The sequence below is a fragment of the Blennius ocellaris genome (assembly GCF_963422515.1).
Source record: "Blennius ocellaris genome assembly, chromosome: 12".
Lineage (NCBI taxonomy): Eukaryota > Metazoa > Chordata > Actinopteri > Blenniiformes > Blenniidae > Blennius > Blennius ocellaris.
In genome coordinates, this window is record NC_137661.1 from 5,628,647 (window position 1) to 5,693,130 (window position 64,484).

Below are 64,484 nucleotides of genomic sequence, written 5' to 3' on the forward strand. Positions count from 1 at the left end.
CTCTGGAAGAAGTTTACGCACAGGTGAAGCAGATCATCGAGGAGCAATCTGGTCCTTACATCTGGGTGCCCACGAAGGAGCGACTCTGAATAAACATACACACACAACACATTTACACATACATCGCCCTCTCTACACTTCCTACTTATCCAATTTTCTATTATCAGCCTGCTTCCTCTCTCTCTCTCTCTCTCTCTCTCTCTCTCTCTCTCTCACTCTCTCCCTCTCTCCCTCTCTTGTACGCACACACCTCTACACATGTGCATCTTTACACAAGCACACAAAGCGGGGCGAGGCTGGGACTATCTGGGACCACTGCTCCCTGAAGTGGGAGACGCTCAATGTGTGTCCAGCAGCCTGTTGGTGGATCGTCATACAGCTCAGTTCCTTAATGTTTAAGGAGGTGGTTTCAAATCAAGGCGACATGTACCATTATCTGATTTAGTTCATTATTGTTCTTCTTATTGTTGTTGTCGTTGTTGTTTTCATATTAACGAAGGGTAATGCATTCATGTATGGGTTTGTAATGATAATATTGTCACCAAGAGGCAGACTTTTGCACGCTGTAGCTTTAAGAGCATGTTTTCGGGACAAAAATCTTGATCTCCTGATTCCCTGTCTGTCTCTGCTCACGGCATCATGCCCATTTAGAGTTTTGTCTTTCTTGTCTTTTTGCGCCATTTTTCTCATCTCTTTCATCAACTAATTCCCTCACGTCCTCCTTTTCTCTTTCAACCGGTTTTAGACGTGAGGTGGAAGTAACTTATGGTCCCCGGACTTTTTGGCATGAAGGCCAAAATAAACCTTTACTGGTTCGACATGTAGCAAGAAGAAAACCGTTCAATGATTTTGAAAATTTTTGTGACTGAGGCTTTTGTTAATTGTTGAAAAATATAAAAAGAAAAAGAGATTAGATTGTATTTAGCAAAGTGAAGTACAAAATGTTTCCTCACCATTTTTTAACTGAACGGTTAAAAACAGACTATAAAAGCCTCATAATGGTGGCGGCGGAGTCTCCCGGGGCTCTGGGCCTTTATTCATCAAACCTCTGAGAATTACAACTAACCTGAGTTGAGTTGAGCGTGGGACTCTTGCATCTTTCCCACTTATATGTGAACGTGAAAGAAAAACAAAAGCTGTTTCAAAGCAATCGTTATTAATCACATGTATCTCCCATGCAGGGACAACCAATCTGACAATTTGGGCTCATGAAGCCTTGTAATAATCCAACTATATATATATATATATATGGGTTAAGTACAAGAAAATTAGGCTGAAAAACCATGATAAACAATAAGTACTCATAAAAAAGATGGGTAATAAGAGGAATCTGATGCAGTATTTATGCAGAAAATGGTATGTGACGTGATCACAAACACAATCGGAGCACATTTATCTTCGTTCCTTCTGATTTGCACCATTCCTCCAAAACACTCAAATCATCTCGGGATTCATTTTACGAAATAACTTTGATTTATGAGCATGAAGAAAATGAAACAACTGAATTTCTGAATTTCACAACAAAGAAGTTTGGTTGTTTTTCTCCAAGTTTTCATCCCTTTAAGGGATTTCTTGCCTTTCTCTTCACCGCCTCTGTGTCACATCTTCAATGCTCTCCTCCTCCTCCTCCCCCTCCTCCTCCTCCTCCTCCTCCTCCTCTCCACATCCACCATCCATTAGCGACGCACTTCACATTTGACAGTTCATCATCATCACTATCATCATGATCATAATCATCAGCTTCATCGTCACAGCTTTCCTTCTTACTGTAGTTGCACTAATGAGGGCTGGTTTCTTAAAAGCATCTTCGTGCGACGAGGCTGATACCGCTCCAGTGTTTGAAGACTTTTTTCTTTTTAGGTCTTTTCTTTCTGCGCATGATGAGATGACGCCCTCACTTTTATTGCATCATGCTGGTTTAAAGGGACAGAAAGTCCGGGGAGAGTTTTACTGTACGTCACTGCTCATCTTGAAGTGATGCCTGCTAGCAACATGAACTAATCGGCAGCATTAGCCAACATTTTTTTATTTTTGTTGTGGAAATGCTGAGCTTTATGTTTGAGCCTTCAGTTCCAGCGCATGTAAAGGACTCCTATCACTGTTTCCAGGTGTGACCTCAGCACTCGATGTGTTTATGCATGTAACACCTGTGGTTATTTCCCTCCTTGATATTATGCAGATATGGGTTGCATTATTAATATGATCACACAAATGTCTACTCTCTTCGTTGAGCGCTGCGATGTTTACCTGCGGCTGAACCCGGGGTTTTAGTCCAATATTTGTTCAGACTAAACACCGTGATCGTTGACATTCGGGGGATTCAGGTTTTGGCCACAAACGTTTTGATCCTGTTCATTTCCCAAATGAAAATGTATTTTTTTAATCCCGGCTCAGACGATCCTCACTTTGCTCATTTGTGACAATAATACTCGACACAGTAATTCAATAACAAGGTCATTAGATATTGTGAACATAACATCCCCCAAAATAGCCTTCAATGAAAATCAGTCAGTTCTGGACCAGCTTTGCTGGGAACCTCTGTCACTCACGTGGGAAAGTAGACGTCTGTGAGAACCATCTTCTGGGTAAAAGTGGAAATGTAATGCTTGATATTTTGTGCGAACCCAATGTGACTAAATAACACAGAAACCGTGCTGAGTGCTGAGGTCACGGGTGAGACCGAACCGAATCGTCACGAGAATCCCGTTTTTTTTTAAGTGTAACATTCGAGATGCTTTTGGTAACACAGCCCCTTGTATGGACCTTGTCAGCCACTGACTACCCATCTCCACCCCCTCACCCCCCCCCCCCCCCCCCCCCCCAGGGTTCTTCTCCAAGCTGACTGGAGACCAGAGACATACAGAAAGACTGTTCTGTCATGAGTGTAGCGCTTCAAATCCAAATAACGCACCGTTTTTACCACATGTGTGAATAAAGCTTTAATGTTTCCTCGCAGAATGTCCAGCTTAACTAAACTTCTCTCCATCTGTAATCCTCACTGATTGATGTAGATGAGTGGTGTTGATCAGACGACAGAATCCGACTCTCTTTATGACTCTGGCTATGTGTTTTTGTGCCGGGGGACCATGCCACTGTCTGTTAGAGTAAAGCACCGATGCAAAGAATCTATTACAGATATGGATCTATATCTAACATATTAACATATTATAATATTTATCCCTGCTCTAACTGCCTATTTTGGTACAAAATAAATAAAAGTCTTTATTGAAATCTTTACTGAAGTCCTTTGATTATGGCCGTACCTGATTATCCTTTTCTTTTTCTTTTCTCTTTTTTAATACGCATTGCGGAATGTCTATGAATGTGAATATCCTTTAATAACTGTAAATACTAATATATTTTCCTTTACTCTGACCTATACTGTGGCTTTGTAGTGGTCTCTGTTGATGCTGTTGTCTCGTGTGGCTCTCTTGTCATTAATTTAACCTGCGATTACCAATTAGAAATCTGTTAATCCATTTAATTGTCCAACACATTGGAGAGACCTCAAATTCAATTTACCATGAATTGATCAACTCATCCATCATTGGGTTTTTTTTTCCTGCTTCATGCAGATAGTCCATCACAGCTCAAACAGTCACACAGTTACCCACAATTTCTGAAAAAAAAACATGATTTCAAATGAAAGCTGTACACACATAGATAGTTTTTGGAAGGATTTCTTAAAGATGCTCTCTCACTTCACTGGTGAGTTACGTCGTATTTTAACAAATCAGTGAAATCAAGTGAAAACCACATTTATCAGTACAGGCAATTTTGCTTTTGGGATAAGTAAGATTTGACAACAGTTGTTACTTTTTTGTTTTCTCCCACAGATGACCTCGTCTCAATATTGGGCACAAAGCTGTATAATTGTACTATTGATGATCTGAGCTGGCAGCAATGTTTGGATGAGACTGAAGACTGATTCACGAGGCTCTACAACTTGAATGTTAACTGAGCAGAACTGAGTTCTGAGTAGAACGGATGCTTTAGGAGTATTAAACATACTCCTAAAGCATCCGTTCTACACTGCAGATACTGAACATTATCAATTGTTAAAGTCAAACATCTATCAAGTTGCTGTTATGAGTATTTCAAGATTAATGATGCACACCTTTCACATTTAACAGGATGAGAGTGATTAAATAAAAGAGATGAGAACAGATGTTAATCCTACCATTTGCTCAGTGAGTAGGGAAGAGAGACATTTACATTGTTTTATGTGTGTATTTAATACATTTATGTCATTTATCTTTGAGCGCCACACCTTCAGTTTGGGTATCAATGTGTTTGTGAGCAAAGGACAGGATGTGCTCACAAAATCACTCAGAAGAAAACAAGTATACAAACACTTTGGAATGTATTAATTTTCTGCAATTGGTTATTTATTGTGATCGAATCTGCATTTAAAGCATAGACCCTAAACTAATTCCACACAATTGTAATATCCCCTTTTTTAACACAATTTGCAAAGTCCTACTTTAGAACCGAGGAACTGAAAAAAAAAATGAGGAATACAAAAGTTGAGGTGAGTCCAGTTGTCAAAACAAACTGTCATTTTAAGTTGGTGCTTTTTGTACAAAACTCAATAAGAGACCAATTTAGTGTCTGCTAACATTTATTTCATAGGACAGGAACATGTTTTTTCCCCGGTCAGTATACTTATTCTCTTTCGGTGTATTCAAAAACAAAGTGAGTAAATATTTAGTCAAAATGCATTCAATCTATATGAGTGTTTATTACTCTCATTCTTTATTCTAAGCTCAATTTCCTCAAGCTCTTTTGCCCTTGACAGCAAGGTATATATTGTAATAGCTATCGAAAAGAAATTATCTTTTGTTCTTCGCAAAATCAAGGTCATGAGCCATTAGCCAAGCTTCTCATCTTTTCCATTATTAAAATATTTGTCATTTTTTAGTACAACAGCAGAAATGTGTGTCGCAATTAAAAAATAGACAGAAATAACAATAAATTAATTATCTTACACTTTAGCTGTTTCACTTGTATGTGGTTACATTATATAATTAGAGTACTCTATTCCAATTATATATATTTTTTTATTAATATTATTATGCTGAAGATATTACATACAATCCATAATCTGTGTTTTACCACCAATATGTATTATTACTTGAAAACCACCTTTAGGGCAAATTGCACAGCAGATGTTCTGCTACTCTGGAACAACAACCAACTTTTCGATTTATGTCTGGGTAAATGAGCACGTTTTTTTTTTTTTTTAGGTCTGGCTAATCCAGACGCACCACATGGAGATGATGACTAATGCGTAGAAGGTGATAAGCAGCAGGTAGATCCTGAAAAGCAAGAAATCCAGGACATATCCCACATGACACCACTGCTCCTGCAGCTCATTCTCCTTCTGCAGGGAGGTGAGGTGAGCCCGGAGGTCGCCCAGGTGCTGACAGATCTGCTGAAGCTCTGGTACAGCAGATATACCTGACAAGAGAGAGATGATGATTATATAGAAGTACATCCAAAGAAGTGAAAGAATGTTTTGTGAAATTTTGTATTAATGCTTCAAGTTCAAATGTTCTGAAAATGTCACAGGATGAAGACTTCACCCCAAGGCCCATCAAGCCTGGGCAGAAGCTTTGATTCACATCAAAGTATTATTATTTAGGGAATGCCACATTTCTTTTCGCAATATAAGCTGCTATACTGACAGCTGTTGGGATCCATTGTCAAGAGTCTCCTGGTGTTACTTAGATGTTATTCATTTGTGGAATCTTTGTGTGTTGACTGCACTCATGAGTTTACCACAGCAAAATTTATTTTATGCAAACGCAACGTGTCCTGTGAATACACATTTCTAATTTGGCTTACTTCGATCCATCACTAATTAGTCTCCTCACTATATTGTTGTGTAATGCTTAGATTTGTGATGACTTTACTTTGTGATGTGTTTGATTACACAAAGAAGCATCGTACCAAGCTATCAGTGTGATGTTGCAGCTGTCAAATAGTGTGAAGAGAAGGTCCTCTGGGTGATGCCATTCCTGAAAATACACCTTAAGAGACTTTCATTCAGCTCAAGTTGTCGGATCACTTCATTTATGGCATTTATGTTTTCTGTTTTTTTAACTGCAATATATCCTGCTTTTATTAGTTTTGTTTTTCTCCTTATTCTTCTTTTTTAACCATTACATTTGTCTTTTTTTTTATCTATGTTATAAGGTACTGTACAAGGTTTACTAAGGTAAAGTATAAAAAGATATTACAATATGGTGTAACTCACTGGTTCCACTGTGTGTGGTTTGGTTGCTGGTTGGCTGCTGGTTGGGAGCCTGGCTGGCTGGTTCGATGATCCGCGGCCCCGATGTGTCATTGGAGCTGTCAACTCTCTTATTCTGTGGCTTTACGGATGTGAGATGGACGTCCTCAGGCCAGCGGTAACAAATGAGATTGGCTATATGTTTGAGGATGACCACTCTGACCCAGTTTGGGACCTCCTGGTACTTCATGGAGCTGTGGTGGAGTACGTTGGTGATGATGACGGTTTCCAGTAGACTGATTACCATGAGGGCAAGACATACAGAGAAATAGATTCCTGAAACATAATAATAATAATAATCAAAAAAACTGTGGTTGATGACCATTAAGGAAGAAACTTTTTAAAGGTTGTTTGTATCATCAGTTATGAGGTCTCATGGTTTTTGGGGAAAGATCTTTCAGGGTAAAGGCTTGTTTAGAGCCCCATATGCAACAACAACCCAAAATGTAACAATGACCCACGTTCTTATCAAATATAATGTAATAAAACCCAAAATGTAATAACTGGCTGATAATGTAACAAGAGGCTGAGCCCAAAACTTAAAAACTTTTCATATTACATTATGGGGCAGGCGAAATATTTGTCCTCCTAATAGTGTAATAATTTAGTTCCATCATAAAGTGAGTCAATGATTTATGATTTGTACTTGAACTTGAACTTTTTAAATTGAATAACACTAACAGAATGAGAAAAGTTTTTTAATATATTTCTATTTAGTTTATATACTGGAACTGGAGGCTCCAACATAAATCTATATACAGCTTATGGTATTTATGTATGATTGCTGTTGCCCAAGTCATTTATAGTGCTCTGTTCTTTATAATCTGTTATCTATTTGTTCAATCATCAGTACAAAATAATTATTGGCCAATTATTCCAGCTTGAGGTTTGTTTGTTTTTTGTTTTTTTTAATTAAATTTGGGGCTCAGCCCTTTGGTTACACTCTCAACCAGTTATCATACTCCAGGCTTTACTATATTATATATACATATGATCGTTGTCAATACCAGGTTCTAACAAGACTTTCAAAAACTCACCACTAAGACTGCACTCGACTTCAGAGCCAGTCAGGATTATATCTCGGGATACATGTTCATATTGAAAAGGAGGTATTTCAAACCTAATGTGACCGTGTCTGACCTATGATAGGTGTGCCATTTGCTGTGCTGGGCAGCAGGTCGTTCATGATGAGCAGGAAGACAGTGTAGCCCAAGATGAGTGTCATTTTGAAGGAGGCGCGGTCGACACTGTGGGGCGGCAGGTAGAACGACAGGATGTCAATAAGCATGAGAAAGGAGCTGGGGATCAGCAGGTTGACCACATAGAGCACCGGACGCCTCTTTATCACCACCTGGAGAACAAGAAAGGTGGAAATGGGTCACAAATTGCTAAAAATTTGGCATCAACGAGATCAACAAGATTGTCCAAGAACAAGATTGATTTGAATAAAAAGTTTGACAATAAAGTGCCAAGAAGACTTACATTGATTAAAAAAACAACATTTTAACTCAATTTTCAATACTTTTCTACGTCCATGCCCTTACAATATATTCAAAATATGAGGCAGCAACTTTCAAAGTCAGCAAAAACGTATTTTTTTTTCTTTTCTTATAGTGTTCTTGCCCAACCTTCCTATTCCACTTGTCAGCATGAAAAAACAAGAAGGCAATTAAATGTACATCCCCAGACATCAACATCAACTAGACCCTTCGCAAGTGATCCCCGTCACTGCAGTGAGCCTAAGACGCAGCTGTTTTATCAATACCAGGATATTTTCCTGGATGCAGGAACAGAAAATGTCATTGTAAGGCCTTTTCTCTGACCCAAAAGGTGATGATGTCCCACTCGTCGATTCCAAACTGAAGGATGGACGTCTCTCCCAGTATGTCTACCAGCTCCCACTCTCCACTGGCTTCTAGGTAACGCTTAGAGTTTCCAGACATCTCTTTGAAGGTCAAGGCTGGACTCACCCTCACGTCCCGTACTAGGAAAGAGAAAAACAGAGAAGGAAACCTGAATCTTGGCTCATTAGACACATCTCCTTTCACTGGTCCTTACTTTGTTCTTTGTGGTCTGTGTTACATTTGTCCTTAAATTAGTTCACATATGCTGTGATTTTGGAAATGTAAAAAAAAAAAAAAAAAAAATGTACATCTTACTGGTGTGCATGTAAGAGCCAAATGTAAATGTGCAATTCTGCACGTCAAAAGGAAAGCTGAAGATCTTCAGGTTGCAGGCAGAGACGAGTCGCAGCATCCTGTCCCAGCGGATGTGACCGGTGTGGTTAACGTAGACGTAAGGACACGCCTGGGAAACATCATCGTCCACACTGGGAGGAGTTGGAGACCCGATATTAACATTTATAATTACAATACATTCTAGTACAGTTTTTATTGCTCACTGAAGAACTTTTAAGAACTACCAATATACAAACTAAGATAGTTTATACTGAAGTCTTCCTTACATGGGTCAAACGTGACACATGCCACTAAAGTAATTATAAATCCTATTCAGAAAAACTAAAAAAAAAACCTCTACAGGTAATTTATGACCTACTTCTGAAAACGGTTTGTTTCTTTCTGAACACATATTTGAAGTAAATTCAACGTATTTGTGCTCAGGGTGCATTTGCAACCATGAGCCCATTTTCAGATCGTGTTTGCAAAATTAGCATCCAAAGAACATTTTAAGTCAGGAAAACTTACAACTCATAAACAATGATATCTGGAGACCAGAGATGATTCACGGGGAGAGAAATCCTCGTTGCACCGTCACATTCTTCAGGGTCCCAAATCAGGAACTCATTATGCCAGTACTGTAGTCAATTTAAAAGCTGTATTAAAGGACATGACTGCTTACATTACACGATGGAGATACTTGTAACAGTGTGTGGAATGTGTTTGTTTGACACTTACCAGCCTCAGCCACAGGAAGGTCGTGAGTATTTGTGTTTTCTCATTCTGAAATCCAGTGACCGTCAAGCAAAGTTTATATGAAGTTGACTTCTGCTTTTTAGAGTTAAATCCACTTTTCAGTATTTCACAACACATTGTAATGATTCAATACTGATACATTTTATACCAGCGAACGCATGTGAATAAAAGTCACCTGATCTCACTCTGTTTTTGTTCTTTATTATTCTGTCTGCATTGAACAGCTCATTTTAAATTAAGAGAGAGAGAGAGAGAGAGAGAGGGAGAGAGAGACATACCACACCAAGGACGGCATACAAGGTGAAGGATATGTTAGCAGCCGTTGGGTTGCTGAGGTTCACCGCTGGCCTGAAGGCTTTGAGGTCAAAAACGGCCTGCATTGACTCATGGGTCGGACCGCTGTGGCCTTCTTCACACGTCAGTTTACTGGAACACACAGACACTGACCACAGACGGGAAGTTCTTGAACAACTGTGACTGTAGTTTGACCTTGATCACACCGTTCAATAACCAAATGATTTTGACGTTTGACATCAGAGTCGTAACTTTATTCCTGCCGGATTAATTGAAAGCAGCTTGGAAGCTGAGCTTTGCTGATACATGGTCCGATGCGACGAGGATTAGATTAAACATTTGTTATGCAATGTAATCCACAAATTAAGGGTTTAGTTGTAAGATTTTCAGCATAAGTATAAGAAAAAAAATCTAATCTTTGCAACAATAAAAATAAACACAACAAAACGTTATAATTTATATGTCACCTAAAAGTGGATTGTAAATGTTGTTCAATTTGGTGGTGAAGGATTTATCAATATGAGTACATTTCATATCAATTAGGAGAAAAACTGAATACTGAATTTTGAAGGTTTATTTACTGTCAACACATGGCAACAGGGTTGGGCATTCAAATTTCCAAGCCAAAGTGTATCGCTTCTTAAATTACAGTATTATACATTAATTTAATGTTTGATCAGTTATTTTGTCGACATTTTCTTGCAAGGCAGCAACGGTGGGTAAATGTAGAACTTTTAGCAAAGTATTTCTATTGCATTAAAATTTCTATTGCATTATATACATTTCTTTTTTTCATTTGATCCATAAGTCCTCATCGGCCAGTCAGGTGACGGCACTTAATACCAAAAGAAACAGTGCTGCCTATTGTCCTTTCTGCAACAGAGGTCAGTGACACTCAGTCTTGAAGTTGGAGCACAAATAATTAGACAATAAAGAAAGACGGGTCAACATTACCTGACATTAAGAGTAAACCTGTGATGAGGCTGAAATGGTGACGAGGTAAACCCATGCTGAGCATTTCCCAGACTAATTTCTCTTCCCCGCCTCAAACCTAATAATGTCCAAAGAAAAGTTCCTGCCTGCGTTGTACTTGTACACTCATATATACGCATTCAAACGCACACCTTTTTTACTAAGAAGAACGTCATCTTATTCCCAAGTGACATATACCCACTTGATCCACAAATGTAACTTGAAATTAAACCTAAAAACTGAAAATTAATTTATTTTGGGAAGTTCGTTTCAAAATTATATGTTTGATTTATTTTTGTAAGTTAATTTAGTTTTTGTTTTGCGTACTAGTCTCAGTATACAATTATACTCATATTTACTTGGGTTTAATGTTAACTTTTAAAACCATTTTTGTTTTTACACCAAAAAACAACAACAACAAAAGAACAAATTGGAGATTTAGATTTATAATATAGATTAAATAGAAAGGTAAATAATGTATGATTGTGCAGGTGAATCATTAACATGTACAGGATAACGCAAAACTTGTTGTTTCACACCTCTGGTAACCATTCAAGCATTTTATTTTTGATCACAATCTCCTGTGGGACATGAAATCTCTTCCACTCTCCAGTCCTGCACTCCACTGGTGAACCTTGGATTTTATTCGGATTCATACTGTGACCCCAATGATTGGCATTTAATGGGGCTGTAAAGAGCAATCTAAATAACCCCCTCAAGGTAGAAAGAGAGAACTTTCTGGCTTTAAGATGTTCAATGTATTACGATACGTTACCTCGGTCAGGGTTTGGAAACTTTAATCTCCGTGAGCCATAATAATATCATCCTGGGAGACGAGCTCTGCTATAAGGACATAACTGAATTATGGCTAAGGTTGAAAACTTGAGTGGCCCTCGATCACAGGCAAGGAAGCTTTGCAACATGAGCGGCTGTGACTGAAAGGAGTTTGTCTGAAAGAATCTCATTCTGTATCTTTGCCATGGCAGTATTTAAGATCTAATAATAAAATAATAACATTTTATTTGTAACGCACTTTACATTAAAAAAAAAAGACGTTCTAACCTTCTCAGCGTCAGGCTGGTTGCTGAATCTGCTTGAAAATCAGACCCAGAACAATAAACAAGCTGCCGGTTTGAGAAAATGCCTTTTAAGAGGCAGCCAAGATCTCATCGGTTCTTAAGGATTAGATCTAACAATGTTAGTCTGACTTGATGAATGTCAGATGATTTCGTTTTTCCTCATATCTGAATAAGGCGAGTCACAAAATACTAAGATTTCCATCCATAACTTTCAGTTTTTTTGTGATCAAGAATTTAATTTAAGGCCAGGACTGTAACAGGCCATGTGTCTGTGAGAATTAAGCCGGGAGACAATGGACAGATATGAGAGAATATTGGATTTAATGTCATTATTGTCAAGGATCGAGCGAGACAAAAGCTGCAAATAACAGGCTGTAAAGAAACAAAAAGAGTTGAGAATGACATCCTGCTATACTGTACATATTAACTCTTCCAGTCAGATTTCCAGGTCGAATCCAGAAGCTACAGATTACACACAAATGCTCAGGCTTGTGTTGAACATTACTGCCACAATTTAATGTGGGCTGTGTGAAGCAGACATACAAGTACAAGGCTTGCGGACATTTCACTGGTGGAAAGGGAAGTGGCTGGCCTCACGAAGCATTTCCTTCTGTCCTACAACAATTTGGGGGCTCAAAGCATTATTATGCCACCACATGAACACTGTGAGGCAAGTCTCCAGTTGTTTGGTTGGCAGCTATGAGGACGACAACAACTCAGGAAGTATTTTCAAACATGTCAGCCATCTCTCCGGTGCCCTGCGGTGTTGCACATCATATTGCTTGACAAAGGAGACAAGGAGTTCAGCTCTGATTCAGTGGAGCAGGTGGCACTCACCGAAACTTGAGTGGATCTCGTCTGTTGGTGCTCCACTCAGAAACGGACAGAGAAAAACATGCCAGATGTTTAGTCGAAAGAAACATCCTTATAAATGTCAACAGAAAATACGTATTTTGAAAATAAAACAAGAGCTGCAAAACTAAATTGTCGTTATTCTTTTTTTTTAACACCTAAAAAGAATGAGAAAGTGTAGATTTTACAATAAAAAGGAAAAAAGGAATTAATACCATATTTTTTTAAGTTTATTAATACAACATTTTGTTAAGGTGTGTATATTTCCAATTTCAATAAGTTATTTATTGTCATTGTATCAGAGATTCCATATCCAGAATCAACCAGGAAGGTTCAAACCAACATGCTAAGAAGATGGTGTTGAATAATGAGATATATGTAACTTTAAAATGACTCATTGACCATGAAACACTCATTAGCTTTTAATCAAAGAGTCTAGACAGCCCCATGACTCATTCAAACAAAAGTACCATAAAACAAACTAACAAACAAACAGACACGGTGCAACTGGTGCGTGTAGCATTCAAATAAAAGATGAACATAAGAGAAGTGAATGAACTGTTAATGCTTTTCACTCTCTGCTGCTGGTCCACACTATTGTCATGTTGACTATGAATAAACTGAATATTTAAAAATGTCTAAGACTATATAGACGAGCTGTTTCAGGCATTGTTTCAAATATGACTGTAAGCATACGTTGTATAAAGCAGACGATAATGAAGGAAAACAGGGGAGAAGGCGTGAGCGAAGAGAAAAGACATGAGGACTCATGTGGGTGTTCTGTAGGAGTTCGCCCACAGGATGATGATGGTAACAAAGCTGACCGATATGAAGAGGATATAAAGGATGAAGAGCAGGCGGTCGATGACAAAACCCACACGGACCCATTCTTCTGCGCCCTTATTCCCATTCAGCTGCTGCTCCAACTGAGGGCGGATGGCCTGAAGGGCCTGACTAAGACTCCTCAGCTCCTGCAGGGCCTCGTCTCCATTCAGTGAGGACTCCTGCTCTGGAGTTTCACTTTCCTGAGCCACGATAGAAGAAACCTTCATTTCTACGGCAGAGGAAAGAAGAAACGAACATGTGGGAGGAAAAAAAAATAAAGTCTTGGGCTCTCCATGGACACAACGGCACAAAATGTTCTGGACGCACAAAATCGCATCCCCATCATGGAGTCTCACCTCGTGCTGAAGGATTCGAGATCACAGTGTCTTCCTGGTCTTTAGACTTTGGAGGAAGACATACGAGTCGCCCCAGAAAGTGGATAAATATCACTCCGATCCAGCGGGGGACTGGAGGGTACCGAGCAGAGCCGCAAATGAGGTTGGTAATGACGATCGTTTCCAACAGACTGGCCACCATCAGAGCCAGGCAGAGGGTCAGGAACACATCTGTAGAAATAATGATAATAGTTCCCTGATTCAGCAAACACAGGCTAAAATGAGAAGACAGAGCATGAAATGGACAAAATGACTCAAAAGAGACAAGATTTTTCTTGACTTTCGCAGAGTATGACGAATACAAAAGACAATAAGTCAATGAAATCCAGGAAATGCTTGATTTTAACCTTACGAATACGGTCTTATCCACTTTTCAGTCAATATAGAGAATTTAGTAAGACGCAGTTGTTTTTTTATGCATTAAGCCAGCATGCAATAACAACGCTCACTTGTCTCTTTGCATTTTTTTTTATATCACGTCGTGTCAGAGTTACCACACACAGCACTGTTTGCTTGTAGAATATATTCTAGGTTTTCCGGTGTTGTTATTTCTTCTGTCATCCATTATTTATATCTGATGAACTATAATGGGAGTGCTCAAGTGATAGTCCTTTTTTTTTACTGTGGATTTTTCTTAAGGTTGATTTCAAACATGTTTCATATGATTCTTGGACTTGAACCTTGAAATCCTGAAATGCAAAATCAAATGAATCTCCTTCAAGGCATTATGCTCTGACTTATGAGAGGTATGGTGTTTCCAGAGACGGGCAGCATGTCGTTCATGCTCAGCAGGAAGACGGTGTAGCCCAGGATGAGAGTCATCTTGAACAGAGATCGGTCCACAGTTTTGGGAGGCAAAATGAAGCTGAAGAGGTCCACCGTGATGAGGAAGCAGCTGGGGATCAGGAGGTTCACTACGTACAGAGTGGCCCGCCGCCGCAACGCGATCTGCAGGGGAGTGATGTCACATATGGAGAAAGCCGTCAGTCCTACAGTATATCTTCTCTGCTTCTTGCAGCTCATCTTATACGGTATGCAAAGCTTTTCTGTCACTTTTTCTAGATTTTTATGGATTTAAATCACAAAGTTTAATTATGGACACGTGTGAGTATCTGTCGACGGTCATTGAATACTTTATTTTAAGCTGTAATGCTCAAGTAATATTTATAAGTAAGAGTTTTGAGAACTGCCTTTACTGTAAATGTTAGAAGTATCTTTATTATGGGTGCAATCAGGGGTGACATTTTTCCTGGCTTGCCTTTTCTCTTGTTGTCTATTGTTGTTCAACAGGCTTTCATTTCCCGTAGGTTGAGGGTTTGGAACCGTTGTATATCAGTGGATCTTGTTGCTTGTACACTGCTTTTCCTTCTTTGGCCTAAGTTTGATCTACATTGACCACAACAGATTGGTGAAACACCACATGAGTTTTGTATCATTTTATAGATTATCTGATCTAGTTGTCTCACCAGGATAAAGACTAAAATTGAATATTTAGTTCATCTTATTGGTGCATATGTATATATCATACAGGTACAGTTACACTCTTTGCACATCAGAGGAATAGTTCAAGAATATCCTCTATGAATATCTGTTTTCAAATACAAAAACGGATTATTTGTTTTTGTTTTATTTAAGCCTGAAATCCTGTTTTGGGACGTGGTAATAAAACACTTGACATTCTCGTTCCCTGTATCCGTCTTATATGAGAAGTTGAAACGGTGCAATAATAAACATCAAATGATTCAATTTCTTACAAAAAAGCGAAGCTCATCATACATTAGTCCATTTCCAGACGCGAGCTCAAAAACCTTTGCGTTGATTCCAATCAATTCCCATTCTCCCATGGTTGTCATCACATCTTTAGAGCGTTGGAATATTTTGTTTGCTGAGGCCAGGAGTTCCATCTGCACCTCGTCCCCTGAAGGGAACGCATTGGAAACTTTAGCAAATGAAGCTGCTGTTCATATAAATCACCTTTCGACGGCACAGTCATGTTGAAAACGGCTGTTTTACAGTACATATTAGTATGAAATGGTCGAATGGACAATTTCTCACTCACTGCTGTGTAAGTAGGGGTTGAAACTCAAAGAGCAGTTCTGAATGTCGAATGGAAAAGCATAGATGTCAAGTCTGCAGGAGCTGACGACTCTAACAGGCTGGTCATCAGCCACCCAGCCGTTATGATGCAGGTAGGTGTAAGGGACAAACTGAGCAGAGTTCTTCTCCATGCTGCAGTAAAGATACAATACAGTCAACGTGGTCCATTTTAGGGAGGGTTTGTGCAAAATTTACCAGAAGTCATCAAAAAGAGGAAATAACATGGATACTGTCCTGGAAGTGAGTTGGAATATTGTTTAACTGGTCTACAAGCTGTTACATTCTGGATGGAGATGATTGATAATCACTTATTGGTAAATCCCAGACTTCACTCTTACTGTGATTCAACTAACTAGATACCTCTGTTTAATACTTCTCTTAATAACATGACTGATAGAAATATGTGACTCGCACCCTTCTGCTCTTGGCAGTGATGATCCATAAACTGATTATAACTATAAACTTCATAATGTGTGTTTTTTTTTAAATGATTCTTTTCAGTGTGTGCATTCCATGATGTGATTTTCAACTAACAGCTGGATTTATTGAGTAAATCAGTCTTTGACTGACCCAAAGGGTTGGCTGCTCAGCTCATGTGTCTACAAACAACACGACTATTTGCTGAATTGAGAAAATGACCTTCCCATTACAGTTATCAAACAGTGATGGACATGGCTTCATATGATTATACTGTTCATCACACTTGTTTATCAATGTTGCCAAACTGGAGCTGACGACAAGAGTCAGTGTTTTACTAATTAATGTGACACACTGGACTCACAATATAATGAAATCACTCGATTGTCAAATTTGTTGGTGGGTTTAAAAGTTTGTTTCCTTGTTATTTTTGGCATTCAGATCAGTGTGACGTGCCGACTGAACTGCCTTGCTACAAAAACTTACAATTCATTGATGACGACGTCCGGGACCCAAAGCAGTTTTCTTGGAACTGTAATGTACCGAGCACCACAATTTTCTGGATCCCACCTCACAAATTCATTTCTCCATTTCTGCAACACAAATCATACAGATACAATATATTTTCCTTAACTGCGACTCGTTTATTAAAACTTTCAAGTCCATAGTTTGCATCGTCTTGTTTCTAGCTGCAGCAAATGGTCCATGCTTTCTAGGTGCTGGTACGGTAAATGGTTTGTGCCGTGATCCAAGCTGTGAACTTTTTTTTCTCTCGACTCTCAAAGTCTGGCTAGAGGTGAACGATTCCATCATCAATGCAGGTCAAGTGATTAGACTTACTAATGTTTGCCAGATGAAAGTTGTCAGGACTTGGGCCTTCTCATCCTGAAACAAGATTACATCTCATAATTAATCATTTATTTAATGTGTCACTTTTGCCACTACAAGTTTTTTGCAAAGACATCCTTCCAAAACATGAGATAGAATCATATTTTCATATATTTATGCACCAAACAAACAAGCACACACATGCAGGCATGTACACAAATATATAGAGTCAAACCTCAATATTTCATTAGTGTTATATTTGTGCAGTGTCACTTACAACTCCTAAGATGCCAAATAGAATGAAATCAATGGTGACGTTGGTTGTGGTTGAAAAGTCTCTGACGGGTCTGATAGCACTCAAGTTGAACACTGGTTTGAGGGCCTCCAATAATGCCGGTGTGTCAGGATGAGAGCAATTCAGCATTGTGCCACTGGATGGCGCTAGAGAAGAAAATGACAAAAAAACTTTGAGATGATCGCCTGTAAACTGCATGTAAAGACTTCTCAGATATATATCAGATCTTACAAGAAGAGTTACAACAGATTAGGTTGTTTCAAGTATAATTTTGTCGGTAAGCTGCTAGATATAGCTTTATGAATGGAAGCTCACAGAATTTGGAACCCTTTAAGCACGAGATGAACCAGAGAGTGACCAAATTCCTAACATTAGCCTGAAATCTGTTATCTTTGATGGATGTATTAAAATGATGTACCTGTTTCCAGTTACAAATTTAAAGCTCCCAGATCAGACCAAAGGATGCACTGAGTTCACGTTTCATAGTTTTTCTCATGTCTCATTTGCTTGATGTGCACAGTGCACAATAGTCACACTTCTTCAATCGGTATAAAATATGTGAACATCATCTTGTTCGGCTCAGTATTTTCCAGACCTCCTCAGAGAAAGGTTCAAACGTTTTTTTTTTTTTTTTTTACATTTTAGATAAATATGTGTTTCATGTATATTCGGTTGCAGTCTAGGAAGTGTACTTACCACACATGAGCACAGAGACGAAGACGAATAGAAGCTTAGAAGACTTGACTTTCAGCAGGCCGCACTAAAAACATTAACATCGAGTCAAACGTGATTAAATTCAAAGATGCTTTGCTGATAGTGAGGGCTGTCCTTTAAACATCGTCAGGGATCATATCGAGATTTTTACACAAATCACTTTTGCATTCATGTAAAAATCCTTGCGTCTTAACACGAATGGTCTTTCTGGGACACTGTGGGTCTCTGTTTTAACACAACGTCTGAAATTTAGCTTAAATCAACAACTCTAATGTTGAATATGTACCTTTTTGTCCTGATGGACAGGTGAAGGGAGCTTGAAAACAGATGTCTTTTATTTTGCAAACAAGTTGTGTGGATTTAATATTCAAGACACAATGCTGCCAGAGTGGCAAACTTCAGTAAAAGACCTCACTGATTTATTTGAGGAGAACAGAGAGATGTTCTTGCCCACTTGCTCTGAAGTACAGAAAACCCCTTTTTGTAACTATTGGTTTTTTGTTTTTTTTAAAGCTGCTTGTTAAAAGTTTTGATTAACAGATTAAAAATAGACTTTTCAAGCTCAATAACATTCTTTGAAGTCAGTGTTTAGTGTGTTGTTATTACAAAACTCATGAAATGAACCGGTGAGAAAGTCTCTGCTGTTATTTTACCATGAAATAAAATGTTTTTGAGAGGCTTGTTCATTAGCTGAGCGTCATGCAGCGTCGCTACAGAATTTGACCTTTTAATAACACAACATTAAAAACTTCAGGAGATAATAAAACGACAAACATCCGCGTTTGAAATGAATGTCAATCGAAAACTGAATGACATTTTCCAAGTAATTTTATTTTGTTTAAGATTACACAGTAAAACACAAACATCTTACAAACTATTTCTGTTTGATTAGTGGAGATATTATAAAGGCCAATGTATTCACTGTAAAATCTAATAATTCTAAGACTTCTCATGAGTCAAACTATTATAACTGTCAATACAATGACTCAGCACAATATCAGTATCCTGGACATGTTTGGGCTCCGGAAAACTAATTCAAATTTAACAAACATTTATATTGAAGTGGAGCTGCTTGAAAACAAATAGCAGATGCCTGTTAACCATAGGAGTTAACCCAGATAAGGATGATCGTAATGAAGCTGACTGTAATGAAGAGGATGTAGAGGCCAAACAGCAGGCGGTCTATGATGAAACCCACCTGGATCCACTCTTCTTCACTGTCGCTGTGGTTCAGCTGCTTCTCCACCAGAAGGCGGATGCTCTGCAGGTCTTTGCCCAGGCTCCTCAGCTCCTGCACAGCTTTGGCCTCCTCCGCCAGGCTCCTCATTTCCTCAGTAGTTTCATTCTTTGCCACCACCGTCTTGGTCTTATTTTCTATTTTTTAGGTAATAAAAATGTTAAAATAAGAGAAATGACACTACAATACTTTTTTTTCAATTGGTTCACCCCAGAGTTGTATCTTAATTTCATTTTTTTAATCTTAAATACAGCGTCAATCATTTTACTTCATCTTTCAGTTGGTATGATCAGTCTGTATGATTTTTCCCTTTCAGAGGTACAGCGTTCTCTGTTAAAGTATGTATAAACTCCTCACCAAAATGTTGTGGTTGCTTGCTCCGTTGTGGCAGGAAAACAAAGGAACCCAGGATTTGAAGGATGAGCAGACGGACCCAGTTCGGGACGGGATCGAAGTCGGCAGCACCAGACAACAGGTTGGTGATGATGATCGTCTCCAGGAGACTGGCGACCATCAGAGCCAGGCAGAGGGAGAAAAACACATCTGGTGCGGAGGAGGAAGAGAGAAGCGCTGAAATCACTGAAATCCACAATAAATTCTTGTCAGAATGTACTTGACTGCATATCTTTTAGAACACGCAACGCACACATACTGTAAAATTGGGAGCGTGTGTCAAGTGATCTTTGGACTACTCATTTGGATGAGTGTCGCTTTTTTGTATTTTGGTCATTCTGTTTGGTTCTCTTGTTTGTTTTTTTTATACATGTTTCGCAAACGTGTGTAAACAAACAAATAAATGAATGAACAAATGAACGAACAAACAAATAAATGAATTAATTAATAAATATATATATATATAAATAAATAAATAAGTGTATGTTTTGTTGGTTTTTTTTATTTAAAGCTTTTTTTTTATTAATTCATTCATATTTTATTAGCCTTGATATCAACAAGGAGTATTAATATATGTCACCATGCAAACTATGACTATACCAAGAAATAACAAAGTAAAAAAGCTTCAGAATAAACCAAATTACTGGCTCTGATGATCTCAAATTAAAGCTGGAACACCAGATCACATTAGATTTTTACACAATGTATGGGCTTGTTTTTGTGTTGTTTTAGTATTTATAACCCCCCCCCAAATCCTCAAAGAGTAAAATAGAATTAATTGTTTCATTGAATTAACTGCTCTTATGTAAAATGCCTTTAAATATATATATATATATACATATATATGTGTGTGTGTGTAATTTTCTTTGGAATAATATTATTAATATTATTATTGTCTATTTAGATTTCCATGCCAAGAGATTATAAAACAAAATTCACTCATCACAGTAGTTCTGCTTTTGGAAGTTGTTTCTGATCAACTCTAAACACAAACACCTGTATTGTGATATGCATCACTGCAGGTAATATTCCTGGATGAACTACTGACTTATGAGAGGTATGGCATTTCCAGTGACGGGCAGCAGGTCATTCATGATGAGCAGGAAGACGGTGTAGCCCAGGATGAGAGTCATCTTGAAGGAGGAGCGGTCGACGCTCTGCGGTGGCAACAGGAAGCTGAAGAGGTCCACCGTGATGAGGAAGCAGCTGGGGATCAGCAGGTTCACCACATACATAGTCGCACGACGCTTCAGTCTGATCTGTGACCAACACAAAAAGACAAATTAAAAAAAAATTGATCTTGAAATATTTGTGACATAAATTCTATAAATCTATAAGTCCGATCGGTTTCAGTTACTGAGGTGTACAACTCACATGAAATGCCAGGGTGTCAATAAATATATTGTCAGTCAAATTGTTGTCATGAGCAGTGATTTCCAGCAGCTCCCATTCCCCCAGCGTGGTCATCACACGCTTGGAGCGCTCAGTGATTTCTGTCACAGTTTTCCCGAGGAAAACCTTTATGTCGCTTGCTGCAGGGAGAAAACTACAAGTTAAGCTCAAGAAAAATCCCCAAAGAACCATTGTCATGAGTTGAAATATTGATATTTAATGATGTTTCTATACCAAAGTGGGTGTAGGAGTTGAAAGTCAAAGTGCAGTTTTGAATGTCGAAGGGGAAGGTATAGATATCCAGGTTACAGGAGCTGACGATTTTTACAGGGTGAGCGTCATGCACCCGGCCATCATTGTAGAGGTACACGTATGGGATGGATGGGGCTGTGTTTTCATTCATACTGCAAAACAAAGCATAAAGATCGGGAAATTGCACTTTTATACAAAGTAATAACACCGAAGAGTCTGTTGGAATTTCTGCGTTGACATATTTCTCAATAAATTGTATGGATCATGTAGTGACCAGTTATTGAGATATTATAAGTACCATTAAGCCTGACATGGTATGCAATCACTCAACGCAAATGTGCTCAGGTGGCTGGAAATAGTCCCATGAAAATAAATATTCTTTCATGGCAAAATTTCAGAACTTCAGTAACAAGCTGTTTTAGCTGCATAATAAAAAAAATAATAATAATTTAAAATTGTGCAGGTTGTTAAGTATTCTGACAAATATGAGTTAAATGATCATATTTCATACATCAAAGCACAGAAAGTTAAATGATGGTTTCTTTTTTTTTCTTTCTTAGAATTTAAAGTACAGGTTTGGCAACTCACAATTCATTGATTACAATATCTGGAACCCAAAATTTCTCTCTGGGTAGAGAAATCTTTGAACTGCCACATTGTTCTGCATCCCAACTGACAAACTCATTTGTCCACCACTGGAACAAATATACAAAAAAACAAAACATGTCAGCATACAGAGCTGGAATGTAATTAAATAACATTTAATATAATCTTTTATATAATCTTACAATCGAGGTAAAAGATCTGGATGTCTGTGTTACTTACATAACTTAACCAAATGTAGGTGTTCAGGAGTTGCGCTTTTTCATCCTTAAATGACAGAAATATACATGTATGTGTAATTCTCTGAGTCAAAGTATCTCATTGCTTTAATGTTTTCATGCTCTTTGCCTTAAAGTAAAAGCTCGTCTTTGTTCAACTGTCAGACAACTAATGAAACAAAAACAAAACAAAAAACAAAACAAAAGAAAACCTAATTATGTCATTAAAAGTTTGATCTGATACTTCCCCCATAAACCAGAGAAACTAAATTGATAATGGCAAAAATATACTTGAAACTAGGTTAAGGTCATCTTTTTATAACACACAATCACTGCAAAGCATTTGCCTCGTCAGTGTATAATAAAAGCCGAACGTACCACTCCGAGTATCCCGTACAAAGTGAAGATGATGCTGATGTTGGTGCAGGTGTTTGAGTTCACGACAGGCCGAATGGCGCTCATGTTGAAGAGAGGAGTCAGCGCCTTGAGCAGGACGGGTTGCTTCGGTTCAGAGCAGTTCACATTGATGATACTCAACCGAGCTGATGGGAGGACACAGTTGTAGGAATTGTGCGAGCGAACACTGACTATGAATTTATTTATTTTCTATATTAAAAGAAACCCTAGTAAACACACATTATTCATTTGATGTCTGTCTCTTGTCTCGAGTTACAAATACTGGTCTTTTAGGGATTTTCCTTCACAACAAAAGCTTACCTGGCATAACAAAAGTGAACATGAGCAGGGTGAAGAAGACCGATGGAAGGAGTCCCTATTGACAAAACACAAAGCAACTGTTCAAACTGACGGAAAACATTATAGAGATTATTAACTGGCAATCCATTTATTTATTACAACTGCGGTAACAGAAACGTTTTTGCATGAAATAATTTACGATACCTTCTGGGACATTTCCACGGACGTCATGGCGTTCAAAATAAAGTTATTCTTCTTCAGCAGTTCTCCAACAGAAATATTTTCTTGGGTTCTTGTATCTGTGGATGGAAATGAAAAGGCGTAGATATTATTGTATTAAGAAAAGCACCGGTAGTTTTCTGGAGTTACAACCAGTTCAGGTCAGCATCGGTGCTCAATACTTACCTGAGAGACGAGCTCTTGTAAAACTAAACTCGGCCTTTGTGCAGCAGATATACATATTGCCAACTTTAAACCATCCCGTGACGCGGACAAACCCCTGGCAAATCATGCGGGATGGCGGGGGATCTCAGGAACGGCAGCCGCTTTCACTGTGGCTGTTTTCATGCAAAGCCACGACGAACCACAGTTGTTACAGAACACCACAGTGTGTGACTTACAGGTGGTGGACAATGACCACGGTGGCGTCAGTGTTGCACCTGTCGGTTGAAGGCAAATCTTGCATGTGGGAATACGTGTTCTTTGGTGTATTCCATACAAACACACACATATATATATATATATATATTTTTTTTTTTCTTCCATCAAGTTCCAATGAGGTTTCATATATCAGAAGTTAAGAGTGATTCTCTCACTAAAGCACCTGCAAACCAAATATTCATCATGATGCATCACTTTATTGTTAAATTGTTCCTTCTCATGCATAAAAGTTCTAAAAACTGTGCAGTAAAAGTTCATTTGTGCTTTTCACCTAACGCGTTTGAGTTTTCCAAATACACTTGGTGCAGTGTTGATCACTTATTCTTTTGTTTTTCAATCTGTGTTCTGGTTCTGTTTGAGGATGTTTCATCCTTAAATGTGTATTTTAGGGAACTCTCATCCTTGTCTTGACTGCGTTGTGTGATGAGTCCTCCTTGCACTCTGACTGAGGCTTCTTGTGAGATGAGCTGACCCAGAGCGTCGTGCAACATGTAGGGGAACTCCACGTTAGTTTGGCCACAATTTTCCCAGGGATTTGTGCAAGTTTTGCATTTCCCATGAAGCAAACAAAAAGTCCAATTCAGCATCATTCTGAGCCAATATTGTCTTTAAATTTCACATGAATCTATCCTCAGTCAGGTGAGTTGTTGCAGCCTGTCATTCATCAGGGACACCAACTTTTAGTCATTTTAATATTTTGCATTTATGTACACACAATACCACTTATCACACTTATAGAGTTACATAACTTTGTTCATACTCCTATGAAATTAAATTTTTTTTTTAATTAATGTTTACTTATTGTCCCCTACCACTAGTCAGAATTACTTCATAAAATAAGGATAACTATATGTACAATATCTTTTTTTCTTCAGATTTCTGACTTCATTTTCCCTGCCTGTTCTTTAGTCTAAGTGAAATGTGAATGCCATCTTCCTGAAACCAACCCTACCTGGTAATGTTCTGGATAAAAAAAATTCCATTTTATGTCAACATATCTGTATAATTTTAAGTGCCGAAAGACAAAATATGCAAGGATCAATAAAATGTGTAGTTTTCCTTCTGTGACTTTATGACTTCCGCTAGTATGAATGACACAACTCTTGATAGGGAGATCCACATTCCTTTTCCAAATGGAAACATCAAACTTTATACAATCAATAACAGTAGAATAAAATACTTTATTGTCACCATTTCCACACTTTCAAGATTAAACATCATTTGAAAAGCAAAATCCACATGCATGATTAAAGTTTCATGACAGATAAATCATATAAATGCATCACCAAATCAGACTGACAGCTTAAATATCAAACTTTGTAGGAACTACAAGGTTTTTTTTGTTTTTTTTTAATGAACTGAAAAGCAATATCATGCAGCATCACAGAAGTGGAGAGAAAACTCTGCTCACTGGTTACAGATGCCCCTCAGACAAGCCTCACAGTGGCTCGGCTCATGGGGACTTTCGACGTCGTACGTCTTAAAATAACGACGGCCATCGTCTAACTTTTCATGGTAACATTTGATTCGTATTTTCTTCACCAGGTTTTCCATCAGGACCTTGATGTTGTCGTCCTCGATGCTTGGGTTCCCCATCGGGGCCTCAGTGCAGACCTTGCAGTTCTGGCGGTAGGGCCTGATCTTGACCACGCCCATGGTCCCAGTCAAGCGCATGTGGAAAACAACCTTCACCTGGTTGGACGGCCAGCCTCTTCCACAGCCGCTGCATCGAAACCTTTCAAAAGGGATGAAAAAGAGGCTGCCTAAGCACACACAAGACAAGCTTGACATGAAGAGAGATACAGTGTGTCCATTTTGGAAATGTTTGAACATGAACACCACAAATCAACCCCTGTGGGGAGTCTTGGCTACTGGTGAAGCAGACATTATTGCAATGCAATATCTTTATAAAAGTGATTACTTCAGTACTTTGTCTTGTGTGACATGTGGCTCACTAACAAGGGGACAAGACATCAGAATAAAAGTGCTTTTATTTGAACACAAAATGTTTCTTGAGCTAATTAATTTCTGAGAATACTATTTAATTGGTTAATCTAATTTAATTTTTTATATATTAAATTAACCAATAATTATATATATATATATATATATATATATATATTGAACTGTTATGTAGAATGGCATATACTGTATTTGATGACTTATCTGCCCAGTGAGAACATGAAAGAGAAGTTATTTAATTGTTGTATTTGGACTTTCTATACAGAAGATACATTTTTGTGTATAACACGCACGCACGCGCACGCACGCGCTCGCACACACACACCCCCACCCCCCCCCCCCCCCCCCCCCCCCACACACACACACACACATCACCTCCCATGACGGTTCTCCACATTCAATTCCTTTCACATTCAGTTCACAATGCTTATTAATTTTACATACTGCGATTTTAACATTAACGTTACGAATAATCATTTAAATTGACAAATGACAGTGTTGCATAAATAGAAATTTGCATCATCACATAACTAAGAGATTCAACTGAATTACATAAGACACAGAGATTATTTGAAGTAGGTACTAATGTTTATAATTTAACTTTACAAAATTCAAAGATCGGGACGTTCATAGGAAATGTGCTGAGAAAAGCCCTGTGTGTGAGCTCTCCAACCTGATGGAAGACTGAACCGTAATAAATACCTGGACTTTACATACGTATATATTTTATGTAATACAGGTTAAAAAAAAAACACGTTTTAGTTATATTGTATTTTTTTTTTTTTTAATGCCAGAGATAATCTGCTCAGACATAATTGACGATAAACATCCATTAACACAGACCTTGCACTTGTGTTCCTGATGTAGTCCTTCCAATCACAGGAGTTTAAAGTTTCAAGAGAGTAATCAAACTCCAGGCGCCAGTCGTGTCCTCTTAGGAGACCACTAGCTTCATTCTGGAAGATTGTGGTCCAGGTCCCCAGGTCCAGACCCGACTGCTCCATCCTGTCTGTGCAGGAACCAGTGAACACAAGCGCCTTTTATATCTGACCACTGCAGTCAAACCGGTCAACAGGACTCTGAGGAAAGAAACGAAACTCATATCTAATTTTCTCAGTTTCGTTTCTTGCTGCTGTATACAGTAAACTGTGTCTAGGTTTCGGTTTTGACAGTGAACATTGTCTATTTGTCAGGAGGGCCACAGTGTTTGTAATCACTCAAAGAAAACAGGGCGTATTGTTTTTGTAGGAAGAGTGGGAGGTTGCTTTCATTTCCGCGTGACACGCACTGAAAATGACTTGAATGGTGTATTCTTAAATGGGGCTGTGTTCACTTCTTCCAGTTTCATTTTTGCAGAAAGCAAAGCACTACTACGGAGTGTCTCCTCTGGTGACATTGGTGAAAAAAATATTATTGTTTAATAACGCGTGGCCACGCCTTATTTATCTCGTTCCCACACCTTAATAACGCGCGTTATTAAGGTGTGGGAACGAGATAAATAAGGCGTGGCCACGCGTTATTAAACTCCCGTCAAGTGAGCCAATTTTAACGGTTTACACCCAATTTCACTTCAGTGCAATACTAGGCATACTCCTTTGTTACTACAAGAAATATGAAAGAATATTACTGTATAAATTTGGAGAAAAGTACTCTTAAACTTGGATGTGTTGATCGAAAATGATTGTCTCATCTATTTTCAAATTGCAATAAAATGGAATCCTTAATAGGTTTATGCCTGATTCCACTTCAGGCAGTACTAGACATACTCCTTTACTACTACAAGCAGCATCAACGAACATCACTGTAGGAATTTGGAGAAAAGTACTTTTAAACTTGGAGCAAATTAATGAAGGCAAGACCATTATTTTCGACCAACAGATCCAAGTTTAACATTACTTTTCTCCAAATGTATACAGTAATATTATTTGATGTTACTGGTACTGGTAAAGGACTATATCAAGTATTGCACTGAAGTGAAATCAGGCATAAACCTATGAAGAATCTTTTTTTATTGGAATTATAAAACAGGTGTGATAAATCATTATTTTCGTTAATTTGCTCCAAGTTTAAGAGTACTTTACTCCAAATCCCTACAGTAATATTCTTCGATATTGCTTGCAGTAACAAACAAGTATGTCTAGTATTGCCTTGAAGTGGAATCAGGCATAAACCTATGAAGGATTCCATTTTATTGCAATTTGAAAAGAGACGAGACCATCATTGTCAATCAACACATCCAAGTTTAAGAGTACTTTTCTCCAAATTTATACAGTAATATTCTTTCATATTTCTTGTAGTAACAAAGGAGTATGCCTAGTATTGCACTGAAGTGAAATTGGGTGTAAACCTATGAAGGATTCCGTTTTATTGCATTTTGAAATCAGACCATCTGTCTTTCTGTCAGCACTGCGGCCATACGCTGACCTGTGTTTTACCGTAAAGGCGTTAATAAAAGCGCAGTTAAAATTGAGTGCCGGCTCACTTGACGGCAGTTTAATAACGCGTGGCCACGACTTATTTATCTCGTTCCCACGCCTTAATAACGCGTGGCCACGACTTATTTATCTCGTTCCCACGCCTTAATAACGCGTGGCCACGACTTATTTATCTCGTTCCCACGCCTTAATAACGCGTGGCCACGCGTTATTAAGCAATAATATTTTTTTCACCAATGTCACCAGAGGGGCTCCGTACACTACTGATAGAAATAGAAACTTAAATCTCGCCTCCCCATGCAGTGCTGCCATCTAATGGAGCTGCATACGTCATACCAGCCAAACAGCTGCTCAGCCCATCTTATGTTTTTCAATAAATGAAACTGAAAACAAAAGCTCATCGCTCACTGTTGACAAAGTATGTTTTGGTACGTTCATTTATCACTGACACATGTTTTCTTCAGGTCAGCAAACATGACTTTAAACCAGTGTTTTTCAACCACTGTGCTTGAGATATAATCAGGTGTGCCTGGGAAATTATCCAATTTCAATAATTTTTCTAAAAAAACATTTACTCTCACTGCCGCTGTCAGCTGTGAGAGCAGTGTGCAGAGTAATCGTGTATGAATACTGTGGCGAGCATCGCGGAAGAATTGCTCTGAATCGAAATTCTATTCTGCCAGCTGAACACCAGAGGCTTTTATTTTGACATGAACACTCGTAACCGGAACTTCATAACAGGATGACACTCCACACAACACATTTCTCACTCATGGTTGCACACCAATATTTAACAAACCAAACCAAACTAGACGAAATAATTAACTACAACTCGTAATATAAACAACCCACCAATGCCTATTCCAAAACAAAGATTAATTTTTAGCTCAGTTGGTTAGAGCGTTGTGTTAATAACCACAAGGTAGTGGGTTCGATCCCCATTACGGGCCGCACAGTTTTTTGCCCCAAATAGAGAAATTCGCTTCAATAAGCGATACGTGCAGCTAAAAAGCACTGCTTTCTTTATACTTAACCAAAACTAGATAAAGACTAGATCAGTGTTTTTCAACCACTGTGCCGCGAGATATAGTCAGGTGTGCTGTTCCATCAAAAACCCGACTTCTTCTGAACTAGTTTGAGTAAAAAAATTGGGTTTCACACCTTCGTCATTACGTAAGAACGTGGTACGAAAGCAGGTGAAAGCGATAAAAAAAGAAGTGTATTTCTCTATTTGGGGCAAAAAACTGTGTGGCCAGTAACGGGGATCGAACCCAAGACCTTGGGGTTATTAGCACAATGCGCTAACCAACTGAGCTTTTTCAGGTGTGGAAAAAAAAAGAGTTTATTTTCTTTTGTCTCGGTTTGGAATAGGCATTGGTGGGTCATTTATACTCTTCACCACTAGATGGCAGGACAGAACGTTGCCGGTGAAATGAAACTCAACAGATGTCAGTGTGGTTAATCTCCACCTCCTGGCTGCTCCCATCTTGTATCAAAGTACTGTGCCAGTGACAGTGATGGAGAAGTTTTTGAAAAGGAAGAATGTGAACCAGGATATCAGCTCTGTGTTCATCCATCAGGTCCAGGTTTCACACTGAGTGAGTCAAAATAAAATAAAGAAATTGGGAAATACTTTTTTCTGTATTTATTTGATTCCTGTTGATAAAGCATTGATGAGAATGACTTTATATTGTTAATAGAGGCTACAGAGTTTAACATTTTAACATTTTCGGTTGGTGGTGTGCCTCGAGATTTTTCCAAAGAAAAAAGTGTGTCTTGGCTCAAAAAAGGTTGAAAAACACTGGTTTAGACTGACCATACATGGTTTATGGTAACTTTAAAGGGACAAGGACACACCCACCCAACATTATGTAGACAGAGCAAAAACACTCTACAGATGATAATGTCACATGTTCAATCATTATTGATTATGACACATTAACAAACCACTATAGAACTCAAGGCCCATGGGCCAAATGTGGCTGGTCTGATTGTCTTAAAAAAAAATACTGTATTGTTCCTAAAAGACGCACAGTGAACGAGCACAAGCCTTGGGGTGCAAGTCTATTGGGAACATGTAAGCGCAGGTTCGAACATTGTATAAAATACAGTAATTACATGTGCCTTTGTTGACAGAGAAGTAGTTGTACACTTGTGCATATCCAGACTAAGATGTTCCCCACACCGACCCGTGTTCCACCTGATGGCTGACAACCCCATGTAAGAAAAGGTGGCAAGCTACAATCTGGCACATTTACAATTTGTGTACAATTTGTATTTGATTGTTGATTTATATGCATTGTCCAGACCAAAAAGGATGCAGATGAAAGGATGTGTCATAAATGATGGGAAGGAGAAAACATGTTTGTGCTTCAAGTAGAAAAAACGGTTTGTATTTCATGTTCTGAGGCATGTCAGTTGTCAAAGAGACAATATAAATCCACATTTTCACACCAATCAGAACACAGTATGTCAAAGTTAGACTTAACAGAGCAACTAACAAATATATTATTTATATCTGTGCCAATGCATATGTAATATTTGTGATATGAATAAGTAATAAAGTCGGAGTTATTCAAAATTAGTAGTTACATTTATTTTACATTATATTTGTGTCCATTTAGTTACATTTATGTTGTCTTACAGTTACATTTGGCCCTTGAGGGCAGCTATTATGCTGATGTGACCCTTGGTGAAGATGAGTTTGACACCCCTGTTCAAGACACATTAAAGATTGTCAACCTGAAAATAATCAACCTGGTTTACACCAGGGAACCGGCTCTCCGTCTCAGGGGTAAGGTCATCCAACCCCCACTGGGGGTCGACAGTCGGGGGAAAATCAACTGAATGACTGCTTAAGCTGGGTGTTGAGGGGACTTCTGGTTAAAACGCAAACTCCTAACTTGATTCCTCAAGTTTAAGTTTAAAGTTGCCAGAAAAAAAGCTTCTATTCTACTCTGAACTGAGACTGTTTCCTGACTATCTAAAATATGGGCTCGACGTAAACCCCCATAAAATAGCTGTTTGCAGCTACCTTTATACTTGCTCCCGCCTGATTGGTCACCTTTTTCCTCCAATGTTTGGCCTTTTATAATACAATTAGTACAGACATTTAATGCATTCATAACATCACAACATCATTGGGTTACATATATGAATAAAACATCAGAAATAAACATCAACTCCTCCTGTTCATCCTCCATCTGGTTGCTCTTCTTCCTCCATCTTCTAGCCCAAGTTTCTCTTTCCGTAACTGTTACCAGCTGCATCCAAGTTCCTCTTATAACTTTCCATTCCTAGGTGTGTTGTGCGTGCACGTGCGCATCTACGATGTTCGTGTTCTGATGTATCTTACTATCGATTTCAACATCCTGTGTACGTACGTCCTCTCCTTTTTAGTTTTTCTGCTCTCTTCCTCTCACTCCTGGCTCTCTACTCTTCACCTCCATCTGTCTGCCTCGACATTCCACCTGCACACTCTGTCCCCCTGTCCAGCCCACTGGTCTCACTCTCTGAGCTCTCCTCCCCTTCCAATTCGCACGGCCTCCTTCCCCTGATCCACACCCTGACCTTTGCTGATCCTTATAGAACTCCCCTCCCCGACCTCGACTCATAGGCTGAAGAGGCTCCAAGGGCCAGTGAGGATCCATGGGCTGACTAGTCAACCTTTCCTGACAAGATGCATACATTTTTTTGTAAATTATGTCTTTAAAGTCAGACTCCACGCTGAAAATCTATGATAAAAGTTGGCAGAAAATGACGCTGTCTTTTCTTTTACAATTAATGTGGGCCATACAAATGTTTTGAAAAGATGCTATGCAGAAATGTTCTTACCATGCATGACCAACACAAGAAAAAAAATGCACTTACACTGGGGAAAAAATGCACAACAGAACAAATATTTAATTTGAGCAACATCCTTGCAACTCTACAAATTGTTATAAATATAATGCCAATAACTCAATTGAGCCATCTAAATCATACTCTGACAGTAATTCCACAACCAGGATTCATTAGTATTACAACATAGCCATAGGCCTGACAGAAAAAACTCTGAAATGAATAGAGATATTTTAAAGTTAAAAGGTGAGGTCCAAATAATATATGGTATCCATAGTCTTATTTTTACAACGCTTAAAAGTGTCTTCTGTGACATTATTCTGTATCTTTTCTAACTTTTCAGTGTTGGTGTTTTATTGATAAGGAAAATATTCCCAATAAACCATCTGCCTTCTCACTTTCATTGCTCAAATCTTGTGTTTTTATGTTTTTTTTGTCGTTATAAATAAACTATGCTCATTAAAAAAAGATTAAAACCAAAAGTCAACGGACAAATTAAATGATTATTTATTATATTTTGGTGGACAAACATGTGTAAAAACTATTAACATTCTGTAAAGCAGTCATTACTCACTGTGCAAGGAGTGCAGCCCACTCTTACTTTGGAACAGGAAGTGCAGTGAAGACGTCGCCATGGCAACGGATACAACCATACGGGCGCTAGCTTGTTGCCACTCTTGCTTCTTTTCTTAAATGCGTGCTTTTGTTCTGTGAGAATACGCTCATGGAGGTGTCGGATGCCTACCTCATACGTCCTAAGCATCAGCACAAGTGAGTCGATGGGAGACTTGTAGCCTCTTTTTACTGCGGAAGCTCATCTTCACCTGCTAGCTCGTGGCTAACGGCGGTCTGTTAGCTCGCTGCCTGATCCGTGTTGTTGTGGATGTTTGTCTTCTTGCGGGTCTCCTGTCCTGGTCAGACCCGTAGATACACCTTCTCTTAGCGACACTCGACGCTACATGACGACAGCTATAGTTAATGTTGTAAACTGACGTGGGCAGAGGAAACGTAAGATAATATACTATCACCACTTCACTGCTTCATAATAGACCAAACATGCCTCTCACGATATTGTGTTTGTACTTCATGTTTAGAGATCCACGCTCAGAAAGATAAGGGATGTGTCAAAAGGGGATAAAACAGTATCCAGAGGAGGAAAATAGTCCGTCTGTTTACGTGACAAGGGAAAACACACACACACACACACACACACACACACACACACACACACACACACACACACACACACACACACACACACACACACACACACACACACACACACACACACACACACACACACACACATACACACACACACACACACACACACAGAGGTGGGTGCTTTTTCTACTTTGTAAAACACTTTCCTCCTTTGAACCACAGGCTTCTAGGCACACTGAATGTTTAGTTTGGACTTTTTCACAAATCACTGTTCATTAAACACATTAAAAACATTTGATATATTAAACCACAAATCATCAAGGCATTGCTATATCTCTGGAACCCCTGGGGGCTGTGTGACCTCCGTTCCTTTTGTGGTTGAAGTTCACTATGTTTTGTTGCTGCTGTTAATCACCAAATCTTCCAGGTTTAAGCCGGCCATTGTGAAGGAGTGTATTCGAGAAATTGTGAGGGAGCGACTGTCAGGTGTGCAGTACGACCAAGAGGAAGCAGTCGGTCTGTCTCGATCACTGGCAGACTGCATCAAAGACAAAGTGAAGAGTGAGTCTATCTATCTATCTATCTATCTATCTATCTATCTATCTATCTATCTATCTATCTATCTATCTATCTATCTATGAAAAGTCGGACTGCTCAAAAACTATATTAAGTTGATTGGGATAATGGCATAAAATAGTAAATAACAAATGATCAGAAGTGATCTATAAAGATCTGTTTTGATCAATCAGTTGTGTTTATTTCTAGTGTAACTTAGTATTCAGTCCACCTGTAATGTTTTGATAAACATCGATAAAAGAACATGGCTCCCCAGTAAATTGACATTCTGCTCCATTATGTGACAGATAGTGACAGTACAGAATGCTGGTTGTGGGATGACAATAATCTGAACATCTTATAAATTGGATCCCAAAAACATTGGAACAGCTTCCTTAGATTTCTGTCTCCACAGTTGTTGTTGACAGTACATACATGCATGATAACTGAACATATTTGATTCCATAAAATGACAAACACAAAAAATACAAATAAATGACTGGATCTTGCATTTCTTGTTTCTTTTGAGCTAATAATTTAAAATAAATGTATTTTATGGTCACAATCAGGACCAAATGAAGCTTCAATAAAGCTTCATGAACCACTGTCTTTATTTTCTGAAGCCACTAGATGGCGCTGTCTGTTCAACAAATGTTTGAATACACACTTCATTAGCAGTCTTTCAGAAGCGATCTTCAAACCAAGAGCGCCACCTGGTGGAGTCAGAAAATATAGAAAGTGGTTCATGAATCTTCATTGAAGCTTCATTTGGCCGTCACTCAGTGATGCTACAAATTGTGTTGCTGCTGCTTGCTTTGTCCTCTTTGCTCTGGCGGGCCTGATTTGTTCCAGTCCGTTCATATGATTCCTGCATATAATTAGAATACACATTAGAAATATATGAAAACCATTCCAGAGAAAAGCATTGTACACAAAAAACTAGTAGGTTTTATCCAGGGCACCTTTGTGCCCTAAAAATTACAATATGTAATAGGACATTGTTATTCAATAGCATATAGCCAGTTTAATGTTTTCCTCCTATAAGTTTAGTTATTATAATCCATCATTTTAGACACTTTGTTTTGTACCCGTCTAATTTCTCCACAGTTTCTGAGGCACATCAATGCATAATGTTTCTGTTCTTTGACAGGTGCAGGGTTTCACCGGTATAAACTTGTTGTGCAAGTGGTTATAGGGGAACAGCGGGGGCAGGGAGTCAAGTAAGTGTAATAATAATAATAATAATAATAATAATAATAATAATAATAATAATAATAATAATATGTATGAAATGTAAAGCATATTAAATGAATACCTTTCAATATCTTCAGTCATTATCATGGACCTTCTTTCATAATATTCCATTATAAAACATGAATGAAGGCCCATAATGGTACATTTCACTTCAGCTAACCCTGACTATGGGAGTTCAGAGTTGTACCCTTTTGATAGTGACGCCATGCGTTTTCTCTTTGTATTCCACAACCATGTTATCAGCCATTTATAGAATAGAATACAATAGAATACTTCATTTGTCATTATAGGTGTAATATAATACAATTACAGGTGCTTTAGCAGACACTTAATGCTTGAATATTTTGTGGAAAAAAAAGCTCATAGTTGGATGAATATCAGCAATGTTTAAACTGTGCCCAGCCTTAATTAGAAGCCAAAAGAGCAGAAACAGAATTATAAATTTAAGTGATTTCTCTGACAGCAAATTTACATTGCAGGTATGTTCTGTAATTAGTGTTACCAACAGCATTTCAAAAGTGCTTCTATTGCATTAGGAAATTAGAAAAAGGCGATCCAGGAACCTCTGATGTTTTTTGTAATGCTGTGATTTCTCACCATCTGAACTGTTTCAGTGTTCAGGCCATATTTCAGCTGTAATATAAAGTTAGTTGAAGCCCAGCATTAGATCATGATAGTTCGCTCTATAATCAAATTAACTTGGCAAAGTTTTGCATTCATCAATTTGAGTTCATCACAATGTACAAAGGTTTAAAAGAAGTACTTTGCCACTTTAAGTTCTTTGTTTTTACCAAATGGTTCAATGTCCATTTTCTTGCAGAATGGCCGCCAGGTGTCTTTGGGATGCGGACACAGACAACTATGCCGAAGATGTTTTTATGAACGTGGGTATTTTAAATGTGATGAAGATGTAACAAACGTCTGAATGAAAGATTTTGTGAATGAACGGATTTTTTTGTTTGGTTTTTTCCCCCACAGGACAGCTTGTTCTGTGTGGTGGCAGTGTTTGGAGTCTATTACTACTGAGGGCAGAATGATAGAGGACGAAGGATTTCTTCAAAGGAAAAAATAAAACACCCGAGGTGAAGATTCATCCGACTGCTCACTGTCAGCACTTCAGGCCTCCGGCACCTTGAAGTAATGACACATGTGAGGGCTACTTGTTTAGATCAGCACAAATGCAGTCATGTACCACAGTATTGCATATCTGTGCTGACGCAGTGACTCTAAAATGAAGAAGGATCTGTTAGAGGGTTGGGGTTTTTTTCCAAGGTGACATGGGTGGGTGTTCAAAACTCAGGTCAATTTCATGGATTTTGTGATCTTAAACGTCACGGAACTCTTGTCTTGAAAATGTGTGTTGTTGGATGAGACTATCAAAATTCATCAAATGTTTTTACTGGACATTTTAGATCATTGACATTTTATTGGGTATAAAGCAGACCGGTTGTATGATCACATTGATACTTCAGGTTTGGTTTTTTTTTCAAACACATTTCTTTGTGTACTTCTCCACTGCCGTCATTGAGGGGGTCTTTCACACTACTGAGAAGATGATCGGCTCCCACCTCTCCAGGAGCTGCACACCTCTAAGACCCGGAGACGAGCAGCCCGGATGGCCCCTCTCACCTCTCACCTCTCACCTCTCACCTCTCACCTCTCACCTCTCACCTCTCACCTCTCACCTCTCACCTCTCACCTCTCAATTCTCACCTCTCACCTCTCACCTCTCACCTCTCAATTCTCACCTCTCACCTCTCACCTCTCAATTCTCACCTCTCACCTCTCACCTCTCACCTCTCACCTCTCACCTCTCACCTCTCAATTCTCACCTCTCACCTCTCATCTCTCACACAAACTCTGTCAGCTTCTCTCCTCTGGCCAAAGGCTCATCAAGACCAGGACCTCACGCCACCAAACACTCTCTTCCCATCTGCAGTCAGACTGATGAACAGAGGCCCTTCCACCCACCAACATATATTATTAGTCACATTATTTTTTGAGTGCACATATTTAATGTTCATTGTTTTGTGTTTTGCACAACTAGTAGACATTCCTTGTACTGTAGAAATGTTAATGATGTTAAACGAAACACATCTTCAATATGTATTTGTCATTTTGATATAAAACTACTTGGTGTAATAAACACTATATTTTATATGCTGTTACATTATGGTGTTGTTTTTTTTTCCTCCTTCAATATTACCTTGCAAGAGTCCACATGAGAAGCTGCCTGGTGTGACTGATATGGGCTTACAATCATGACATGCTGGAAAAAAATGTGCCAAGCATAAGAATGAAGACATAATGACGCCGAGTTGTGCTGCAGACACGCGGCAACAGCAGCCTTCTTGAGACTTCACTCAGTGTGAAGTAATAGTTAAGCTGGTTGAACATCTGTGTCACAAAGAGTTAGTCTGTTACAAAAGACTTTTTATTTTGTAATCACAAATGTATTCAATTAATTCAGTGGGTTTTTATAAGGAATATGCGTTGCAGCCACTAGAGTGGTCACGATGGATTAGGCCAGTGTTTTTCAACCTTTTTTGAGCCAAGGCACAATTTGTTCTTTGGAAAAATCTCGAGATACACCACCACCCGAAAATGTTAAAATGTTTAACTCTGTAGCCTCTATTAACAATATAAAGTCATTCTCATCAATGCTTTATCAACAGGAATCAAATAAATACAGAAAAAAGTTTTTCCCAACTTCTTTTTTGTCTTTTTACTCACTCAGTGTGAAACCTGGACCTGATGGATGAACTCAGAGCTGATATCCTGGTTAACATTCTTCCTTTTCAAAAACTTCTCCATCACTGTCACTGACACAGAACTTTGATACAAGATGGGAGCAGCCGCAGGTGGTGGAGATGAACCAGACTGACGTCTGTTGAGTTTCGATTTCACCGGCAAAGTTCTGTGCTGCCATCTAGTGGTGAAGAGTATTGTAGCGATCACGGAGTTGGTCGCTGCAAGGCATGATGGGAGTTCAGGTTATGTGTTGCCAGAGGTTATTGAGGGTTTTTGTTGGGGTTGTTGTGTGTGTTGATTTGTGCTTGTGTCATGTTTTTGTTCGTCGGTTCAGATAGTTAATTATTTCTTCTGGTTTGGTTTGGATTGTTGGATGTTTGTGTGCAACCATGAGTGAGAAATGTGTTGTGTGGAGTGTGATCCTGTTATGAAGTTCCGTTCATGTCAAAAATTAAAGCAGCTGGTGTTCAGCTGGCAGAGTAGAATCTTGTTTCAGGGCAATTCTTCCGTGGCACTTGCCAAAGTGTTTATGCACGAATACACTGCTCTCACAGCTGACAGTGGCTGTGGGAGCAAATGTTTTTTTTAGAAAAAATGTGAAATTGGATAATTTCCCACGGAACACCATTGTGCCACGGCACAGTGGTTGAAAAACACTGGATTAGACCTTCAACTAAAAGTCCCCAAACTTTATCTTAAAGACTTTGTTTGTTCCAATACCTGACTGTTCAATTCGACCTCCTCGAAATGAGCCTTTCTTCTAACAGGTGCCGTCCAACTGTTATCTTGTGGGCTCCAATCGGGGGATTCATTTGTAAACTGCCTTTGCGATAAAAACCTGACTCACCAGGCACAACTTCTCCACCTTCTAATATCAGTGTGTGCTCCTTCTCAGTCACATTCTTAGCCAAGAGTCCGACACAATGCAGCGCTGGCAAAGTTACAGTAAAAACACTTCAGTGTGACATCGTCTCAAGTCAGTTTGAATCTAGTATGTGCAATTATGTTAATATTTCAAACATAAGCCACTATTTCTCAAACCGTCACAAGATTTGTTTTGAGATGATTTGCCATTTTGTCCTGGATGGATGAAACTAGAGGCGGAGTCAATGAATAAACAAACAAACAAAAGCCGCTTCTCACCACAAACTTATTTATTTATTTATTTATTTATTTATTTATTTATTTATTTATTTATTTATTTATTTATTTATTTATTTATTTATTTATTTATTTATTTATTTATGTGTTTATTTAAATGTGTCTTTTTTTATTATTTCATAAAAAAAACACCAAAAAGTGAACATATACAGAACATAACAAGACAAAACAAAACAAAACAATAAAAAGATATATTAATCAATCAGCCAAGATATTAACTTAAAAAAAAAAAAATACAGACCTGGCATAGCTAGAATGGGAATAGTCATGTTTTTGATATTGTTTCTGATACCCCAGTTATATAGAAGTTGGCCTTCAGTCAGTCAATTGTTCTGGGGATCACTACAGTGATTGTGTCTACTTGGTGTGTCTACTTGGAGAGCGAGTGCTCTCAGATTAGACAAAGCTCTTGGAAGCACAACATTTATTGCAGAACAAGAAGGCTTGACATAATTAATACATGCTGCTCAGATCACAGATAAAATAAAACCATGTGGGAATCATATACATCTTAACTAACATGTGAGTTAAAGCCTGGACACTCGTTTCATTGCTCTCATGTGGTAGAATAATGAATATCAAATGCTTCCTGTGCTTTATGTTATGTTACTTTATTAAAAAAGAAATGCAAAAAGTGACACTCGTGTAAAACAGGTGTTTCATTTTTTATTCTTCAAATTGTTCAAACAAGTTTTTGTGTGGAAACGTTTCTGTTCACAGGCGAACTCTAAATCGAAACCCTAAGTAGTTAGCATTCACTTCCATGTCTCTCGTCAGTACATGACCCTCACCTCGGTTCTCATGCCTCAATCAAACAAAAGACAACAAAAACTTCCAGTCAGAGACTGGTGGCCATCCCTTTTTGCAGAGCAGCACCGTGGAAAGGCTGTCTTGCTGGCAAAATATCATCTTTGCTTAACTTAAAATAATATATTTTATCAAGACTCACCTACCAAAGAGAAATTTGGATTGCTGACCAGCTCCATCCTACTGTCCCTAATTAACATCATCGCATGTTATTGTTTTCATCTAAAGTTATTTCTAATGACTAATGTTTCATCCCTGTGAGGTCGCTGAGTTCATTCACAAGAAGTATTGTGATATTTTAGAGTGATTTTAAAGCTGAGTAGCAGAGGAAGAAAAATGTTGTTTTTTTTCCCACATACCTGTACAAAGCATCTATTTGATTATTCATACACGCATGAGTCACTGGTTCTATCTTAATGATGAATGGTTGTCGTAAGATTGAAAAACTCTACAGCACAGCACTGGATAACTGGAGGATCTCTGCAGGTACAACACGACACTGAGTAATGTCTTCTTGCATCAATGAAAAACCAAAGCAGAGAGGCAGCTAGTTAGTGTTCTTTATCAACACTGTTGGTGTTGAAGGAACTCAGACTCTGCACACTCAGATTGTGGCCAAACTAAACACACACGGCACACAATGGGTCGATCAGGGTTCACTTGCTTCACTTCGTTTATTGATACATTTAAAAGTGTGAAACCAACACAAATATGAAGTATTTTGCAACTCAATGACACAAATCTTCATATTTCCGATGTCATGGATGTGTCTGTTTCCAGACAAAGCAAAAGGTGCTATTTTCCTTAACATCCTTCCAGCTCATTTTCACAACCACATTAGGATTTTGTACAACGTATGGGTCGTATTAACGATACAAACTATGATTTTACCTGGTGTCATATCAAAAAGATCCGTTGCACGTTAATAATAAAGAGGATGAGGCCTGATTCAGGAACTGATCAGAATTTTTTTTTCAAAGAAAACATTCTTTTATTGAACTTCTTTTGTAGATATTCATTCTTTTGTATGTGAATGGGTGAATGTGACTAACGATGTAAAATGCTTTGGGACTGTTCAAGCAGTTGAAAAGTGCTATACATACAGTAAGTGAAATATCATATCTATGCTTCTCTCAATGATCTGGTCATTGTATACTCTCTCCAGAACTGATAGGCTTTAAATGTTCTGTCATGTGTGCTTTTTGTTGTTTTTTCTTATTCTGGACTCTTGCATTAATTTCATTTAGAAAAATGAACGAGTGTTTATACAGCTACATTTGTAAGTAAATAAAAAAATAAATGTCCCTACAATGATAAATCAGGACAAGAAGGTCTGCAATTCGAAGGTAATTTCCCCAAAATGAAACCCTTTAGCTTTAGATCAAGAAGAACATGAACACATTGGAAAAACTTTCTTGTTATTGCAAGATAACATCTTTGTTTTTTATAACCTGGTACAAAGTTACCCGTTGCTCCTATTGAGATTACGTGGATATGAAAAACCAGGTGAGGCATTTTAAGATCGTTCAAATCACAGATGATGTGCCCAGTCAGGTTTATTACTGGTAACCTTTTATTCTAGTGCTACCTGCTTCAGGGTTGAGTTGCCATTAATGAAACTAACAACATCTAAAGAGCTAAAGACGAGAGGGCCATCTCGCTGTTAGACGAGTGGAGAATTATACGAGTGGATCCAATTTTGTGTTGGTGGAATTAGATCTTAACATGTGAAATCTACCAGAACCATTGTGCCTGCCTTGAACAGCAGTTCTATTGGCTCAATCTACACTTTGGAGACCGACTTTAGTCAGGACGGGTCAAGTGTGCATCAGAGTGTGGCAACATGAGCCTTCCAGTCAACACCCAGGGCACAGAAGGCCGTATTCTAAAGCCCCGTCTCCACCGCACAAAAAGTACCGGCCTAGACCGGTCTAAACAGCTCCGGTTCGCGTGTCACGACATGGAACGCAGTCTAAACCGCTCCAAAGGCGACCGCTATTCCCCTACCCATCCGTTGGGGTGCCGGGGACCATGGAACGGGTCTGAGGTTGAGCTGCTGTCTGCTGATTGGTCAGTGATTTACTACACGCCCTCAATATTTTAATGTGCTGGCTGGATGAAGCCTCTGCTGTCAGTGTGGTCAGCTGTGCTCTGGTTGTTTTTGTTTTCATTTTCTTTTCTTTGCTGCTCAACTTTAGTGTTTGTTGTGAAAGAGCGGACTTGAGGCAGGGGGGAGACCGGGGGGAGGGACTTTGCATCGCGTTGGAGTTTTCTGTTTGCAGCATAGCGCTGGCCGTGGCGCTGATGCGCGTCCAGGACACCGGAGTCTGGAGCTTTCGTCTCCGGCGCTGACCGCGCTCCGGCAGCTCCGCTTTCCAGAGGCAGTCAACGTTCTGTTCAGCCGCGGTCAGTGGCGCTTTATCGCGGGGACGGACCGCGGAAGCGATGAAAAGGAGCTCGGAGCTCGGAGCCTCCGTGTTCCGGCGCTGTGCTGCCGGACCGCGATCAGCGCCGGAGTGGAGAACCTCCTGCGTTTGAGCAGAAAGCTCAGACTCCCGTGTCTGTGCCTCAGCCAACCGGGGGGAACGCTCCGGCCAATTGCCCCACACCCGAGCGCTCGAGTGCTGGGCAAGTCGCCGGCAAGTGGCCGAGCGACTCGCTCTCTCACAGCAAACACGGAAGTTGCGGCTGCAGCTCTCCACTGCAAAAAATGGCTGCTGCAAAAAATAACTTGTTTTTTTCCTCTGCAAAAAATAACAGTGCAAAGTGGAGAATTTAAACAACAACAGAGGATTCATAAGATCTACATCTGACGACGTTCTTTTCTGTTATAATGTCACATTTCTGCAGAGCTCATAAGCCCCGCCCACTTTTCATGCTCCTCTCTGCAGTGGGGACGCGACCCAAAATTTCGGTCGGGGTTAGTGCTTCCGAACTGCTCCGTACCGCTCCGCTCCGCCCCGGCACTTGTGTGCGGTGGAGACGGGGCTTATGATGGAGCCATTGTATTCAGACAGCCGCCTGTATAAGGTGAAGGTGGAAACAAAGAGATTTACAGTTCCTTTGAATCGCATATTACACATATGCATATTGGACTACACACTAAAAACATTAGTACACTCATACTATTTATCATAATTAATATGCATAGATAATTTTTCAAACAATATTTATTCTGGTATTGCTACTGCCGCCAAGATTACTTAAAAAAAAATAATTATTTCTATTATTATGACTTCCATTGTTTGAGCTGGTAATATATACATAAACATGAGTCTGGGTACAGGTGATTTCAGTGGCTTCTAGCAATCATCGACTTCACTAATACATTAAAATCTTGTTGTCATTCCGATGTCAGAAGTCAGACTGAAAAAACGATTCTTTTTATGACACACAATAATGTGTGATTCACACTGAGTGCCACACATTATTGGATTACCAAAGTTCGTTATACATTCTGTTTCATTCCTGCAAATCATCTCATTTATTCATCAGTTGAAAATGTTGCCACAAAGACACTCTTGATTTGTTTCACCAGTGTGTTAATGTTTTTCCTATTCGACACAGTAATTCACCCAAGAGTTCCCACTCTTCCAGATGGGTCCAAGTGAGGATTGTGTGTGTGTGTGCATTCAAAGTTTGCTGATACTCTCTGTTGAGAGTTGTGCCTGTGCATTTATAAGTCCTTGTTCTCCAATCGTGATCTCTCCCTCTTGGGACTGTTGGCTGTGACATGATTACCAACGGCTATTTGTGAGGGGAGATTTTTTTTGGAACGCTTTATCCATTCCAGTGTTATCATTATTCTATCCAACGAGTATTCAACAAGTGTCTCCACTGTGAAGCTTTCGTACCATATTTACTGAGAAGGTGGAAACTGCTACGGCGACTTCCGCTGTCAAAAGGTTAAAATAGCTGAAGTTAATGTATTTCTTTATAGCAGGGATCGTCTAGTTGTGAGAGAATAAGGTAGCCTCCCTTCAAAAATAACATTGCATTTCATTCACCAACATGTCAAGATGAAGAGCTAGTTAAAAAAAAAAAAACCTACCCTTCACTGCCTCTAGTAATTTAGAGTTCATTGGTTGGGAGAAATGTGATTACCTTTAAAGACCTACGCTTTTAAAGCACTGGAGGTACAGAATGTAAGATTGCAGTACCAATTGTCCAGTCTGCAATAAGATTGTAAAGAACTATGAATTGATTTAATGAGAATTACCATTCATAGCATTTTCCATTCACCCATCTTCTATACCGCTACCATGTGCAGGGTCACTGTAACCAATCACAGCTAACTGTTGCCTGTTGACGTGATGAGGATTTAATAGACGTCTGAATACGTTGTATGCATTTAATGGTCTAACATGATTAGATAGTAATTAAAATAGAAATAAAGACATACATTGTATTACATACAATTAAAGATAAGTGAGAAGTTTATGCTCGTACTTCTCTAATGGCATGGGGCATCGCTTTTCAGTTCCTCTTGTTTCTTGATGACAAACATGTGTAATTGTATATATTCACCTTGTGTGTGTGTGTTTGTGCATCTGCTGACTCTTTATGTGGATCTTTTGTGTCAGGAGTCACAGACCTCGTTCCAGCACCGGATCCTCTCTGGCACTCCTGCAGGCAATCAGCTAATTGATTGTCAAGCAGTCTTAAGCCCTGCAGGGAGGAGGGTCCGGTGCCAGAGGACTGCCTAGTCTTCACTCCGCGTGGAGGTGAGTCGGTGTTGTCCTCCCCGGGGTGGTTCCCGTTCCCGTTCCCGTTCCCGTTCCCGTTCCCGTTCCTGTTCCGACGCCAGTTCCAAGAAGTCCCCCCGGGTTCCGTCCCGGCTCCAAGAAGTCCCCCCGGGTTCCGTCCCGGCTCCAAGAAGTCCCCCCGGGTTCCGTCCCGGCTCCAAGAAGTCCCCCCGGGTTCCGTCCCGGCTCCAAGAAGTCCCCCCGGGTCCCGTCCCGGCTCCAAGAGGCCCCCCTGAGATTCCCCCGGGTCCCGTCCCGGCTCCAAGAGGCCCCCCCCCTGAGATTCCCCCGGGTCCCGTCCCGGCTCCAAGAGGCCCCCCCCCTGAGATTCCCCCGGGTCCCGTCCCGGTTCCAAGAGGCCCCCCCCCTGAGATTCCCCCGGGTCCCGTCCCGGTTCCAAGAGGCCCCCCCCTGAGATTCCCCCGGGTCCCGTCCCGGTTCCAAGAGGCCCCCCCCAGAGATTCCCCCGGGTCCCGTCCCGGTTCCAAGAGGCCCCCCCCAGAGATTCCCCCGGGTCCCGTCCCGGTTCCAAGAGGCCCCCCAGAGTTCCCCCGGGTCCCGTCACCGTTCCAGCTCCCTTTTCCCCGTTTCCTCAATAAACATTAACTGTTTGCAAACAACTTTCTGCTTGAGGTCTGCTTTTGGGTTCAGGACACTCCACGCGGCGGCGCCCAGCCGTGACATTTTGACTACTTCCACTAATAGCGGCACACAATTTGTTTCTGTCCGTCTGTTATCTCTGCTTGTCTAATCATACTGTTAGGCGCTGTGTTGAAGAAGTGTTCTATCCTGCATACGTGTGAATAACAATTTGAATGCATCATTGTTTAGTAAGTGAATCAAACTAAATATCATTTGACTGTGAGGTTCAGTACTCCATTAATTCTGAGATAGAGAAGTCACATTTCAAAGAGTCGGCCTTCAGGAAATAAATGGCAACAACAAATACAATAGAAACAAGAGCAATCAGAGATTTCTGACGTCCGTCAAAGGACCCTGGATGCCAACCCTGGATCACCTTCAAAATGTAATGGAATCCTCCATGGCCCAACATCTATCTGTGTTGAAACTTTCAACAAAATCTGTGCAGTAGTTTTGATGTAATCTTGCTTACAGATATACGGATAGAAAAACAAATGTACGCTGATGATTTTGTGACGTCCTTGGCAGATGTAGATATGATTCAGTAGGGCGAAACAGAGAAGATATGTCACATGGGTAAAAACAGGTGAGGTAACTGGAAAGGTTCGTAACCTAGAAAGCTGACACGGTTAGTTACAGAAAGTCAGAACAATTTCAGTATTTCAAGGTAGGGCTTAAAGCTTGCTCCACCGTAAGGAGTTGGGAGGAGTTCCAACAGACTGAAAAAAGGGCGTAGAAAGCATGTTTTGAATCGGGATTTGTTGTCTGTGCAAGAATTTGCATGGAGCTCTGCCAATCCCTCTTTTTGTTTGACTTTTTAAGAGGTATTGGGAGTTAATTGTGGGTCAGGGACACCATCTAGTCCAGACCAGGGGCCTCATTTATAAGGGTTGCTTACACACAAAACGGGTCCTGAAAGACGTGTAGCGACGCCACTCTCCATGGAAAGTTTGTGATCTAAAAAATAAACATTGAAAGAGAATGTGTGTACTGGTATGTCAGCTTTGGACTTTGCGTACAAACATTTTGGAGATGGCGGAAACTGGTGGCGCTGACGGTGAAGTGGTGAACTGAAGCCGGATTCATCTCATACATTTAATATCTTCACATATCAGGATTATAGATCCATGTAAACACAAACAGCCAAGCTGCAGTGTTCTAGTTTTTTTTTTTTTTTTTGTGAGACATTACTACTGAATCGACAGCACGATGTTCATACGTCAGATTTTCATTGTCAAATGACAGAGTGGTGGATAGAACTGATTGATTAGTAATGATAGAGCCATGAATGGCACTGATTATCAATTGTGACAAGGTGTGCAACAATCAGTCCCATTGCAGAGTAAGCATACTGTATAAATAGCTTGGTAACAGCCGTGTGTAATGCTGCACTGTGGATGCGCTGACATCGCCACACGCTCTGCTGCAGACAGACGACCTTCTCGTCACCCACCGCTTCCAACTCGAGTGACTGAGGAAACGACACAAAGTCCACTGAGCCTTTTTCACAAATCCCTGTTGAAATATTTAATTCATACATTTAATATACAGATACAACTACTTTGTCGGTGTCCACTGTGGTCTCCACCAAATCTGTATCATGGGGCTGTTTTTATGTGCAGGGGTGTGCTACGGTGCTGTCCCCATGATGTCACTCTCCTCTGGCCCCCTATGATGTCACTCTCCTCTCACCTCCACCTTCAGATCAGACCCTTCTCCTCCACCTCTACAGTCACACTGTGACTCTCACACTATTTACAGCGGTGACGACGTGCTGCCGATCATTTGTTTTTATTTTATTAGTGAAGTCACCACTGTGACCAAATAATATAATTTTCCTGACCTCCACCTCCTTCATGACTATTTTCTCTCTGTATAATTCATTTCCCTCCTCTTTTATGTCAGGAATTAGTGTCAAATGCCGGCGATGAGCAGGGGGAAAGATGCAAAAATCTTCATGATGTACTTTGCATTGACTATTTAGGGCAGAAAGTGGGCGTGTTGAGGGCGGTAGGAGAACTGTACAACCTTCCAGGTGGACTGGGATCTATTAAAGTGTGTGTAGATGTGCGTAAGCAGGGTTATATTGATTCCAATTCTTTCAATTTTAGGTTTTGGGCACACAAACAGTTTTAGTAGGTGTACTTCGCGATGTTTTATAGATGCGGCCCCAGGACCATTGGCTTTTTGCCACGACAGACATACATATTTACTAGTTTACCTTTACATAATTTTATCCTCTTCTTTCTTACCAAAGTCCAATAATCTTCATGTTTGAGGAGTATTTAAAGAACAGTAGCACCCAGCTATTACTACAACTTTCTCATTCTGACAAAGTCATTAGTTTCTACCCTGTATCACATCCAATGGCTTTTCTCCCAGTTTCCTTATCATATTTTTATTATTTGCACAACATTTTTTACACAAAAAACAGTTATTACATGCACCAACCAGAAACCCCCCCCCCCCCAGCTTAAACAACAACTGGAAAAAAACTAAATATCTTGACGAACAGTGAACTAGTAATTAAAAGATAAATGTTCAAGTAGAATACATAATTTGTTGGTTCTGGAATTGAGTAGACGTTTGCATTTATCCCCGGTTTACATGTTGAAATGTCGGATAGCTCAAGAAATGTACAGTTTTTATTCAAACATCTCAACTCGTCACATTGTTAGAACTTTGTGTAATGACACTGACAAAAATAAAGGCCCACAAAGCTAAAAAATATTAAATACAAAGAGCAATGCTCATACATTGTTTTTGTTAAGCCAATATTAAAAACACACATGAATATTTAAAGAACAATGTAGTCTCCATGTTCACATTATACATAGTGTATTTACAGTGTGTTCCTTTTGTTTTCTGATTAAGTGGATTGCGACAAATAATAAAAACATCAAAACGTACCTTCGTTCTCCCCTCTACAAAGCTTCAACAGCCCTAAATATTCACACCACACGTTTTGTGTAACTGCAAGTACAGGAGTAGTTTTTGGCTGATTGTCTGACTTGTTTACATCATAGTCATGTGGGTTCTGAGAAAATTACTATTATTATTATTTGTTTTAACATTCCTCTAATTTTCTTGGACAAAGGAAATATGTTGCTGTACAAAAGCAACACCAGCAGAGGGAACCAGGATTCATGCTTTCCTTGCATTACCTTGTTTTATATTTTCTTTCTGGCTTGGCTACAAGTTTCCACAACATCTCTGTCTCTCAGTATTTTTTATCTGAAGTGCTTTCTAAAAATGTGTGCATTCTTCTTTTTTCTAAAATTTCGATATCTATTTCATACTTTCTCTCTATGGTTTTGAAGTAGACAATCTGGAGACTTTTCACATTGTCACATATGACAGATTTAAAAAATACAAACTGTGCAGACATACCTCAAAAACATTTTTGACTTACAAGCTCGAAAACAGTGGCACTGGGTGGGACAAGATATGCAGTAAATCCATTAATACAGACAGTACGCATGCAGTTAAAAAAAGGAAACGGATAGCCTTGTTTAATAAGTAGGGTGCAATTTCATTGTGCACATATATGATGTCTTTATAAAAGTGACTTGCAATTGCTGGTACCAACAAAAGAAAGTTAACAAGAAGCTCTTTTGTAAAAAAAAATTACTTTAGCAAACTGTGATCTTGTGTTTGCAATGCAAGTGACTCAAAGCCAACAAAACCCCACAATGTCAGCTGAAGCTCTCTATTAAAACAAAGTGTAGCTCCTGAAAATGTCCTCACACCAAACTGAAAAGACTGAATAAAACAGTCACTGAAGGGTTTTCCACAAAAGTGGTAGAACCTTATTTTTCATTTAATGCAATGCGAGGTTAAAACATGGGCGAATATTTTCTCAATCATTTATATAACCTGCTATCGTAAAACCATGTTTTGAAAGCCTTTAAGCAACCATTTACTATTATTTAAAAGCTGTAATTGTCTTTATAAATGTTTGGGTTCCTCATTAATACCCTTAGTTTGATGCTATAGAGATGACAGTAAAGAAAGAATAATATATTATAGATATCAGAAGCTATAATAAAAGAAATACACATTTTCTTCCTGTTTCACAAAATTAACATGATTACATGACTAAATTTGAGAAGGCCGTTCTTTTAAAATATCCACCACTTTTTTTTTTCTATCTATCATCTTGCTTTTTAGTGAAGTCCTTAAAAAAAATACATACATTTTCACACTGAGAACTAGCCTGTCTGCGTATATTTAAGCTACTGTTACACGTCAACATACAGATGTAGAGGAAGTCCACTACAGATTTGGAGTAAATGCCAAAACCCTAAAAGGTTGCAGAAAAATGAGTGAAACCCAAGTTTGTACTGAGGTATAAACTGTCTTCAACCACTCTGAGTATCCTCAAATATCGGTATTTCAACTATAGTCTTAACTTCATTCTCCTTGAATTGGGACTTGTTTTTCCTATTGACTTCAGCATTATTTGTACTGTTGAAGAGACAATAAACATGGACAGCTGAAGAGTGTCCCTTTTACCTCCCATTCCCCCAATGCGGACATTCAACTTATGCATCAGTACAAACTGCACGTTGAAAACATCCACAGGAAGTGGAGCATCCAGTGGATAAGAAAGGAGAGTTCTGCCTATAGCACCATGCCACCCTGAACACAATACACTGGCCTTGAACCACCCTTTAAGTTTTCAGTTTCAGTGAATAGCTGTTCTCGTCTTTCGCTTTCCTGCCTCCACCTTTTGTGTTGGACTCAGCCGCAGCGCCTCCATTGCCGAGCGGCGCATCGCTGAGGGTGCTGCGAAGCGTCACCCGGGTGACACTGAGCGAGTGTTTTCTGGGAATGACGTGATGCGGCCGATGGCACATCACTTCCTTGAACATCTCCCGAAAGCGCGTGGACATGAGGTTGTACAAGATGGGGTTGACCGCTGAGCTGAGGTAGAAGAACACGCCGGAGATGATGTGCACGTACTCAAAGACTTCCAGTTGGGTGTCGGTCCAGTCGCTGATGAAGCTCCACATGAGGCGGTCGGTGTGAAATGGGGCCCAGCAGATTCCAAACACCACGACTAGGACGACTGGAAGACAGTGGAAAGGAAGTGAGAGGAGAAATTATGGATATATTTTTTAGAATTGTTGTGGCTGATTGATTTTGTTCTCTTTTTTGCCATGATTTAATTGTTGCTCTGATGCAGTTTGACAGTGTTTGTCCTTTACATCAGCGATTAATGGATGTGTGACATCACTCTAAATGTCAGCATGGGGACGCTGGGCACGTTTAAGGCAATCTGAGTCAGTGACAATGATGTGATTTAATGAAATGTTTTTATCAAATAATTGACTCTGAATACATATACAATTTTCCTTTTTTTTAAAACGTATATAGCTCATTGCAGTTCCTTCAATAATTAATGAAAATGTAAAAGTTATCTATATCTCAGTTACGTCTATCCTGCTACTATGCATTATGGTATTTTGTTACAGCAGTTAGATGGAAGAAGATGCTCTAGAATATGTTCCTGAACACATTTGTTTTATAAATTAATGGCATCAACTGGAAGCAGCAACAAAAGAAGTTGAGATAAAGTCAGAAAATTCCGAAATGGGTCACATAAATAGAATAATTGCTTTGAGACAGGAGTGCATTACATGAACTATGGCTACAATATGATGTTGATATTAGTTGAAGAATGGGATTAATTTCACTGAAGTTGGTTTCAGTTCGTTCAAATTATAATTTTGTACTGAGAACATCAACCACGAGGACAATAACTTTTGCTGTCCAATCCTTTTAATGTACCATTTACCAATGTAATGCAAATTTACCAAGCTCATGAAAATCTAATATTTTGAAAGTTACAAATTTCATATGGTTTCTTAATGTGATATGAATGATTTCAGATGTGATGTTACGGTAAACTGTTTCTTGAAAACACGTTATTCACAACTCTGTCCTTCCTCAAAAAAATATAGGAATAAAACCAAACACAATTGTCTTTTAACTGCTTGAATGATGTTTGGAAATATGATCAAAAATAGCGTTATAACGATTCTTGACTAGTAGAACATGAACCCTCTGCTCTTCCAGACTTTTGGGCCCCTGACCTTTTAGTTTATATTGATGAAAACCCTTCTGGAGGACTGTGACTTTAGAAGAGGCAGTCAAATTAATTCTAAGTCGATTTAGTTTTGGCAAAACTTCACTTGACGCAAGTCTCTTTGAAGAGAAGACTTGAATATGAGTAACACCAAAGTAACACCAAAGTATTAACATTATTATTCCTCTGGCTGTTTATACTGTGTGGTAATATCTAAATCAGTGAGGCCTTGCAAGGTTTTTCATTGATATTTTTAATTCATTATCCACATTCAAAAGTATGCCATTCGGACGGGAGACACAATACAGTCTCAGCTGATAACCTTTTTGAATATTGAGTTTTAGAAATCTTGCTCTCGTTGACAATGAGATTCTGATGATTGAGTCGTCTGAAAGCAGTTAAATCAATGCAAAATGTGCTGAATTAAACATCCTATACACCCTTCCTATAAACAAGGAAAAAAATTAAGATTTTCCAAAAGAACAATGTTTGTTTTTCGTGTAACTAACTAAATCACTGTTGTGCTTTGATGGACTGGTGACCTGTCCAGGATTTACTCTGAGTTTTGCAAAGCAGCATAGACGATGAACGATTTCGGCAGGGCAGCCATCTTGACTACAAACTTATGACACTTTCTCATGCCAACATGCAGTTTTTAGATCAATGTGTGGGTTAGGGTTAGGGTGTGTGTGTGTGTGTGTGTGTGTGTGTGTGTGTGTGTGTGTGTGTGTGTGTGTGTGTGTGTGTTCAATTCAAAATAAGAAACTGTAAAACAGTTTTTAAGTGTCAGAGTTGTCCTTTTTTGGAAATGATTTGGAGATATTTTTTACTTACATAACATTTTTGTAACCTGCCGGCGACGTGCCTTCTGCTGCTGTGTTCGGATGTTGCAGAAGCTGTCTTGTCCAAAGCTGGAGTTTGCCTCCAGCGCCTGGCACAGCTTTTCACGCCTCAGCTGCAGTCCAATGAGCATGTACAAAACACTGATTGTGAGCATGGGCAGGATGAAAAACAAAAAGGTGGTCACCTGAATGGTCAGGTTGTACATCCAGTGCGGCTTCACCAGTGTACATATTGCAGAGTCGTGAATTTCGACGTCGACATTCCCATCGGGGCCGGTGAAGTTCCTGTGGAGGGTGACAATCCCATGCAGGCTTGTGTTGGGCAGTGCGCACAGCACCGACACGCCCCATACTGTGAGGATCACCCGCTTGGCGTGTGTGCGCGTCACAACATACTTTGCTCGCAGCGGGTGCACCACGGCAATGTATCGCTCCACGCTTAGCGCCGTCACGTTGAGGATGGATGCCAGGCAGACCATCTCGAACACGAAGGTTTTGAAATAGCAGCCAGCCTTCCCCAGGAGAAATGGGTAGTTTTGCCACAGCTCGTACAACTCGAGTGGCATGCCGAGCAGCAGCACCAGCAGGTCGGACACGGCCAAGCTGAACAAGTAGTAATTCGTCGGTGTCCACATGACCTTGTTGCGCGCGATGACCGTGCATGTCAGCACATTTCCTACGATGCCAGTCATGAAGATGGCGAGATAGATGAGGCAGATTGGTAAGAACACCGATGATCGACGAGAGCCCAGATATTTTTCCAGATACTCGTCTTCCGGCAGACACGCATCACTGATGGAGCTTCTGTTCATGTCAGATGTCATATTGCCACATTTTTCTTCTGCGGGACAAAGCCACTCTCCTTTTTTGGCCATCACGTCGAATGTGCAGTTGTAATCCATCATCTTGCTGAAGTAGCAGTCAGAGCAACTCTAGAAAAACACAAAGATTTCAAAAATTATCTACATATCTATATCACTGTGCTGTCTCGTGCAAATGAGTTCGTCTGAGCACCACATTGGGGGACTGAAATGATACTGTGGTGTAATCTGTGGTCTCCCTACCCTCATACGACAACCTATTAGTGTGGGAGGTGAAGTTAATCAAGCATCAATATGATTGTGTGTTGTTTTTTACCCCATTGCCATAAAGTTGCTTCGGGTCAGAATTATGTCCAATTTGAAAATATTGGCGATTCCTTGTGTGTTCATTATAACCAACTGAGGCTCCTGCACATTGAGCGCTCTGCCAATAAATGGTTTTTGTCCTCTCCTCTGACTGCATTATCAAGTGCATTGAAATATCTTCTGAAGATATTCAACTGACGACGTTAAAGAAGCGAGTTTGCATCTGGAAGGGGCGCTGGTTGAAATCCTACTGCCAATGGGTCACTACTGTCGGGTCTGTTGTCAGTCTACTGTCAGTTTCTCATTCAGAACATTGCAGGTGAGATTCCAACCGTCTCCCCCGGTCCACATGTCAAAGTGTCCTTGAGCAAGACACTGATCTTCAGATTGCTCCTAATGAATGGATTAGGCCCTTTTAATGGCAGCCACCTCAATTGGTGTGTGAACGGTAAATATGATTAACAATGTAAATCTTATTTGGGACTGCTCAAGCAGTGGAAAATGCAGTTATCCACTCTTTGTAAACATTTTCTTTGATTGATTGATTGAATGAATGAATGAATGAAAAATTATTAGATACAAAAGGAGATGTACTTTGAGTAAATTGCTTTGTTGCATTCCACGTACTTTGTGTCGTGTAAATACAGAAAAGAAATGCTCCAGTTAAGTAATATATGTGTAGCAGGTGAACCCAGAGACGCAGAGACATGTACACAGACTTCCCAAACACCGTGTTCATTGTCATGAATCACCAACACACCGTGCACTGCTGCCCCTTCCTCTGCCTGTCACCCTAGTGTCTGGGCAGATCCTCCCTATGTGGAGAGGGTTGATCAGCCACCAGTGATTTACAGCTGCGACCCATCACTTCTCTCCCAATACATGTTTTAATCAGATTCAAATAATATCTTTTTTTTTTATATACAGAAATACATAATTATTGGTTTCATGTGGTAATTATGATCAACACTAATCAGGGCAAATGTGGGTGTTTCATCATTAAGCGGAAGTTAGCTTTTTTTATAGCTAAGATGAGATTAGATAAATCTTTATTAGTCCCACAAGTGAGAATTTGCGGTCTCAGAGCAGCATAGTAGACAGTCACACCGACAAACCAAACAATATAGATAAAGAAGCAAAACTCCCAAAGCAACTTGCAAACATTGACAATTAAATATTAACTGTACATATAGACCTTACGCTTGACTATTTACTGACCGAGACGAAAGAAAATACATTACCAGGTAAGCAAAAGCCTAACTGACCAAACATAACTCCGCACCTCCCTGGTTCTCTTTCACAAGACATGATGGATTAAAGAGGGAGTAGCTTGTCAGCTTGAACATAAAAGCCCAACAAAAGATGCAATCTTTATTTGTATGGTGTTCAATACACGTTTGTTTTGGGTTCTCCAGTGATAAACCTTCTAATTCCAGTCTGCTCCAGGTGTTAACCTCCTCAATTTACAGCAGTCGAAAAGCAGGACATGGGACTGAGTTTGGCACTCAGCACCTGTAGCTTCTATTTGCCACTAAATGAAAACATGTACCAAAGCTCGCTCCGGTCTCCCACATCTCTCACTTGTTTCATCGTTCCTCCAACACCCATGCTGGCTCCTGCTCACCCAACATCCGTTAAAGGGTGCCTCACACACCCGCAGACTAAAAGGACATCCCCACACACATATTCATACTTTAATTCAAATTAAAGACTGATTCACCTTCTTTGTATGTCATGAGCTGTGGGAGGAAACTGGAGTACCTGGGAAAACACACGCACACACACACACACACACACACACACACACACACACACACACACACACACACACACACACACACACACACACACACACACACACACACACACACACACACACACACACACACACACACACACACACACACACACAGGAAGCCGAGAGTTGAACTGGAGGTATTCTTGCTCAGTTTGTAGTATGAAATGGAACATCACTACGCAGCCTAACCATCCAAAATCCAAAGGCATGCTGCTCCTCATCTGTGTCTGTGCTTGGCTCACTAATCCTTAATCCCAAGTAGTTTTAATAAGCCACAATGTCTCACATACATTGTTCCAGTTGGAGTGAATAATACATAAGGAGTTGAATAGTGAAGGTCACCAGGGCAAAGAGGCACAAAGTGACTCATTACCATGCTTTCCATGACAATGTTTGAATATTTTTTAGCCAACAACCGTTTTAAATTGTCTAATAAATGATTAGGTTATTGTATGCTGGAGGGCTTGCTGTTGTAGTACTAAATCTTAGAAAAGCTGCACTTGAGTTTGAGGTGTGGTGCCAAATACAGTTTCAGCTATGAGTTCTGATATATACTACTGCAGCATGAGCTCAAGAGGAATGTTGCTTTTATTGTTACTGTTTGACAGCAAATGAAACCAAAACCAAGACCCCTTTCTTTCATCATTATATATTTTTTCCTGACAACACAAATAGTGCCACCACATAACAACACAATCTAGTTGCTTAATGACCCAATAACTCAAATTGTCCTGCTAATCTTTTCATTACCGTTTTTTTTTTCCTACATTATTATACATTCTGCTCCTTTGAAACATCCATCAATACATTTCCATTCCCTGCGCAACCAGAGTACATTAAGAAAACACCATCTAGATCAAGTGACACAGCTTTGGAGTTTATCTGTGCTGCACTGATAAGATGTTTCTGGTCCGATTCTTCTGTTATTGAGTATCTATATAGTATTTGAAAATGGAGGATTCAATGTAAATTTGTACATATTAATTTAAATGTTTAAATAAGTACTTAAAATGTCCTTAACATGTGTAAAAGGTAGAAACAAAAATCTGTACAATTCATTGTTTAAGATTGGCTTAAATGCGTTACTTCCCCTTTTTTGAAGATTTGCCAACACACAAGTGCAAGGAGCTAAAAGCTGAATAAGAAGCACTGACACTCATATTTGTGAACCTCAGTGGTTTTTGCTGAGTTTTGACCCCTAACCCGACCTTTCCGGCTTTGGCTGCAGCAGCAGTGTTGCTTTCAGTCTGGTTGGTTTTCATACTGGTACATGTGATGTTTCACCCCCTGCTGCTCGGAGCAGAACACACTGCAGGATTTCTCTTCGCCTTCCGAGTGGATTGGACCTGACAAAATCGCTCTTGACACACCCCACACCACAGGAAAATCAGACACAATTTTTTTTTGCAGACGTTCAACAATCGGGCCTTTGGAGGAGCTCGGGACATAAATTAGCCCGATTATACTGTAGCCTCCTGTTAAAGGCTGTTCTGGAGCCTACGGGATCGGCCCACGCCGAGGGAGTCAGACTCAATGTTTTAAGCCTTTGTGTTTTTCTTTGATTCTGTTATTTAGAAATTAATTTGTGTGTTACATTAATTTCTGTCGTCAGAGTAGTTCACGAGTGGAAGCTCACTGAAGTGCAGCCAATATTAAAAACATGCATTTCAAGGTGTACTTTGGTATTCTTACAATATATGCTACTTTGGCACTTTGAAGTTGTCAGTGGTTCCCTCAGTTTACAAAGCATAAAATGGTGCAAAATGGATACCAATGATACCAATCTGTTCCTAAGCGAGGGTTGGTAACAAGAAGAAATGGACTAATTCACCTAAAGAAAGGAAAATAATCCCAGCACAATTTATAAAGCCAAATTATTACCCTCTTGTTTAAACAGTACAAAAATGAATAACGGAGCCATTTGGACTATAGCTTACTTAGTGTGTGTACTGCCTATCTACTGTATGCAATGCAATACAAACACATATTAGTAAAACAAATAGTCAATTAAATTTTCAAAAAACCCCTGAATAAAACTGACCAGAGCAGATGTATCCTGCCAGTCAGGAAATCAATCTGTCAGTATTTTCTCTAACTTTCAGCAGCTCAACTGCAAGAAAAGAACCCCCCTGCACATTCATGTTGCCCTTGGTATCTGTTTGAACTGTCCTGTACCTGCTGTTCAAACGAACACCATCCAGTGAGTAACCAGTGACTGTGATGCATTAGATACTATATGTATGAAACCTTTGGCGGCTTTTGAAGTTCTACTCAAAGGAAAGTAATTTAGAAGTAATTACAGTAAAATCTCTGATGCAGGGATGCCCTAAAAGCCAAGCAAAATGGTCCCTTGAAGTCAGGTGTCCTCCCTTTGGAGGGATGGGTCACGGAGACAAATTGTAGGACCAGTTGATATTGAAAGAACCAAACACCAAATATGCTATGGCTATTTAAAAGTACATAGCTGAACCAATACAAAAAAGTATATATATATATATATATATATATATATATACATACATTCTTCAGGGACCACATACAGTCCAGTTTCATCTTAAGTGGACCAGACTGGTAAAATATTGCTATAATAACCTTTAAATGTACACGCTTTTCTTTGTTGTGGTCTCATTGTATGTTATGAAAATGTCTATATTTTTGCATGATCAAACAGTTAGTACTGAAAATGATTACAATCTCAACCTCCTTGTGCCCAGAGTACACATGACGTCATGACGTGTGCTCGGATCCGCTCCGACCCGCTGCAGTCGACCACCCAGCCCAAATTTTATGACAAATTGTAGGACCAGTTGATATTGATATCTGTGTGCGCCAACTACTGGACGCGAGTGTGAGGAGATCCTCCCTGAACAAAAGGAAAGGTGGAGAATGCCGGGCAGCCGAAGCGGAGATATTTTCGTGATCGTTACGTTACGTTATGGAACGCACAGGGAAGTGAGCCCAGAGCGTAGTATGGAGGCAAGCGTCTATCACCTGCGACCCGCGCACAGCCTGCGGACACGCAACGCGGCATCGCGCTGCGGGGAAGCGGCGGATATTCAGATCTCAGAACTAATCTCCTGACATCACAACGCCTGAATATTCCAATACTGGGGTTCAGCCCAAGTATTTTGGTCGTTTCAATCTCGCTCAGCTTGAAGTTTGCCAGGAAAACCTGTCCGTTGTCGGTGTTCGGCAGGTTGTCCACTCACTGTGTGTTAACAGTTAAATATGTGTCCGTGCACAGTGACGTGTCCGCCGAGTACAGGGTGTCCGCTCTTACCGTGTCCGCTCCACAGAGGTTCTACTGTATATTCAAAGAAGAAGCAGTACAGAGGAACCTGCACAAGAATAAAGACAAAAAGTCCTGCATGACATTGATATTTACAAGTTAAAAATGTAAAGAATTGTAAAGAAATGATTATAGTTTATTTCTTTTTTTTTTTTAAGTGGTTTACAGGGTAGTGGTTTACAGTTTCACAACTCTCACGCTATGCTCGACATGCACTACTGTTACAACCTCCTGAAGCTCTCTGGTGACTCCCATAGAGGGCCTCGCCTTTTGTAAACCACAGAGTAAGATTAATCTCAATGGAATAGAAAATTAAGTTTAATGAAGATTAATACACAAATGATATTTTATCAGTCATAGTGTGCCTTTTTTGGTTGCCATAAAAGGATGGGATTGCTGGAAAATGAGAATACATACACATACCTCGTGAAATAATGGCTCCAGATGATGTGAAAGCAAATTTATTTGCTGCATTTCAACATGCATTACTGTCTTTATTGAAGTACCTGCATTGTTTCAACTAATGACGCACTCTTGTGCTTGTAAAGGTTTTGTTCAATCTGAACTTAAGAGTGTAGTACTGAATCACATTGAATTGTATACTGTAAGTACTGCACGAACTTTTTGACATTTACATTACCTAAAATAAGTAAAACAATCAAATATATTAAATCAGTGCAACTCTTTGGGATCAAGCAATCGAGTATGTCAGAAATCTTCTAAGTGGATTTTTTTTTTTTTTTTATCATTACCAAAGTGGCTCTTTCCCAGATGCCGTCTTCTTATATATCTTAGCTTGAATGATGAGTCCCAACTGACACGAGCACGTGAAAGGCTTGAGAGCTTAGGCTGTATATTCATTACAGATATCTACTATTAAATTATTCAAAGTAAAAGAAAAATTCACCAAGACATCACTTGTACTAGCAAATTACCTTTATGTTTGAATGTATATAGGATACACATTTTTCAAATTGACATATCTGCAATGGGAATTATTACTTGTGAAAGCACAATTATGAATATTGGTAACAGTTTTGATGGATGGAATGTCCTTATTAATGAACCATATGTACAAGAATGGCTAAAGAAGTGTCTGTTGCCCTAATTAACAATGACTTGGATATCTAAAAATCTGAAATATCTTTTGTTTTCAGGAGGAATTAACTCGATAGATTTCCACAACATATATAATGTCTTGTATTGGCAAAAGAGCTTGCAATATATTAGAACCAAATAAATAAATCTAGGACTGAATTTCATAAGAAAAATCCAAGTCTAGTTTGCAACTTCTAATATCTTTTACTGAAGAACCTAAGTACCCCCACCCCCCACCCCCCAAAAAACCTTTGCCAGTCTGTCACAGTTTATGTCCCGAGAGCGCAGACATCTCTATACGTCCAGAGTATATCATGAATAATCCAATTCAAATGTCCCAGTCGTGTGCTTTGAGAAAAGTCCACAAATAGAAATAGCATCCAGGTCGAGCCAAGCCAACACGAGACACTCAGTTAATTCAATTGGACTTAAAATTTTGGGGTGTGAGACAAAAAGGTTGCAAAATGCTGACACTCTTCTCTGTCTATCAAAAACTTTATGATGCATTTATATCATGAGAACATTTCTCCTTCCATCCTCCATCCATTAAAATATTATAAATATATTCTGCTTTCAAACCTTAGTTAAAAGGTGTATTGATTTTCTCTTTAAATGTATGCAATCTACACACGCATGCACACATACTTTTACGTGAATTCAGGAGAAATGACATACAACAAGCAAAGGTTATTGTAATTGTAAAAGCAGGAACTATTTAGGAAAGGATGGGCATTTCTAGATTCTATATGTACACCCCTTATAGAAATGTACATATAGAATCTGGAGAGATTCTAGGTTTAAGTATCTTCATTTCACGGACGTCTTCTCCATTAATGCTGATTTGCATTTGAGCTGAATTATTCAGTCGAAAACAAACACGTATTAAACTCATAGCCTCAATGTTGTTATTGACTTCATACTCACTTATTAATTATGCTGTAAGGAGCATCCAGGGAGACTATCACTATATTTGACTATTTTGCTATTAATTCTTAACATACATCAACATCTGTTTTATCTTTTTCAATATTCTATTTATATGTATAAGTTCAAAATAAACTCCAAAGATTGATAAACGTATTAAATAATGTAATGATGAGGTTAAAAAGTTGACCAGTTACATTACAATAGCCCCGAGGGTCCTCTGTATCCTCTATACGCCACTGAATAATAAAGTGATTTCCATTAATACACAAAGACTATTTCAGCAATTTAGTGTCACATATAACATACATTTAGCTTTCATTGGAGGAAAAAATCTTTCTTACCTGTAATTTGCTTTCTTGCTGTTCCTTGGTGTAAACCCAGATTAACGCCTTGAATGGAAACAGTGCGCTGCTCTCTGACTCAACTGTCCGCCTGGTCGGTCGCTCTCTCTACTCAAGCCTCACTCACAGTCACACACATGCATTCTCCCTCCCTCTCTATGTACTTCACCTCCTCCTCCTCCTCCTCCTCCTCCTCCTCCTCACGCACAAACATGCAGACGTTCATAAGTGCATTCATAAATCTTCTGTGTGAGTACATTCACAATATCATTGCTGCAATGGCAGAAATTTAGTGACCTATGTGACTATGAGCCTGACAAAATCCACAGTTGATGCAAATCTGACGTCTTCAATGCAGGTATTGAGCTATTACTGCTCCAGTCTTGACGTCATGTAATGTGTCCGTCCTGCTGTTTCCTTGATAAATTCACATAATAATCCTGCGGCACACTTCAAACATCAAAGTAATACTGAAGTGTGCCTTTGGTTTTCTTAGGGGATAATGCTGCAGTGGCTCCCGCATTGTGCCACAGTCAGTGAGCAGCCGGGGCATATGAAGGTCCCCAACAAAGATGCTGAACATCAGACATACTCTATGTGGGTATCACACACCACACAAACATATCTGCCAAGACCTTACTTCATACAAGAACTGAACTGCTTGTTTGGTACTCTGTATATCTAAACATTTCTATTCATTTTGACAATGTGGTGTGTCCTATTTGTGGTTCTATTCTTTTTCTTTAATCATCTAGCCACAACTGAGCCTGTTCGATCAGCCGAAGACCCACAATTACTTTGGTTCCATTTGGAAGAAAAGAAAGAAAAAACCCATGTAATTCTTCTAATAGAGCTGTGACGTAGATCAAGGTCTTCCCATCAGTGCATGAATCATCCCAAGCTGTATAGTAGTTGCACCTTGACCCAGCAGGGGGTAAAATGTCAAACATGTTACCACATGAATTTGATTGACATCGGCGTAACACCGAGTCTCAAATGAGTCTGTGTCACAGCTGCAGACTTTTTTGATGAAGTGACACGACGACACGCCAATATGCATCTGGTGAGCAGATGAATGATAAATGGAAAAAGATCAGGATTCTGTTATGAATAAATGAGTCTTAAATGGAATGTCTACAAAGTAATAGTCTGGTGAATATTAGTACAGATCCTAATCAGTCTGGCGTAATGTGTTTATTGGCAACACAATTCTGGCGTACAGTGCAAAATGCCATAATAATGAATGGGGAACAAACATAGATTCACTGCTGTGAGGGTTGTGTTAATAATGAGCTGCAGCAAGATGAGATCGTTCACGATGTTCGGTTCTTCTTGGAAAAAAGAAGTATCCACTTGAAGTATCTCAATAGATATCGTGTGGGAGGGATGAGTTGCAAAACACAATAGAAACTGTATCAACAATGCTTTTCTGAGATCATTCATTGGTAAATGTAATCAATTTCCTCATGCTTTCAGTAATTGATTATATAATTTAATAATTTATTATTTCATTTCATTTCACTCGTTTATTGTAGTCAGCAGGTTCCATAAAAAGGAAATGTACACTATACGTTTATCTTATTTGTGCCCATTTTCAATTATGTAAACATTCAATGGAATGAAAGCTGAGAAAAAGAAAATAACATGATTGAAATGAATGAAAAAAATTGAATATGAAATCGTTTTGTTTTATACCAATATCATTTACCACACAGTTTTATTTACAATTACGCATTTATGTGTTGAATTACAAATATGACTCGTGTATTTATTTATTTATGAAATCTATAAAAATCTCCATCATTAAAAACTGCAACTTGAAACAAATTGAAAACTTAAAGACTATTTATGATAACTGCTACTTACCTCAACCACAACTTAGCTCATCAACCCAGAATCTATAATCATATAACCTAGAAATATTCAAGTGAGCCAATAAAACTAGTAATAAAAGAGTATATGCAGTAGTAACAAGCATGACAGAAAACAACAAATAGTCTGTACAAATATATTGCACCATTGACATTTACTGAACACTGAGGATACGTATATTATCAATACATATCCTTATTCAGTATGTTAATGCTATTGTGTGTTCAGTACTCACATTGCACTTGGGTAAAACGTTTAGAAACCTCAATGTGTCAAGTGTTTTCAGGTATGACAAAAGGAGTAACAGACTCACTTAAATTGAAGTCATTTCAACTCTATTAATAATTTCATGCTAGCATTCATTTACTTGCCTGTTATTGTGCAAAAGCAGTGTCGGTAAAGTAACATTGTACTGAATAATATATCAATCCCACCATTGGTCCCGTGTCCCTGCCAAGGGAAGAAGACATTATGTGACGAGTACCAAGTGACAGCCTCCCATGAAGGAGGAACATGTAGTCCAGGAATCCTACATAAGACGTGCATTTCCTGACTACCAGTGAAAGTTCAAAAAGTGGATTTTTGATAAATATTTTAATTATCGCAGTAGTGTGTAACCTGGGAAACATTTGGGTGTTCAGCAAGTGAATATGAGATATTGCATAAATGGCCTGCGAATGATGTGAGGCTGTGAATATTCATGTGCTGAGGATATATAATCAGGGGCACATTTAACGCTAACCATAATTACCTTCTAATTGTGAGCTGATTGATGGATTACCGTCAGGGAGAAAAAAAAAGCCATATATACGAGCCGTGTTCTCTACTGTATACCTGCTGTGTAGCCCTTGCCGAGAGGGAAGAGGAGATTCTAAACACGTGTATGTGATATTGAACTTTGCTCCATGAGAGCAGTTCAATTTGGCTGGCAGGTGCAACCGTCCACACTCAACATTTGCATTTCTTGAGTGACAGAAACGCTGGAAAAAAATACCTTCAAGGGTGTTCGTAAATTACTCCAAAAGTTGAATGTTTTAGATTCATTAAGATGTGAATAAAAAGGGCAAAACTTCTAATCGCATTAAAAAAATAATGATAATATGATGAACCAGAGAAATTCTTTGACTTTTTAGTTTCTATTCTCCAGCATGCAGTGAACAACATCAGCAAAGGCAGGGTTCATCCTAAGCACGTCACCAGTCTGTCTCAAAGAAAAACACAGAGACAAACAACCACATTCACAAAATCTATTGTCACCAATTAATCCGGACTGTGGGAGAAAACCAGATTATAAATAAAAAACCCATGCACACACTCAGGGAGTATTCTTGCTATATATATATATATATATATATATATATATATATATATATATATATATATATATATATATATATATATATATATATATATATATATATATATATATAATCGTTATATATAATCTTTGTTTGGATGCAGTGATGATCCAGTCCAGTATGGATTTTCAGCCTTTTCTCATGTGTGAAGAGTCTCTTCCAGTTTATCTGAAATTGAAATGGCATGGCTGGGATTGACTCCAATGCCCTGTGACACCAAACATCACAGAGCAGAAGAGAAGATGAATGGATGGAATTACTGTAACGCCATCTTTTGACTGATACCCTGTTTGTGATCAGTTCCAGAGCTGTAGCATGTTGGTCTCATTGCAAAACATTTAGGAACTGAATCATCAATGTTCATCATACTTATGGCAGAAACTGAAAATAACTGGTTCTGAGACTGTCTAATTCTGTGTCTCTTTCTTCCAGACTTTTCAGCACTTTTTCGATTGTGCAATAACACTAACGGTGTTACAGCTGGCGGAAACATGTTTCAGTTGCCAAGGGCAGATACTCCTTCCTGAGACAAGATGGATTGGAAAACTAAGTGACTAAGTTCACTCAATTGGGAAGTTAAATAGACGTAACTTTGCCCAAAGGACCTTAAGACATTAATGATTTGTCAATTTCTGCCCGTGTCCTTCAGACTATCTCAAGATAAGATTATTCAGCCTGCTTACATTCTTTTGAGAAGAACGTAGCAGTGTTTATACAGTGATTACACCTTATTTCACTCTTATTATTAATAACCATTCACAACACTACCCAAGAAGAAGAATGAAGAAAGGGTCACCCCATTGAGTTTTCATGTCATCTGTCGGATTGAGTTAATTAAATGGTGTCTATAGATCAGCTGTATACACATCTACCAGAATAAACAAGTCCTTCAGTTCATTTAAATTAGCCCTTTCAATGCCAACCATGATTAATTATATTTTTCTTAACAATTTCAGTATGTGGAAATTTTCTTTTCAC

General features: G+C 39.2%; 6 protein-coding genes across 7 annotated transcripts in view; 2 read left to right on the forward strand and 4 right to left on the reverse strand.

The window, feature by feature from the left end:
• The window catches only part of LOC308137460 (disks large homolog 4-like), a gene marked incomplete at its 3' end in the record, with an annotated part of 123,502 nt that extends 123,413 nt beyond the window's left edge, over positions 1-89 (forward strand). For both annotated transcript variants that reach the window (XM_080506163.1, XM_080506164.1), the window contains one exon: positions 1-89. This exon is cut by the window's left edge and continues 18 nt beyond it. In XM_080506163.1, coding sequence (XP_080362289.1) covers positions 1-89 — 89 coding nt within the window.
• A 5,153-nt stretch (positions 90-5,242) lies between these two features.
• Positions 5,243-10,531, reverse strand: LOC308137109 (5-hydroxytryptamine receptor 3A-like; the record flags this gene model as incomplete). The annotated part of the gene is made up of 9 exons (XM_080505683.1): positions 5,243-5,460; positions 6,269-6,571; positions 7,436-7,646; positions 8,119-8,279; positions 8,455-8,624; positions 9,001-9,110; positions 9,211-9,255; positions 9,507-9,670; positions 10,477-10,531. 9 exons carry the CDS (start codon positions 10,529-10,531, stop codon positions 5,243-5,245), a joined length of 1,437 nt encoding a protein of 478 aa, XP_080361809.1.
• Positions 10,532-13,192: 2,661 nt separating this feature from the next.
• On the reverse strand, positions 13,193-20,861 carry LOC308137111 (5-hydroxytryptamine receptor 3A-like; the record flags this gene model as incomplete). Its single annotated transcript, XM_080505685.1, has 6 exons — positions 13,193-13,479; positions 13,607-13,816; positions 14,383-14,593; positions 19,141-19,370; positions 19,591-19,776; positions 20,675-20,861. The coding sequence occupies 6 exons, from the start codon at positions 20,859-20,861 to the stop codon at positions 13,193-13,195; spliced, it is 1,311 nt and encodes a 436-aa protein (XP_080361811.1).
• A 3,747-nt stretch (positions 20,862-24,608) lies between these two features.
• Positions 24,609-26,435, reverse strand: LOC308137740 (receptor-transporting protein 3-like). Its single transcript, XM_080506547.1, has 2 exons — positions 26,253-26,435; positions 24,609-25,182 (listed from the first exon to the last, which is right to left on the reverse strand). Exons 1-2 carry the CDS (start codon positions 26,411-26,413, stop codon positions 24,855-24,857), a joined length of 489 nt encoding a protein of 162 aa, XP_080362673.1. The 5' UTR covers positions 26,414-26,435; the 3' UTR covers positions 24,609-24,854.
• A 5,973-nt stretch (positions 26,436-32,408) lies between these two features.
• On the forward strand, positions 32,409-35,848 carry dynlt2b (dynein light chain Tctex-type 2B; the record flags this gene model as incomplete). Its single annotated transcript, XM_080506536.1, has 5 exons — positions 32,409-32,455; positions 33,276-33,409; positions 34,554-34,623; positions 35,478-35,541; positions 35,636-35,848. 5 exons carry the CDS (start codon positions 32,409-32,411, stop codon positions 35,681-35,683), a joined length of 363 nt encoding a protein of 120 aa, XP_080362662.1. The 3' UTR covers positions 35,684-35,848.
• A 13,588-nt stretch (positions 35,849-49,436) lies between these two features.
• On the reverse strand, positions 49,437-52,601 carry nmur1a (neuromedin U receptor 1a; the record flags this gene model as incomplete). The annotated part of the gene is made up of 2 exons (XM_080505686.1): positions 49,437-49,834; positions 51,689-52,601. The coding sequence occupies 2 exons, from the start codon at positions 52,599-52,601 to the stop codon at positions 49,437-49,439; spliced, it is 1,311 nt and encodes a 436-aa protein (XP_080361812.1).
• Between the last annotated feature and the right edge of the window lie 11,883 nt (positions 52,602-64,484).

Coding starts and splice junctions, on each gene's coding strand:
- LOC308137740 (XM_080506547.1), bottom strand. CDS start 26,413: ATGGAGCAGTCGGGTCTGGACCTGGGGACCTGGACCACAATCTTCCAG. Junction 25,183..26,252: donor ATCAGGAACACAAGTGCAAG/GTCTGTGTTAAT, acceptor CCCTTTTGAAAG/GTTTCGATGCAGCGGCTGTG.